Here is a 71552-nt window from a genome sequence, read left to right on the forward strand (position 1 = left end):
AGGTAGGGGACACGATACGGAGGAATGCTTTTGTCTAAAGCATATTATTCAGGATATGATCGAGGATCGCAAGCTTCCTGTGCCACCTTCCGCCAAGAAATCCAAGAAGACCGACCCTCTTGGGTCCAATATCATTAAACATGACGAAGAGTCATCTCTAGACTGTTCTCATCTCCTCGATCCTCATGATGATAAAGAAATCAATGTCCTCGAAGACGGAGATATCCAAGATGGAATGCTCATGCTTTCCAGGGCCTTTGACAATAAATTCTCCGAAATAGAGGGAGCTATTGATACTCTAAACTCTCGACTTTCCAACATAGAAAACCTGCTCGCCGAAACGGGTAAGAAGCTTGATGCCCAATCTCTCAGAATGAAAAGTGTCCAGACAAACCCTCAATTTGACAGTCCTAAGGAGAAAGCAATAAGTAGACAATCTATTCTTAGTTCTTCTTATCCGGGAATCAAGATCAATAAAGGCATCCTCATGGATCCTTCGTCAAAGAAACCTAGCAATTCTCCAGAGTTATTCACAAAGGCTTTTGACAAGAAGGATACGCCACCCAGGAAATTTACCAACATTGGTATTACATACGCCGATGCCCTTCAGAGACTCATGGAGCAACGAATGTTGAAGCCAATCGGTCCTACACCTGACCCCGAAAAGAAATCCAAGTTCTGGGATGGGAATTCCTACTGCAAATACCATGGAGGCAAAGGGCATGATACAGAGAAATGTTACAAATTAAAACATGTCATTCAGGATATGGTCGAAAGCGGGAGGTTGTCCCTCTCAACCTTTAACCCACAAGGTAGCTTAGGCAATCCTCATGGATATACCACTTATCAAGAAACTCTTCTTGACTGTTATCCTTCTAGTGTTCCCAATAATGAGGACGTGGTGCTCAAATGGGTGAATGCTCAAAGCCGGATGTCGAAGCCCGTTGCTGGAAGAGAAAATGTTCAAGCGTGGGCCGATGATTACGAGTCTAGTTCTAGGATCGAGTCAAAGTCCAAGTCTGAGTCCGAGTCTTAGGCTTTCTATCTCATATTTGTTCTAGTATCTTTCTCCATTTCCATTCCTAGTGGCAACCTGGGGGCTATCCCACGAGTCACCTGTCTTCTCATATCTATGTTAAATACATTCATTATTCATTTCAATAAAAATACAATTTTCAATCCACATATTCTATCCTATCTCTACCCTTTTCCTGTGACAACAAGAATTGGTTTGAGACATTTTTAAAAATGAACAACAACACATGACAGTCGATGTGAGTGCACTTATATGATGTTCCATTCCAAGTTGTAGAGGACCCGAAACTCCGTGTTCTTTTCTTACCTATTCCATGTCTGGCAATAGAAACCACAATATAACCCTAGTTTAGGACGAGCCTATCTCCAGAGATTCTAGGACAAATCCAGACCGTCTCCCTTGTTGACAATCCATGACGGAAGGCAAGCCCATTTCCCACAATAAGCAACCCGTGTTACTAAAAGACCAACCCGTTTCACATCAAAAGGTGCTAGTCTGACCCAAATCCATGGTAGCAACCAAATCCAAGACAATACGAGCCATGCTCAAAGCCAAAGGCTCAATCAAGAGAAATTGGGGTCAATACCCAAGCTCGGTATCCATGGGCGCGGTTGTGCCCGTAATCCAAGACAAAAGAGTCAAAATAAGAACAAGGCTCAATCAAATCAAATATGTCAAATATCCAAAGTCAAAGTTATCCTCAAAAAAACCCGAATCAAAAATCTGAGCAAAAATCTGAGATATATTATAGACCAAGAATCTGAGTTTGAATCAAGACCGAATATGAAATCAAATGCTATACGGAATACCGTTGAAGTCTATATAGAATCAAGACATCAATGAAGATGGTCAGCTAGCACCCCTACTTAGCCTTTCACACATCACACACCCTAAGTCCTTCTCGAGACCGTTATAGGGAGATAGTTAGGAATTTTGAGAATCCTCTCAAGCTCGTCAAGTATACCTATCCTTTAGGGCCAAGACATGGAAGCTTGAACCCACGTCATTTCAACCTACCCTTTATGTGCTCAGGCTACATCAAGCCAAGAGACTCCATTTCCAAGCCACATTACAAGCCGTAACCCCATCAAGCCTTAAATCCACAAAATCAAGCTCCAGAGATTTGTTTATCAAAGCCTCTTATTACCGAGCTCCACATTCCAAATATCCAATCCAGTTTCACCTTGACCCAGACACGGAGTCTTCAATACTTTGCTACCCAGAACGGGACATACCCATATTCATCCTTAGGGTCCACTAAATGTGCTCACGCGACAAGGAAATTTTTACAAAATTAATTATACCTCTTTGGTCTATGATCAAAGGGAGTTATCTCAAATCGATTCTTAGAGTCACCAAAGGAATATACCCTTGTGACCCCTGCACTTTAAGGCCCTAACAACATAGCTTAGGCACACACTTGAACTACGAGCATGGTTTGATTTCACCTTTTCAGGTGGATACGTAGGCAGTCCTTTCTTACACAAGAAGGATACAACCACAACACCCAAACAAAATTAACCAAACCTCAGAACTACGATCTGGTTTGATTTCACTTCACGTGAATACGTAGGCAGTCCTCAACGACACAACCATCCCCACATCCCAACTTTCAATCTCAATTATCGACCACCTCAATTATCAATCACTCCAATTTTCAACCTTCCAACCTCAATTAACATCCCTTCCACAACCAACACCTCTATACTGGGGGCTCCTTATTGTCGCCTAGTCTCTTTTACCAAAAATCCAGAGTCATCTTCTCATCCTGGGGGCTTCTCTTCCAAGAAGCCACCCTTCCTTTATTCCTTTAAGTCTAGCTAGTACTCGGTCCGGACAATGACAAAGGTCTTAGATCAATTCTCCAAGTCATCGTGCCTCAAGAGGGGTCTCTTTTACAGCAAACGGTGGTGAAAGAAGTCCTAGTAGACAAATGGTCCATGGCTCATGCGTTGCCTTTATATGCCTTCATCATTCTTGCAATTATTATACCTTTGGAACTGATACGCATTGTCACCCATACTTGGCTAGGGGTTGCGCATGCTTAAACAAAGTCTGTCAAAGTCATCCCTGTGTCGTGTCTAAATCATCCTTGTGTCGCGTCAAATCTAAGTTAGTGTCGCGTCAGTCAAACCTAAGTCTACATTTCGCGTCACGTCCGTATAAGGTCTACGTCGCGTCAGTCACGTGTCTAAAGCCCATTGAATATGCATAACGCATTACAAGCGATAAATTTCTTTGAACAAGTTTTAAACAACTTTTAAAAAAAGAAACAAGTTTTGCAAAGCCTGTGTGTTTCCTCATTCGAGGTACATGTAATAATTGCTTACGTGCATATATTAGATTGTATTCTTGTGTGGCTACTAACCATGCAGGTAAATATCAGAAGCATTACTTTATCAAGACTTCGCTTGCAATAACGAGCGGATTTTATCTGACGATGTTTCGACACACCCCTATTCATTTTCCCCAGTGCAGCAGTATTTTGCAGTATTGCTCAAATTGTTATCTCCAGTGCAGCAGTATTTTGCAGTATTGCTCAAATTCTTATATCCAGCGCAGCAGTATTTTGCAGTATTGCTCAAATCCTTATATCCAGCGCAGTAGTATTTTGCAGTATTGCTCACCAAGGGTTCTTCCATGACGATCAAGATGTTCCTAATCGTCATTTCTCTCCAACGCAGCGGTATTTTGCAGTATTGCTCACCCAATGAGAGTTTGCTTGAGGACAGAGACAGGCAGATTCCCCAAAGTCATCGTTTCATTACCCAGTGAGAGTTTGCTTGAGGACAGAAACAGGCAGATACCCCCAGGCGATCCTTCATCCCTTTAGGTAACCCTTTTCAGGATAGACCTTCATACCTTTAGGTAACCCTTTCAGGATAAACCTTTAGATCTTTTAGATCCTTTAGATATCTTTCAGAATAATCCTTTCAGACAACCCATCACATGATTCTTTAGAAGACCCTTCAGATAACCTTCACATAATCCATTATCCCTTCATACCTTTCAGAAACTTACCTTAATTTTTCAGATAACCCTTAGATATCCCCTTCAGGATAATCCTTCCTTCAGCCTTCCTCCCTTCAGATAATCCTTTATTTCTTCAGACACTTCAGAATAATCCTTTCAGTAATCCTTCAGATAACCCTTTTCAGTTAAGTCCCCTTTCAATCCTTTAGAGAGAATTATCCTTCAGCCTTCCCTTTAGAGAGAATTATCCCTTCAGTCCTTCCCTTTAGAGAGAGATATCCTTCAGAGTTAGCCTTCAGAAATGTTAAGAAGTTTCTTCAGGATCCCTGTGACCCCTAATGCCTTCAGACACCAAGTTATCTTCAGACCAAAGAGTTTTGCCGAAGCGTCTTGATCCGTTTCACCGGGGGTATCTCGGTATGGTTTCTTCTTATGGTGGCGAGCTTCCTTACGTAGTCTAATGGACTTTAAACGACCCTCCCCGATAGTCGACAGACTCTAAAATGTTCCCGACGACGGGTCCTTGGCTCGGACCCCTTGAGCGCCTCGCGTCGCCATAGTCGTCAGGTTGTAATCTTCGATTGACTGATGGCTATACTTTGACTTTCGCCTTGTCCAAGCCTCAGTCAAAGTGGGGGCTCTGTAGACACCTCGTTTCTGCACCTCCCGCAAACCACCCGGTGATGATTGGGCCGCATGATTGGTATACGGAACGATTTGTGACAATTCGTAAGATTATCGTCAAGTGATTGCTCAAACAGTAATGTCTACCTCTTAGTTGTCATCTACGTCCCGATACGGTCGTTTTGGCAGTAATTAGAGTGCATTGAGTCGGGTCAAAAACCGTCTCCATTTTCTCGATAATAAATCCCGAGTCGAATGTTCGAATGTTAGGATAATTCTATTCCATATTTCTCAAATTTTATCTTTTGGCAAATAATATCCCGTAATATTTACGTAAGATATTAAAGATAATCTAATCAATTTCGTCCTACCATAACTAAAACACGGAAATCTTTCTTAAACGGGAGGAAACCTCCGGGAATAGAAAACAGTCTTTGCGCCTCTTCCAAGAGACGCATGATGGGCTGCTGCGCCTCTTCCCAGGCCCTTCTTTGCATGATTTACGTATCTTTTTTATATCTTTCCGAGATTCACTTCCAAAGAGTCTCCGAAACCCTAAACCTCCGTGTGATTAGTATAAATAGGAGCCTTCGTTCCTCATATTTCTCACGCGAGTGTCCGCCCTTCTCTTCTCCCTTTGCATTCTAGACTTCGTTCTTACTATTTGGCGCCTACGTGCTTGGACTTCCGACCACGTAAGCTCGGATCTTCCGGTACCGGACCTCTCCGTTGCATGACCGACCAATTTGACCACTACACTCAATCAATCTAATTAATCAACTTGTTAAATCGTTTTCCTCTTACGAGGGCACTCTTTCCTTGCATTCGCGTCGAGCATTCACTAATCGATCTTCTTAGTTCATCTCGTTCTGTCAACATGTAAGTCTGAGGGTGTAATAATTCCTTTTTATTTATTGTTATTTATTTTATCGTATCATCATTGTAAGATTCACGTCGAAAACACCGTTAAAAACGATTTCTAAAACCGTCTTTAAAACCTTTTCTGCGGATTTCTGGTAGGCAGACGTCGAGAAAAGACGCAGCAACTGTTGCGCCTCTTCAAAGGAGCACAGCACCTGCTGCGCCTCTTCGTGAGGCTGCCGCAGTTCCTGCTTCTTTTCTTCTTCCTCCGTCCTCTGTAATTCGTATCAAAAATATTTCTTTTGTTTTGTTCGTCTGTTAATTCGTTCATCATGATAGTTTAATAGTTCATATGTATATTATTCATCCATAATTCACATGTTTTAATTGTCATAAATCCGACTTAAATCCCTTATAATCCAATATTTGCGGGTTTTTTGTCATTAATATTCAATTCGAGTTTTAGAAGTTCAATTTCATCATATTGAGTTTCTGGAATTTACCTTTGATATATTTTCATATTTTTGTCATTAATTCGTCGTATTCATCACGTTAGTAATTAGTTCGTTTAGTTTGTTTTATTAATTATTCATTAACATCGGCCCTTCACATAATTAGTCCGTTTGTTTCCGTCTCATCCATGTTTTACTGTTTTTATGACTTTAATCGCATGTAAATAATCCATTAATTACTTTCATCCGAGTAGATAATTTAATCGGTCCATAAAATTCCCCAATTCACATTAACGGTTTGCGATTCGGCCACGGCCCAGAACTCACCCTTGGGAACAGTGACGCAAAGAATCGCCGCGCCTCTTCCAGAGGGCGCGCGATTACTGCGCTTTGTTCGAGATGAGTTCGTCCCCGAACTCCTTTTCGCCTTGACGTAGTTTAATTAGTTTACGTATTAATTCACTAATATTTGTATTATCACCTTCTGATCTGTCGTGTTTTATTTTATTTCTTTTTCTCAAATTATCCGTTTTAAAGGTATTTTCGACATAAATCATCTAATCCGTTGTAATTAATGTAATTTCCATTATTGCAATTCATAGTTTTTGTATTTCTTTTATTGCTTGTGTGCTTTCACATGTAAATTGAACATTAAATCCTACTTCGACATTAATTGCATGTTAAACTAATTGTCAACCGACTTAGTTAATTCTCACATGTTAGGATTAATCTATGGATGTTGCATTGCATGCATATAGGCGACGATATATCGAGTACGAATAAAACTCCCTAATCATTAGTAGAGGCCGCTATCGAGGCGGGCGGGATTAGGTGTTCGATCAAAAGAGCTTCCTAATACGTACCCTCACCCCTTACTCCAGATCTCCGTGAGCACCCGTGTTCATTGGCATCCACGAGAGTCATTCTAGACATAGAATGCTAAGGGTAACGATTGCTTAGTGTTCATGTCACTACTTTGTGTCTTGACATGACACGAGGTATTCGAACGGTTCCAATTTCCCATAAAAATTGGTGGCGACTCCATACAAAATGCAAACGCTTGTTTTCGAGCCCCTTCACCAAGCGCCCCCGTGGGCGGCCCGCTGTCCACAATTGCCTGCAAAATTCATTAAATAAGATCAAGGTTATGTGACATCCTTTTTTTAGATCTATTATTAATACAATTGTTTTATGGCTTATAACATCATAATTTTTTTTGGATTTCTTGTAAAAATTCAAAATTTCTGCTATTTATACATTCGTTTTCATAGATCTTAAAAGTTGATTATTTTCGGGAGTATTTTCATACTGTTTATAATGTTGTGATTAAATTTTTTGTTTCATGCAAATGAGAGAAAGAGAAAGAAAAGGATGAAGAGGAACACTTGGAGGAAGTGAAGCAAAAAGTGGCTTTGAAGGAGGAAAAAGAGATCGGTAAAGGGGCTTTGGGGGAAGGGAATCCGGTTGAAGAGACGGAGTTTGAATCACCTAGTCAAAACTCCCAAGATCCGGGTGATTTAGGGAGTTTTGTTGCTGAGACAGAATTTGATGCTCATATGGATCCTGTTCTTGAACACGATGTTGTTGTTGCTGAGCCTGACTCACCATGTACAAAGTACATGAATGCTTATCTGAAAAGAATGGCGGATAAGCGTCCTAAAACCCCTGACATCACTATAACTGGGCCTGCTGAATGGTCAACAACGAGCTTTCAAAATTTTGAAACTTATGTGGCTAGATTCAATGCTAAGCATAAATAATTCTCTGTTATTGGTATACTTCTGATCTGAACCTTTTTCTGTTATTTTGATCATTTTACTTGAAAATTTTAATGCTACTGGGATTTATATGCTGATAGGTTTAATTGGTAGGATTTGTTTGTACTGTATTTGCTTCTGTTGAGTACTTTACAATGACCGCGTTTTCTGTTAGTAGTCTTATATGGCTAGATTCAATGTTAAGAATAAATAATTTCTCTGTTATAGTGTTATTGTTATACTCTGATCTGAACCTGTTACTGTTATTTTGATCAGTAATTGAAAATTTTAATGCTGCTGGAATTTATATGCTGATAGGTTTAATTGGTAGGATTTGTTTGTATTGCATTTGCTTCTGTTGAGTACTTTACAATGACTGAGTTTTCTGTTAGTATTCTGCTCAGTGATGATAATGCTTAATGCTTTGGGAGCAGTTAGGTTTTTAGGGAGAGTAGAATGGTAAATGGCCAATAACTACAAGTAATTAAGTCACCACATGCTCTACCAATGAATGGGTGTGTGTGCTCATATATGTCAAATACAGTTTAGAGCTCTATGATGAATGTTCCTTAATGGTTTGAGAGCTTTCTTTGTTGCCTTAATTAGTGATGATATTACTCTATTTGACGATCATAGTCTTCCAGAATATTGTGTGTGTGTGTGTGAAGTAGGCTTTATTACTTGACACAGCTCAATGATGAGGCCATTCTTAGGCCTGAGAGTTGATGTCTCACTGCATAAATATGAAACTTAATGCTTTTCATCTGACATTTAAACTGAACTTTGCATAAATATGAAGCTCAGTGATAATAAAGCTTAATGCTTTGAGAGTTGCCTTGTCATTCTGTATTCATATAAGAATTGATTCCACCATATCTTGTGTACATATGGCTTCAGGAGACATTTCTGGTGTGAACATAAAGCTCAGTGATAATAAAGCTTAATGCTTTTAGAGCTGCCTTGTCATTCTGTATTCATATAAGAATTGATTCCGCCATATCTTGTGTACATATGGCTTCAGGAGACATTTCTTGTGTGAACATAAAGCTCAGTGATAATAAAGCTTAATGCTTTTAGAGCTGCCTTGTCATTCTGTATTCATATAAGAATTGATTTCACCATATCTTGTGTACATATGGCTTCAGGAGACATTTCTTGTGTAAACATAAAGCTCAGTGATAAAAATGCTTAATGTTTTGAGAGCTTAATCATTTTCATTTCAAACATTGCTCATCACAAAATACATATATAGTCTATTGGCACAAAATAAATCCAAACCCTAATGATGTTTATGGCTTAAACATTGTATGTTTGCAATGTTTAAGTTATAAACACTCATCTAAAAGGGATAATTTAAGGCAAGAGGCACACTTATTTCATCTAAGTTTGCATCCTTGCCATTTACATGTAAATGAGTAAGACATTCCCTAACTATTGCTTCATCTGCAACTAAATTTCTTGGTAAGGTTCCAGCCAATATGTGTGCTTTTTTCTTCAGATGTGGTACCTTATAGTTATTGTGTCCTTTTAGCTTAATAATCTTCAACACACATGCTTATAGACTAAGCCAAACATCACTTAAGCATTGTGCTGGTTCTTCATCCCAAGCTTCCAACACATTGGACACCAACTTATCAATTGTGCTTGCTCTCGTTTTTGCTTGCAATGATTGTATTGAGTTAAAAAAACCCAAGTCTAACACATTGAGATCTGGTGAATTTGGTGGTTGTTGTGTCAAACTAATGTTGAAACCATTTGAGTTAGCTGCCATTAAAAAGTCAAGGTCATTACCCTTTATATGTGGCTTTGCATTGTCCTGCTGGATGATGATTTCCTTGCTCATTGATGCTGGCCATTTACTGTGAATAGCTGGGATCACCTTATTTATTAGCATATCCTTAGTCACTTGTTTGTTTATTGAAGCCATTGATTTGATTTCAAGAGTTCCAGTAGGTCTGTTTTTTGACCTCCTTTTAGCTGGATCTTGGAAAGTAAATGGGAATATCCCTATTTTTCCATCAAACAAAAGGTTACCATCTCCATCATAAATGGGTCTTGAAACTGCAGCCATAAACATGACTTTAGTGATGAAACTTTTGCTTTGACAATGTCTATAAGGATCAATTTCTTCACTCAATAGAAAAAACGTAGCTCCATCTTGTGAGATATAGAACCATTTCTCATCAATATGAACTATATTTCCCATGTCCTTAAACTTCAAAGAGTTTGATATCTTATCATAACTTAACTTTGAAAGTGAAAATATCAACCTGTTGAACATGTTCTCATCAGTCAGACTTGAGTGCAATGTTGATGTATGGCTTCGAAGTTTACCTTGTTTAACCCAATTGAAAATTGTTGTTGCTGAGATACCAATTGTTTCACCAAATGCATGCAGTGATCCCTTTTCTCCTATTGGTGTAGCTAATATTCTGTCTATTGGTACTTCAAGTCTTTCCCTCCCTTTTTTACCTTTAATTCTGGAATTCAGCTGCAAAGAATCACCATTTTCTCTTTGACGTTTGGCAACCCTCCATACTTCAAAGATTGTTTTCCTGTCTACTTGATATTTTGCTGCAAGAAAGTTCATTAAACCTCTTATTGGCTTGCCATCCTTACTATTCTCGAATAAATAGCATCCTATTCTATGTCTATCATCATTTGATAGATTTGGGCCACGCATTTTTTGATTAATGATAAGTGTATTCTGTTTTACTCGTAGTACAGCTTTTTTATTGATGATATTTTTTCATTCAACTTCTGACTAACGATTTTTTGAAGTGCAGATTATGGCAGAGAAGAAGAAGAGAAGAAGAATAGAGAAGAAGAAGAATACGGAAAAGAAGAAGAATATGGAAGTGAAGAAGTTGTAAATAGTTTAAGAAACCAAGGTTTTTGGGGGGGAACATTTATGACTTTTTAAATTTCCCTCTCATTGTATTTTGGAGGGAAATGAAAACTTTGAAGTGTACTTAATTAACTTAACAATTCTATTAAGCTTTCAGTTTATAAGCTCTAATCAAGCCCCACTTGCTTCTTCATGAATACTTTTTCATTCTTTATTCAACACCCTTAATTCTTGTGCAAAATGAAATGAGGTGAACATAGATAAGTGGAGGGAGTATTTTCTTCCCTCTTTCTTTTTTTATGGTAGTCAGATTTTCTTCTCTCTTTCTTTTTTTTGGAAAGGTTTGTGTGGTCCAAATTCATTTGCATATGGGGTAGAGTGTTTTGTGTGGTCTAAAATCACTTCCTTATTTCTTGTGCAAAATTGAAGGGGAAGAAATAAGTGACTAGGAAGAAGTAGTTTTTATTATCACGGACTTTCAAAAACTCGACAAACAAAGTATATAAAATCAGAACCCATCAAGTTTTTTCGAACTAAATTTTACACATCTTATCATCAAGGCTCTCACTTTAAGGCTCCGTTTGGTACGTCACTTCAGGTAGCTTATTTGACCAGAGTAGTTTATTTGACCAAAATTTCAGCTACCTGATTTTTTTGCAAGTGTTTGGCAAGTAGCTTATTTGGTCAAATAAGGTACCTGAAATGAAATGCTACCTCAAATAGCATTTGAGAAATCAGGTACCTGAAATGACTTATTTTCCATTTTTAACCCCTTTATTTTATAATATTAAATAATTTTCATATCCTTTTACGTCATTTTACCAAAATCAGCTACCTTTTTAGCTAGTTTGCCAAACACATTTTTATATAATCAGTTACCTTATCAGCTCCTAATTTTCAGCTACCTTATTATTACCTTTTCGAGTTTTGATTAGCTTTTCGGTTTTCAAATTTACCTTTTCGGGTTTCAAATTACCTTTTCAGGTAGTTTTGCCAAACAGAGCCTAAAACCAATTCTAATAACATTACCAAAGCTCAATTGTGGTTAAAACTTAAAATGAGTGAAATACCTTTAGTATGATCGCATAAGCGCCAGGTTTGTTGACTGGTCATGACCGGACTGAAACCGGAATCACAAAAAATCAAGCACCAGAGACCAAACAAAATAAAAATTCCGGACCGAACTGTAACAGAAAATGTCGGTCCAAGATCGGACCAGACCTTAGTTTGAATGGATGGATATGTGCCCTGAAGCAATTGCTGAAAAGTAGTCTCCATCGATTTCACACTAGGGCTTTGCTCAAGGACTCAAAAACACAGCCCACAAACACACCATTTCCCAGACACTTTCCCACGAGCCCAATAAATCCTAAAACTCAAAAACCATAAACCCTAATAAAATCCCCCTTTTCCGCCTTCTTTATAGTCTCCCAGTCGTCTCCTTCACTTAAACCCTAATTTCACTTCTCTATTTTTCCCTCTCTCTAATTTTCTCAATTCTTACCAACAACAATGGCGCCGCCAGGAAGAGGTAATTCCTTCATTTTTTCGCTTTCTTCTTTTACTACTTTCTTCTTTTATTTTTATGGCATTAGAACATCAATTACTCTAATTTTAATTTCAATTTCTATTAATCACAAACAATATATGACGTTCTTCTTTTGTACATTAATAAGTTGTCTCAAATTAATATTCATCTGCTGATTCAAGTTTTGATGATACTTAGCTACTCCATTTGCTAATTTTTTGATTAAATTTTCGATTCTTGAATCGTATGTTAAATACAAAGCGTAGTTAATTTGTTGCTACTTGCTAAGTTTTTGATTTAATACGAAGAAGTGCATACAGTGTTGCTAGCTAAGTAATTTATTTAACTCGTTGCGACTTGCTAAAGTTTTGCTGAAGCGCTCGACTTGTTTTATTGCTTGCTAACTAATTTAACTCGTCGCGACGTGCTATGTTTTTGCTGAAGCTCTCATCTTGTTTTGTTGCTAATTGTTAAGCTTTTGCTCAATACGAACTGTATTTACTTGTTGCTATTAGCTAAGCTCTTGCTCAAAGTACTTAACTTGTTGCTACTAGCTAAGCTTTTACTCAAATAGGAAGCGTACTTAACTTGTTGCTACTAGCTAATCTTTTGCTCAAATAGGAAGTGTACCTTACTTGTTAAGCCTTTGCTCAAATATGAAGCGCGTACTTATCTTGTTGATACTCTATAAGCTTTAGCTCAAATACAAAATGTTTTGAGTTGAGTTTTTGCTTCAATGCATTTTGTATCAATCAAAGATACAAATCAATACATTTTGAATACTTGGTGCGACTTTCTAGGTTATTGCTGATGATTTGTATCTTTGATTGATGTTATTTTATTCTCTCTGTAGCACATATTAGTAACTGATGACTTGATCTCAGTAGCTACCTTAAAGATTAATAATTTATTGATTTAAGTGGCTGATTGAGTTGGAAATGAACATTAAACAGGAGGAGGAAGAGGATTTGGAGGCCGTGGAGGAGGTAGAAGTGATGGAGGAAGAGGCGGCCGTGGTGGAGGCCGTGGATTTGGTATGGGTGCTAGAGGTGGAATAATGAAACCTGGTGGTCGTGGAGGTGGTCGAGGTGGACCTGGAGGAAGAGGCGCACGTGGTGGTGGTCGTGGAGGTGGTAGAGGTGGAATGAAGGGAGGAAATAAGGTTATTGTAGTGACACACAAGCATAGTGGAATTTTTATTGCAAAGGGTAAAGAAGATGCTCTTGTAACCAAGAATATGGTTCCTGGTGAATCTGTTTACAACGAGAAGAGGATTTCTGTTCAGGTGAATACTACTTTTATACTTGTTTGTTGATTTACTTGTTTGTTATTCACCCTTTATGGTTGTGTTTTTCAATTGTTGAAACTTGAAAGGGTGTTAATGTTTATATATCATGTTATCGAAAGGGATTATGTTTATAAATCATGTTATTCGCCCACTTATCATGTAAGATGGTTGTCTGTCCTGCCCTTTCATTTATATTGCCTTTGACTGGGTAATTAGATAAGTTGAATATTACAAAACCCAAATTACTTAATTGGATATTGATGCTGGAAGGGTAAAATATAGAGGGGATGATATAGTATGACAATCTGGATGAATGATCCGTGTAATGGAAGGTTCTCTCTTCTCGCTGTTTGTATTATTTTCAGATTTCTTTGTGGCCTGTGGTATAATATTGTTTATTTGGATTGAGTTGTGAACTGTTATTTGGTTATGACTTTATGTGTTGTATATATTGTTCAAAATAAAAAATGTTTTTTTTCCCTCTTCAGCAAGACGATGGAACCAAGATCGAATACAGGGTCTGGAATCCTTTCCGTTCAAAGTTGGCCGCTGCTATTCTTGGTGGTGTTGACAATATTTGGATTGTAAGTTCATTGTTGTCCAATGTCCTGTTGATTTGTCGTCCTTTCCACGATTTTAGGACTTATGAAAGTTATATGCTTCATTTGGACAGCAACCTGGTGCTAAGGTGTTGTACCTTGGTGCTGCGTCTGGAACAACCGTGTCCCATGTTTCTGATGTTGTCGGACCTGTAAGTTATTTTATGCATTATGCTTGATTTAATTACCTTTGCTGGAAGTCGTTTTTTTGACGATATTGTCTTTGTTTTGGCAGGAGGGTGTTGTTTATGCAGTCGAATTCTCACATAGGAGTGGTAGGGATTTGGTTAACATGGCAAAGAAAAGGACTAATGTTATCCCCATTATTGAAGATGCAAGGCATCCAGCCAAGTACAGGATGCTTGTCAGCATGGTTGATGTAATATTTTCAGATGTTGCTCAGCCTGATCAGGTCTGTTGCCACTATTTTTACATTGCTGTTGATGTCCCTTTTTTATCAATCTCATTTACAACTGTTTGGTCGTTGCTTTTCAATCGTCATGGTTTTGGAGTAAATGTTACTCCGTATTTGTTTATTTTCAAGAGTTCAGCATGCTATTTAACATTTATCATCTTAAATTTGTTTTTTTTGAGTATTTTTTTTATTGTTCTACACTTGAAATTTAACATAAAATTTTTTGTTTTGACGAATTTTTTTTTTTTTGATTATTTTCTTTTTTTTTTTGGAAAAGTTGTAATGTTTGTTTACCGATAATTCTACATTTTCTTTGATTACATGAGTGAGCATATGATGACCTTCTCGGATTCCCCTTCAAGACATATTGGGTGATGTACAAACCGAGCTTCTGATGCATTAATCACCATCTTTTGTTTTATTTTTCTTTGTTTCTTGCTAGTAAAACTCAATTTAACTCAAAAACTTTCTAAGGGCTATAATTTTTTCTATTGAGCATCTAATCTAGCATATGATGAGTTTATCGGATTCCCCTTCAAGACTTATGGGTGATGTAAGCTCCGACTAACTGATGCGGTAACACTTTTCTTTGGTTTACTTCAACTGTTCTCACGGTATTGTTGTTAGGAGTATTTAACTGGCAGTTAGTTTCTATTATTTCTGAATGTTTTTTATGATTACAGGCTAGGATTTTGGCTCTCAATGCCTCGTATTTCTTGAAAGCTGGAGGTCACTTTGTCATATCTATCAAGGTTGGTATAAATCCTTTCGACAGTTTACACTACTTTTACATGTGTGATTGTGTGAACAACCTACAATCTCCTTAATTACACACAATAGTGAGACCAACCCATTAACCATATAATGCAAGGACAGATTGGCTTGATGTTAAGAGTAATACAGGAGATTATGCCTTACCATACCCTTATTTGTCCTTGTTAATGGAGGCCTACAGTAATCCTACTTTATTGTCCCACTTGAGAGGATCACAGGGCAGAGGAAGTAGCCGGTTAGCGTGAGATTGTTAATTAGTTTATTAATTAATTAATTAATTGTTTTCTTCAATGACAGGCTAATTGTATCGATTCAACAATGCCAGCCGAGGCAGTGTTTGCCTCAGAAGTGAAGAAGCTTCAGCAAGAGCAGTTCAAACCAGCTGAACAGGTTACTCTTGAGCCATTTGAGCGTGACCATGCTTGTGTTATTGGTGGTTACCGTATGCCTAAGAAGGAGAAGAAGAAGGATTGATCTGCTCAAGCCCTTTTTGCTTAGGTTGTGCGACTTGGGTCAATGTTTTGTACTATATAAGTTAGGTTTTGCTCAAGAATTATGTGAAATAGGCTTTTTTAATTCAAGTTTGTTTCATGAACTTGTGACTGGATTCAGTATTTTGTTAGCCCTTATTTATGAGGTAAAATTTGGTAACTGCATGACTGCCGTTTCCTTGCCCTTGTATTTTTTAAGTTGATGGTTGCTCTTTGTTTGATTTATAATGGCCAAGATTTCAAGAAAATGGCATTTTGCTTGCCAACTTTTGGAATTGAAGCCAAGGTAAATGTTGTATTCCTGAGATCTTGGGCAAGTTCGGTATCCATTTATCACTGGGCTAGCCATCACTTCATTTTACTGAGGCTGGGGTTAGTTCACATGGTCATTTTATTCTTGGCGGATGTTTTACATTCAATATTCGTATAGAGACGAGACGCTATACAAGGTTTAGGAAGTGAACAAAAATTTGGATTGTCTAGTGTGAATTGCATCAAATTTGAAATTTAGCGAATGTAAAAGCGGAAGTACATTTGTGTTGTCTACTCGTCATCTAATAGAAATGCAACGCCTAGTTTTTTGAAGGACGTCGAGAATATGTAATTTTCTCGTCTATTATTCCCTCTATTTAACTCCACAATACAAAGTTTGTTTTTTCACGTTTACCAACGCGTGTTTTATGCGGTAAATTTCTTTAGCTATGTATTTGCAAAAAATTTAAAAGTTAGAGATTTTTAATGTACTCTTAAAGACGAATCAAATAAAATCAAATTGAAATTTAATGTTCACTTGTGAATAGTGTACAACAGAGAAACTTGTAAAATGGAGTTGAATGGAGGGAGTAAAATTTTGTATAAGACGTTTTTTTTATTTGGTGTAAAACGGGGTATCTATCGTCAACGAAGAGTTTGTGTCCATTCCATGGGTAGGGAGCAAATCCCTAACCTCATGATTAAGGGACGAGGTATAAACCCATTTGAATAAAATGTGTTTAATCTATGGTGTTTTTGCCGTATTATCATTTGGAAATACCTAAATTAGTAGTGATGTCGGTGCAACGGTTACTGTAAATCCTCCATCACAACCATTTTATCAAATAAGACCGTTGTAAGGTGTCGAATCTCATTTGGCTATTGCTGTCATTAAAGTAAATGAATGACTTGTGTAAAGTTAGGATTGCTATACATTGCACCTTTGAAATCTCCGGGATCAGACGATATTCCTGCTGTTTTTTATCAGCGTTGCTGGCATTTTATTAAACATGATGTTATATCAGCTGCTTTAAGTGTACTTAATAAGGATCACATCCTCCAAGAAATGAATAGGACCTTTGTGACACTTATCCCGAAAGATAATTGTCCGGAAACCGTGGATCAGTTTAGACCTATAAGTCTTTGCAACGTTATGATGAAGATCATTACTAAATGTATTACTAATAGACTCAGTAAGATCATGAACAAACTTGTTGGCGATTTCCAAAATGCGTTTGTACCTGGAAGGAGTATTGCTGATAACATCCTTATTGCTAATGAAATCTTCCACAAGATTAGCTCTTCAAAATTTGGAAAGAATAAAATGGCTTTTCAAAGCCGATATGAGCAAGGCCTATGATAGGTTGAATTGGAATTTTATTAGAGCTACTCTTTCAAAAATGGGATTTCCGGTGCGTCTTATTGCTCTTATTATGAAATGTGTTACTTCCATTTCTTATGAATTACTCCTCAATGGTGTTCCTACAAATAAGATCAAGCCACAATGTGGATTACGTCAAGGATATCCGTTATCCCCATATATTTTTGTGTTGTGTTCGGAAGTTTTGTCTCGGAATATTATATTTGAGACAAAACTCGGTAACATCAATGGTATTAAAATTAGTCGACAAGCGGAAGCGGTCTCCCATCTCTTGTTTGCCGATGATTCTATATTTTTCATGGAAGGTAGTCCGCAAGTTTGCTCAAATCTTAAAAGTATTATTAAGCGGTATTGTAAAGCTTCAGATCAGGTGATCAACGACAAAAAATCGGCTATCATTGTAAGCCCGAGGTCCAGTTTGCATTTTGCTAGAAAGTGTTTCAAGCTTTTTAACGTGTCCCCAAAGGCTACTATGGGTACTTATCTAGGTACTCCGACGAATATTGGTATTCAGGACTGTGGAAAATCGAAAAAAGATATTTTCAATTGCCTCATCGATAATATTCAGAAGAGAGTTTCTTCTTGGAATGGTATTCTGCTATCTCCGGCTGGACGACTCACGCTTATTTCTTCTATCCTTTCATCACTTTCAACCTACTTTCTATCGATTTATAAAATTTCGGTAAGTGTGACGAAGAAGATTGATTCCTTATTGTCGCAATTCTGGTGGAAGGGTAATAGGAAATCTGGGGGGTATCCACTGGTGCAACAAACTTTTCTTGAGCCAACCTAAAGGACTTGGTAGTATTGACATTCGCAACGTCTCCTGCTTTAATCAAGCCCTCCTCGCGAAAGTTGGGTGGAACATTCTTATAAAGGAAAATTCTCTATTAGCTCGTACCATTGGTTCAAAATATAAACTCTCTTGGGATAATTGTGGGGCTGAGTTCTCCCATAAACGATCGAATCTGACGTGGATTGGAAAAGGTGTTCTTTGGGGCATCGCTCTTTTTGCTGGAGATTGGGCCTGGCAAGTTGGGAGGTGGTCTGAGCTTTCAGTTTGGAATTCTAATTGGATGAATGGAGCGAAACCTTCTCCTAGCAGCGATAATCTATTAGATACTAATCCGTCACTACTGAATCTTAAAGTTAAAAATCTTATCAATAGTGATGGATCGTGGAATACTACCATGATTTATAACTTTTTCGCGGAGAATGATATTACAACTATTTTGGCCATCCCAATTAGCCCAAGTTTTGATAAGGATTGGGCTTATTGGACCAAAGATCCTAAGGGAGATTACTCGGTTAACCGAGGCTACTATGAAGCTTGGTTGCCGTACTGGAATCGTATGGCCTCGGCCAAAGATCTCACTAGGATCTCCCCCTCTTGCAGAAGCTTTATGAAAAAACATTTGTGGCACTTGCCTGGTCCAAAGGTTTGGATTACCCTCCTTTGGAAAATTCTTACTAATTCTGTAGCTGTTGGAAAAGAATTTCAAAAAAGGAGCTTGGATAGTGTTTGTGTATGTTTTCTTTGTGATCATATGGAGATAGAAACGTTGGAGCATTTATTCAGGGATTGTGCCTTTGCTATAAGAATTTGGAGGGGTAGTCACTTGGGTATTAACTCTAGATAAAGACATGACCTATGTCTCCAAGATTGGATTAGCAATTGACTTTCTCTCATGCTAAAAATGAGTGATCCCAATGAGGTAATCGTTTCGTTCCTTTGTACGTTGTGGACTATTTGGCGTGCTAGGAATAAAGCTGCCCTGGAGGAGCATTCCTTTTCGGTGAAAGGTGTCATTGGCATTTATGAAGACTCTCTATCTAAAGCCATCGCGGCCAACAACAATCAGTCAAAGTCTTTGACTAGCATAGTCTCGGACGATGATCTTGATTGCGACCTCTTTAATCTTAGAAAAGGATACAAGTGTAAGCTTATTGGAATCAACTACAACTGTTCCCAAACTACCATCCATGTGGACGCTGCTTGGAAGGATGATAAAAGTACGGGACTTGGATGGTATGTCAACTGTGGGAATACTGAATCTTATTTCTGTACCAAAGGTGGACTCTTTTCTCTCTCAGCGGATTAAGCGGAAGCTGCGGCTATTCTGGAAGCCCTTAAATGGGCGCTAGGAAGAAATATTTACCATATTACTATCTTCTCTGACTGCTTACAGGTGCTCGTTCAAATAATGGATAATTCGAAGATTGACTTGAAGACTAAAGTTCCGGTGACATACATCCTTAACTTATGCTCTATGTTCCATTGTATTTCTTTTTGTTTTATTCCTAGGAAGTACAATAAAATGGCTCATAATTTAGCCCAAAGAGTCATTAATATGTAAACTCACTCTCACTAATTGACAAAAAAAAAAAAAAGATAAATTGGAAAACCACGTTATACATTACTCGATTCCCACTCGCGATATAATGCACTCGTTTAAACCAAAAAAAAAAAAATATCACCACCACATTATTGTGCTTTCCTGTCGCCCTTTTTTGTTTCCCCACCTAAGTAAGCTTTCCTCTTAGTCAAGGAATGTCGAAAGTCGAAACTATCTAATATTCGGGTCAATTCAAATCGAGTATGTAAATCTATATTCTATGCCAATATCTGTTTGGTTCCGGATACGGGTCCAATCCCGGGCCCGTACACTGAAGAATCAGATGACCATACCTTCCAGGATCCATCCAAGTTCCAGAGAATACCCACCCGAATGAGGTTTGATCACTTTCTGCGCAGTTCAGTTTCACTTCACTCTCTCCGTCCCAATCAATTGTTTACCCTTTTTACTATTTGAAACCGGTATTTTAATCAAAAGGAAACAAATGATTACCCGAAGAATTACAAACACTTCCATTTACATAAACATGCATTAGTTACTAATTCTGCCATAATTTTTCTCCAATTTATTGGCTTTAATTGCTTCCCAATTTCTAATTTTGGTGAGTTTTTGTATGAAATTGATCTACATTGCTAACAAATTGCATGATTTTTTTGTAATTCTGAAAATTTTCTGATCATCTGTACAAAACTGTATATTTTCATGTGGAAAATGATCAAAAATCGCTAACATTTGGTTGTGTATCATGTTTGTTTCAGGCGTGTTATATTTCGATTTCGCTACGGCCTGGCAAATTGGAGCTAAATGCCTAAATTGGAGGTTTAGACATCAAAATAGCAATGGTATAAAATTTGATTGATTTAATCAGCAATGTCTTAAGAATTTCTATTATTTTGAATTTTATGGTTATGAATTGATTTTTTTGTTTTTGTTTTTGTGTTATTGATGATATTGTGCTGTTTTTACGTCACTGTTGTAATTGGAACCGTAAGGCCTTGTTTGGATAGGAAAAAATGAGGGAGAGGAAGGGGAGGGGGAAGGAGGGAAGAGAAAGGAAGGGAAGGGGAGGGGAGGGAGAATGGAGGAGATGATTTTCCCTCCAAATCTTGCCTATATTGGTGGGGAAATAATTTGCCTTGTAGTAGGGAAATGGAGGGATCCATTTTCCCTCCCCTCCAAATCCCTCTCACTTCATTTTGCTAACCAAACAATGGATTTCTCATCCTTCCAATTCCCTCCCCTTCCTTTCACTCCAAATCAATCAATCCAAACACACCATAACTGGTTACGGACCTAGTCATTTGTAGACCACTCAATGACTTTACAGGCTAACTTAGCTGACATCTCGTTTGTTGGTGGTTGGATATTAGAGTGACGATGAGCCACTTTCGTAGCTAGTATGTGTTTGATATAGTATCTGATTATTTTGTATGTGAAAAATTGTTCGTTGTGTTCAATATCTTCCATATCGGTTTTGTATGATGAAGGGTTGCTCCCAAATTTTCATACGAACTACGGAGTAGTTTTTTAACGTTCTCGTTTTGCTCTTATGGTATGGAAATAATGCTTTCTGATGATTTCGTCAATTTTTAAAGCAACCTAGTAACTTTCACGAAATTGTAATGTGTTTAATAAAAAAGCTACATTAAGTTTTCGTAAAAATTTAATTCTGATATGTGCTCTCATACACAAATGTTTTTGTTAATGTATGGGGAAATCAATTTAATTCTGGTATGATTTTGTCAGGTGTGGAGTACACATTACAGCTTGCAGGTCATGCGGTATGTATGGCAAGTTGGAGGGAAAACAGAATTTCTGATAAGCAAAGGTATAACCTACGAAGTATAACATATAAACAGTTTACCGATCTGTGTTAAGCATTTTCGTTATCTGGACTTTTGTTAGTATCAGAGAGAATTGCTTCCGGAACTTCATAGAGTTTTTTTTTTATTTGTTTACTGAAGGGGTTCATTTAAGTAAAAATTCTGGTTTTCCTTTCACAATACTGAAATTGTTGATCTATTGAAATCTTTCATTTGCTTTTTTGTTAATTTATCTGCTATTTTTCTAATTGATTAGGTTTAGATTTTTAATCCCAGATTGTTTTCATCGAAAGATCGTAAATCTTCTTGGATTAACGCAAATAGATTGTGATCTGTTAGATCCTGAATACGAACGTAATCTCTTAAGATATTATGTCATGTGGATCCACTTACTTACCACTTACCACGTAAGAGGTTCCCAGCTAGCAGTTACGCTGAATGGTTAAAATTTCCGACTTATCGATGGTGTATCCATACGTTTAGTTTATAGACCAACATAACCTACTAATTGAAGAAGTTTATTTACTCATCAGCGACATTTCTTCTCTAAAGTCATAGTAGAGTTAGTAGTAGTACCCTTGAGAACTAAGTCGTCAATTTTGTCTTATGAGTGGCCTTATGTATAGTATTGGCTTTGGCTTTGTTCCAAACAAAGGTAAGGTATACTTGTGATCCAGCTCTTTAGAAATCTTCGAATGATTGAAGTAGGGAATCTTTTTTACAAGAAACAAATTAAGTTGTACTCTTAATTATTCCCGTAACTTATTAACGTAACTTACACGCTATCTTATGAGAGTTTATAACTATGTTGTCGCCTATCACGTAACAAAGAGTAATGCACTAAAAATGTATGTAAGTAAATTCAGTGTGTTGAATGTGCATACTTACTCTCAGTCTTTAACCACAGTAACAAATCCATTCCTTCCGTTAAATCAAAACGGATCTATATACCGATCTTTATCGATTTGGGTAGATTTAGAGTCCCATATCAAATTACTTCCCTCTAATGTCATGATCAATCCCATATATAAGAAGTTGGGTGTAATGTAGAGTTCCATCCATCCTTCACTTGTCCTGTTAAACTCTCAACATGAAATCAACCAAGGCCTTAACCACCTCCTCATCCTCATTTGAGCCTGATTGGGCATGGTTGCCTCGAAACCTGCTCTTTATGGTGCTCAATAAACTTTTCCTTCTCTCTGACATGATTCGGTTTGCCAGTGTGTGTAGTCACTGGCGTTTTGTCGCTAAAGATAGGTTCGAACAACTGAACCTACATGGCAACATGCACTTCACCCGAAATATTCCCATGCTTCTTATACCCGCCATTGAAAACGATTCCCCTATTCACAATTTATTTAGTATTACCCGTGGAGAGATTTATGATCTACGTTTGCCAGTCCCTTACACCAAGAGATATATTGGCTCTTCTCATGGTTGGCTGATCATCCTTGATGAAGTGTCCTTTGTGGTTACCCTTATAAATCCCTTCTACTTTGGAAATAGCCAAGGCATTATCCATCTTCCTCCATTTATTGCTGCATTAGACACTTCTGAGGAAGAAGGCCAAGATTTCAACTGTGAGTATTTTGTTAGGAAGGCTATTCTGTCATCAGACCCCGCCACATCGCCTAATGACTATGTATTGATGCTTATTTATGGTGAATTTCAATTGTTAGCCTCGTGGAAGTCAGGTGATACACACTGGACATACGTTAATTGGGAAGTCCCTCTTATCTATGACCTTATGTACTCTCACGGTCAAATTCTTGCCGTTGATATTTTAGGTCAGCTTATCTCATGTGACATTCGCGTCAAGCCTGCTTCTCATAGTATAGTTTCTGACCACCTTTTAGGTATGTTAGGAACTTTTTGCCGACGGTACATTGTGAAATTACCCGATGGAACTATATTGCAAACGGTTAGGTTATTACGAGCTTGCAAGTGTAACAAGGATGTGCCTGCTTTTTTTACAATTGGTTTCGTTCTGTATAAGCTGTTGGATAATAATGATAGAAAAAAATGGATCTCGGTTGAGAGCCTCGGGGAAGGTGCACTGTTCGTAGGGGACAACCATTCTCAGTATGTCATCACCTCCAACTTCCCGGGATGTGCACCAAATTCTGTCTACTTCACTGATTATTACGAAGATGCTGATTCTAAGCGCCTTAATTCGTACCATTTTACTGCCCATCGCTATATTGGTGTGTGTCACTTGGATGATGGTATAATTAGGAGAATTTTCTATCTGGTATCTGAGAACAGCCACTTACCGCCACCTATTTGGATTAATCCAACTATATAAGGCATACATCTCCGTGTGGAACTTCTTACAGGTTGAAAAGATATGCTTGGATTCTTGTTTTGTGACATATCTTGTAACTGTTAATGCTTATCCTAGTGGATTTACATAGTTGCAGTGTTATTACCAATTTATATGCTTACTGTTGTTAGTCAGATAATAAATTTTCTTCTAGCAGTAATAAAAAATATTGCTACATTATGTATCAATTATCATCTGCTTGTAGTTGTAGCAGAATATTATGCTGGAATTATTAAAATAAAAATAAATCAGTTCCCAAAGTTTCATATGTTTGCCATTTTTTTGACATGAATATGAAATACCTTTGACAGAGATATGAAAATTGAAATACTGTTCCTGACAGTCAGCGGCTCAGAGCTGCACAAGTAGTTTAGCTAATGAATTGCTACTCTGTTTGTTTTAAAAGAAAAAGGTGTTACTCTGAAACTAGTTAACTGATCTACCAAATTATTGCACTATATTGATCGGTCTGTGAGGTTACGGGTTCAAATCCTTGGAGCGGCCTCTTGCCAAAATGGCAAGGGAAGGCTTGCCCCAATTACACCCTTGTGGTGGGACCCTTCCCCGGACCCGTCACCTAGCAGGACGCCATCGTGCACCGGGCTGCCCTTTTTTATTGATTGGTCTGTGATACACTGATACATGATACAAAGATAGAGCAAAATCTATTCTTTCACTTGGGTGTATGGTTGCGTATCGGTCACGTAACCAAACTGAATATAACATTTTGAAAGCTTACCATTTTTGTTATTATTCCTGTAATTTTTGTTCGCTTCGCTAGGTGTAAAGAGACAAGTTACCTGTAACCTGCACGGCTTCATGGCTCTCGAAGTTCTCAGAAGATCCTCTACCCTATAATTGTTTATAATCCACTATAACTGTTGTGAATGTTAGTTTTCATCCAACAATGCCTGCATCGTCTTTTCTATTCCATCTTACCGTGAGGGCAAAATATATTTTGCATTACATATAGTATCAGTTAATGACATAGTAATCAAGGAATCACCTTGTTAGCCTGTTATGTGACGAGATTAAGCATAGATCTTCGTAGAAGGTACAGAAGATTATATAAAAGCCAACATGACGTTAGAAAAACCTTTTTTTTTTTTTATTTTACCATAGAATATAGGTAGATATGATACTGAAGTTGGTCATATGTCTACATATTACGGAGTGGATGAAATTTGCACCACAGGACACGAAAAATTCTAGAACTGATAAAACATGGAAAGTGGCAATGGGAATATATTTGCTAAGGCTAATCTATGCCAATCAATATCTTTGTTAAGGCTACACTTGTTGTGTCACATAAACAGGTCTTCCGAAGATCATGATTAATTATTTTCTTGCTAATGTAACCCTCTTTAACGGAAGCAGATAGATATTCAGAAAAGAGTGATTGATTAGAAGAAACAAGGTGCATTTTCATATGAGCGTTTTAAATGGAACTGTTTTTTTTTTACCTGTTTGAACAAGTTAGTCACATTTGTTCACTCATATTTATTGTCTTTTTTTTTTTTTTTTAAGATGTCGTTTCTTCATTAAATGCTCTTTGAAAGGAAATAGACATCCGTAAAGCGGAATTCCTGGAAATATTAGCTTGTTACTTGTCCAGATCTCGATTATATATTGTCTCATATTCTGGCTTTATAATTGATGTGTGAAAATGGTAGGTATAAACCCATTATCATCAACTCTTTATAGTTTTACTAGTCTTAGCTACACCGATGGATTCCTTGCACTCAATGTATAAGATGCTAGATTGGGCTTGGTTGCCTGAGAACATTCTTACTGTGATTTTAACAGAAATATTCATTTTGTCTGATCTAATTCCTTTGGCAGTGTTCGTGTCAGGTGGCGCCGTGGCGGTTAGTCTGCAAACACAGACTTCAAGAAACGAACATATGTTCGAATAGGTTCTTCAGTAAGAGACTGCCAATGTTGTTGATACCCACCAAGCCCGCACAATCTCTAAGTCTTCCTGTTGGATAAGTCTATTACCTGAGAATCCGAGATTACCAGTGCCATACTACACCAGGTACATTGGTTCATGTCATGGATCACTCATCTTTATTGGACCCTTCTTCTTTGTGGTTGCCTCATGCAATCCCTTTTATTTTTGTAATAGGAAGGGAACCATTAACCTTGCCCATTCCCGGCAGCTCAGGATTTCTGTCACTCAGTGCAAAATTATGTTTCCCCGAATACTAGATCTGTAGGGCATTGTCAGCTGATCAGGTCTTATTTCTGATTATATTGTGATGCTAATCTGCGGTGAATTTAGAAGCTTGACGTATTACAAATCCGGGGATGAAAGTTGGACTTGCATAAATGGAGACCCTTTAGTTATGACATGATTTACTTTAAGGACAATTTACTGCAGTAAATTTATATGGGGAACTTTCCGTCTTGGACTCTGAGGCCAATATCCTCAAACTGGAGTATATCAGTGAGCCTCTTTACGGCCCAACCTGGCCTAATCTTCGAAGGTATATCATGGTGTCAAATGATAGAAATACCCTTTTACAAATGGTGAGGTTGAGATCTTCCCAAATAGCAATGTCGGTGTTTTCCTTCAGTAGGAAATCTTGTTTTCCATGTAGAACCCTGTATTCAAATAACTCCATGTCTCCATCTACTACTGAAATCTTCATTGCCATTTTTGTTATTTATTGGATTATTCTAGATTACTAGGTAATCATTGTTGATACGGTTTAGGTTTATAATGGTAGATTGCTTTCACAAGACCGAAAAGTTGCGTGGATTGTTGATGTGTTTATATTGGAAACTGCTAGATCTTGTATCCAAATGTGAACCCTTATATGTCTACCGGAATTTGAATACTTACCTTGCCAACTAGTCTTTACGGTAAAGCGTCAAAATTTTCAGCTCATGATTGATGAATTTGTAGGTTTATTTTCTAGACCTATGTGATCTTCCAAAAGAAATAGTTGTTGATTGAAGATCAATGGCATGCTTTTCTGTTATTATAACAAGAATCCAAACCTCAGGGAACAAAAAGGGTCAACTCTCTGTTGGCAGTTAGGGCTGTCGAATTCTTACAATGACTTCACTTTTGGCTTTCATATTACTATCTTTACTAATTATATTATATAAGCATATAACCATTGGATCATAAATTTTATTTTTTAAAGATCTTAAATCTATTTTTAAACTTAGGAGTTTGCTACAATTTGCCAACTTCTTATATAATGAATCACTATCACATCTAATTAGGCAATTATAAATAATCCTGAAAATCCCAATCCTATTAAATCTTAAGGGGAAAAAATGCCCTATGTGAAGACATTGTAATTAGTTTTTGTACTTTTTTCGTTTTACTTCAGGTATTTCTGTATATTGCCCATTTAATTGTACATGGACTAAGCTTCTAGGGTTTTGCAAAATAATGTAACATCACCGATTTTGTTTCCTTTCTATTGCTTTCAATAGTATAATTTATTCCTTTCCCGGAATAAATTATACAGTACATGTTTTTGTAGGTTTGACAGCGCCGGACGCCTTTTTCCCTTTTTATATTATATTTGACTGACTGCTTTAAAGATGAATATTAATTACATGTTTTTGTAGGTAAAAATAAATAGTGGTTAGCTGATTTGTTTTTTTTCTTTTTTTGGTTCAAATGAGCGCACTTATGTTGCGGGTGAGAATGGAACCCCCAAATTCATGGTTGGAGTAAGAGAGCTCTTACCACTTGAGCTTAGTCTTGTTCTCTATGATGAGTCCTTTGTGATAACCCTAATAAACAACCTATACTTTGGAAATAGTAAAGGCATTATCAATTTCATTTATTACTGCAATAGACACTTCCGAGGAAACGTGGCCAAGACGTCAGCTGTGAGTAATTTGTTAGTGAGGCTATCTGTCATCAGACTATGTCATCTCCTAACAACTATCCTTTGCTGTTTATGGTGGAATTGAATGTAAGGCTTTTGGAAGTCAGGTGATACACACTGTGCTTGTTACATTAATTGGCTTGTCCTAAGATCTTAAGGTCCTATATACTCTCAGGGTCAATTTCTTGCCATTAATATCTTAGATCGGTTTACTCACATGTTACTGTTGCCAAACCACCTTGCTTCAATAATTTATGGTCAGGTTTGGGGGTGTAGTAGGAAGCTGTTTCATTGCCGATGAGCTTACGTGTGTAACAAGAATGCCTATTCTTGTTACTATTGGCTTTGTATTTTATAACTATCTGAGGAAAGTTGCTTTTCGCCATAAATTGGATTCATTCAACTATATAACGCCTATGTCTTTATCTCTTGTCAGTCAACTATCTGAGGTGGAAATATATTGCTTATTGAGTTTTACTGCTTATCTTGGTGGATTCACATTATTAAATATTTGCAGTGATATGATCTGTTTATGTGCAGCAGTTGTTTGTTAGGTAATTTTTCTTCTGGTGATACAAAAGACTCTTTCTAGTTTCTACATAGAGTATCATCTGCTTGCAGGCTGCAGCTGATTTTTATGTTTAAATTATTAGAATGAGAATTCAACTCTTGTCCTTAAGTTCATCTGTTTGCCATTTTTTCTAATATGGTTTGTATGTGACAAAGTTCAACAGCTGAAGCACTGTTCTTGACAGTCAAAACTCGCGCATATGGATTTGGCTGGTGAAGTATGCTCTGGTTGTTAGAGGTTGGTGGTACCGAATTACCCACAGGATATTAATCGGTTTATAAAGCTGATACTCCCTCGAGGAAGTTATCACACGAGATACAAAATTAGAGGTAAATCTATTATCACAGTTGTTATGTATGGTTGCGTATAGGTCACGTCAGACGGAAAACAACATACTGATAGCTTCTCATTATTGTGTTTGTTGCTGGTGTCTTTGTTTACTTCATTTAGCTTAAATAGAGTAACTTGCCATCGCATACTCGGTTTCATGGCTCTCGAAGTTCTCTAACTTGTTTGTGCTCGAGAGTTATCATAATTTACACGTCACTGTTTCCTGAATAGCAGCATGACATTGTACGAGCATCAATTAGTCAGTTACTTTGTTGAAATTTTAGAAGATTATATGAGCGCTTACATTACCTTACAAGAGGCATTTTTCTTTCTTGTTTACAGTAGGATATATAGGTGTATATGTTAGTGAAGTTGGATATATGTAGGATTTGCAGTTTTGCACCACAGAAAACATGAAAATTTCCAATTGGAGGAAACTGACAATTAGAATATCTTGCTAAAGGCAATCAATGTCAATAAGGTTCATAATTTACAAGTTGGCGTTACTTGGAAGGCATAATTAACCCGTCAGTGTCCTCAAAAACTGTAAACTGACTGGGTAATATATTTGTTGCATTAGCTAACACTGTTTTTTTTAATGCAGTTAAAACTGTAAAACTGTTCGTTTATATGTGCGTTGTTGATGTTAGTTTTTTCAGAATAAACCGTAACCCTTGGGCCTTGGTTCTATATGTTTGAGAATTTTAAGCGGGCTTGTTTCTTACTTGCAACTTGGTGACATTTATTCACCCATCATATCTACCCTTTTTCTTTTGATATCTTTCCTACATTAATCACTCTTTTGAAGGAAGTAAATCCATTAAGTGCTATAGTAATCTTCTAAATACTTAGCTGTCCAGATTTCTACCGTATGTTGTCTCATATCCTTGCTTTATAATTGATGAGGAAATGGGGGAAATATAAACCATTATCATTACTACTCTTACTACACTGATGGATTTCTCGCAATCAACTTATCCGAAGGCAGATTGGGCTTGGTTGCCTGAGAACATCCTGTTTGTGATTTTAACTGAATTTTTTCTTTTGTCTGACTTGATTTGCTTTGGCAGTGTTTGCACCCGATGGCGCGCAGTCTGCAAACGTAGACTTCAAGAAATGAACATTCAAGCAAACATGATCTTCAGGAGAAGACTGCCACTTTTGCTCATTCCGACCTCCGACAGGCCTGGAAGCCCGCGCAATCTTTACAGTCTGCCTGATGGACAAGTCTATGACCTGAGATTACCAGTGCCGTACAACACCAGGTGCATTGGTTCATGCCATGGTTGGCTCATCTTTATTGAACCTATCTCCTTTATGCTAACTTTATTCAACCCCTTTTATTTTGGAAATGAGAAGGGAACCATATACCTTCCCCCATTTTCGGCAGCAATGGATTTTTCTGAATCAGAGACAAGTTATGATGTTCTTCCTGAATATTACATCTGTAAGGCTGTATTATCATCTGATCCTGTCGCATCTCGTAATTATACTGTCATGTTGATCTATGGTAAATGTCGAAACTTGGCTTATTACATGTCTGGGGATGAAAGTTGGACTTGCTTAGATGGAAACCCTTTAATTGATGACCTGATTTACTCTGATGGACGCTTTACCGCCATAGATTTATGTGGGGAGCTGTTCGTCTCAGACCCTGAAGTCAATAACCCCCAGCTCGAGTCTATCAGTGCCCCTCTTTATAGCCCAACCAACCATGTTCCTCGAAGGTACATCGTGGAGTCAAATGATGGAAATGCTCTTTTACAAGTAGTCAAGTCGTTTGAGTTCCGTCCGAGTAGCAATGGCGGTATTATCTCTCGGACCCTTGGTTTCTCCGTCTACAAGTTGGGAAAGAAGCGTGAAATGTTCGACTGGCTTGAACTCTCAAGCATTGGTGATGCAGCACTGTTCGTGGGAGATAGTCACTCATACTGTGTTAAAGCCTCGGCTTTTCCCGGTATCATCCCGAATTCAATCTATTTTACTGATGATTACCGTGGTTTTAGCACAACGTACAGTAAGAATCACCAGTTTAGGGGTCCAATTGACGCTGGTGTGTTCCTGATTAGAGAACAATCCTTCAGGCGTCATTATAATCCGGTCGATGTTGATATGGAGAGGGGTTTACCCCCTCATATTTGGATTCTCCCTACCATCTAGCAATGTACCTGAATGGCTGAATGTTATCCTTGAATGGAACTAAAATATAATAAAATAAAATAAAATAAAGGCGGTATTTGAGTATTGTGTGTGTTTTCGCTTCTTTTGCTCCCAGAAAATTATTTTTCTTCAGTAATTGCTTGATATTACTCCTTCAATCATACGAGTATTTTGGTTGGTCTTTTGATAGGACTGTATCATACACGATTTTAAAGCCACAGTTCGATAAACTTCTGTTGTTGCTTGATCCTTCTCTTTTGTCTCGTTTTATTAATCAGATAAAACCACAAATTTATGTCATACGGAGTATATTGGTATGGACATGAACGAAAACCGTCAAATGGTTTGGATCATGTTAATAGTTCGAATCTTTGATCAATTTCTTGGCTTATATCCAAAAAAATTTGCACGCCATGCCTTCACAATTTGCAAGTCTTATGGACACGATTATTTTAATTCAATTAATAAATATGCTAAAATCATTTCAATTCAATTATTAAGACAGAAAAAAAAATAGAAAGAAAAATGTCAGAAGTGGGATTTGAACCCACGCCCTCGTTAGAGGACCAGAACTTGAGTCTGGCGCCTTAGACCACTCGGCCATCCTGACTTGTTGATTCCTTTTGTCTTTCATTTTAGTTAAACCCCCTATTTTGTGTGTCGGTTTTATTTTTTTCCCGTTTACATATTGCAATTTTTTAACTGCTTGCTTTTATTACTCCATGTATATTATTACTCCGTAATATGCAATTACTTTTGTGAATTAGCAATAATCCGTTTGAGTTGACTTACTATCGGTTTTCGTCTTACACAAATTTCATTGCTGACATATATCACAAGTTCAAGACGGATATCATTTTACCTCACAATGTACCCACTTTTTCTCTCTCTGCAACACTATTCATGTGGTCCCCTTTCTCCACTAACCCATTTTGTTACCATTTTATCTCACAAAATATCCGTCACAAATGGTAACCCGTCACAAGCAAGACCAATTGTATTGCTTATTACTAGTTATTGTGACTAATAGAGTAACTAATACGAGTAACTATCATTTTCCCTTTTTGAGATGCTGAATAAGGCCCAATATTGTGTGAGATACTTTTCTATTTATTTTATTTTCATATGTTGTGTTAAGGTATTTTTCACGTATATTGTACTTCGTATAACGTATGAAATGAGATGAATGAAGCAATTAATAAAATTGAATATTGAAAGGGAAGCTGTTAAATCATGTAAATGGGTTTGGGCCGCATTCACACGGAGAAGAAGGAGTCCCCTTCATAAGTTGAAGAAGGTTCCACTCTAAAATCAATTGTCAATAGAGAGAGAGTAACATCTTGACTTATAAAGTAGTAAACCCCCTCCTCTTTTATCATTGTGAGACAACTTACACGTAAAACTGGCAAAATCAACCTGACCCGATACCCGAAATTGATCCAAACTGCCACACCCGAACGACATCTGAAACCCGAATTGACCCGACCCGAAAATGACCCGAGCTATCATGAACCCGTAACAGACTCGACCCAAAATGACCCGGTCCGAAACCACTCAATCCAAAAATGACTCGACAAAACATAACTTTAATTGACCCCAAAAGACTTGAAATACCTTTTTTTCTCTTAATCATTGACCGAAAATGACCCGACTCGAAATAACCCGACCCGCTTGAACCGAAATAGTCCCGACCAACAAACCCAAAACAGACCCGTTAACTTGAAATCACTTAACCTGAAGTAACCCGAAATGACTCGATCCGAATCCAACCTAATTGACCTGTTTACCAGGTCTACCTACATGTGCAAATATTGGGTTTCTTTACGGAAGCTGACAAAATTGTCACAAAGTATGGCCTTAGGATCAAAACTAGGCTAATGGTAAAATTGGTAATAACTACTAAGATTACTCATTGAGAACAATTTTAGTTTTCTTTTTTTCATTTCACTCTTTTCACTACACAGGGGTAATTAGTAGATTATACAACTGGTTGTATGTAGTTTATGTATAACCTTTTCAATGTTGTCGAGTTTTGTTATAAAGTTGTCGAGCTTTACTAACAAAATTGTCGAGTTACAATACAAAGTTATTGAGCTTAAGAGGAATAATTATTAAACTCAATAACTTTTTAAATTAGCTCAATAACTTATAAAATAGCTCGACAACTTTGTGTAAAGAACTCAACAACTTTGAGGCGGTTTGTACAATCTTAATATCTGTTGGTTGTAAGATAGTATTGTTGGTGTGTGGGGGGGGACTAGATCAAGCAAATCGCCGCGAAAAATGATTATCTCATTTCTCTCGATTATCTCATTATAGACCAATAAATCAAGTTTATAATTAATCGAGATTATGAAGTATTAGTAAGTCTACTAAGCCCCTTTTTTTTTTGTTTGAATGAAGCTAAATTGATTTTAAATGAGCTGAACTAAGTTGAAGTGAATTGAATAGAGCTGGACTGAATTTAATTTATGTGAGATAAATAGAGCTGAAATAAGTCGAACTGACTGAAGTAGACTGAATGAGAGCTGAAATTAAGCTCAAAAGAACATAGCTTAAAAGTCGTTTATGTTAATTGTTAGTTTAAGTGAAATATTTGATAATGAAGAACAGTTAGTCTTGCTTCAGACGAGCCATCCCCCCTACTACTAAGAGAATAAAAATTCTCTTAGTTTCCCTCCAAAAAACATCTAGCTAAATAAGGTAATAAATAAATTTTCTTTCATCACATTATTATCTTTTCAATGAATATATTCTTATAAATAAACTCTAATTTTTTTAAATAAATTCATAATTATGATTTTTTCATTAAAATAAAATAAAATTGATATTAAATTATAAAGTATAAGTTGCTAAATTTTTCAGTAATGCAATAATTATTACTATAGAGAATAACTTGACACATGCTTACTATTAGCTTTGTGACAAAAAACATTCACTAAAAAAAATTCACAACGTAAATAAAATTTTTTATTAGTTTTCCATTTCAATTTTTTTATTTCATATCAAAATACAATAGACTGAACTGATAAATATTAATGAGGTGCAAATTTTAAAAGTATATCCTCCTATGTACTAAGAGAATACAACTTTTTTAAAGTTTTCCCTCCAAAGTGCTCAAACTTATACTCATGGAAACAAATTAAATTTTCATTTATTAAACTAATTTTTCATTTAAAATAATCTATACATTAAAAGTGTATCTCCTATTATTAACTTCGTGAAGAAAAAAGATTTTTTTAAAAAAATTGATGTAGTTAAAATATTTTCATAAAAAACACAATTCATGGAATTATTCAATTTTTTTGATTAATTTTAATATTAGTTATCTTTTATAAAAATTCGCGAGATATAAATCTAAAATTTATAACTAATACACTAAAAATTAAAAGGCTTATATTTACCGCGCATTTGCACGGGATCTACACTAGTTTTGGTATGAAGTAATAAGATGATATTTTGTAATCATTTTACAGCCAAATGTGACCACTATTGAAAAACAAGTTACCATAAATTATAACACTAAATATACCATTATAATTACATTTAACTATAAAATAATCACACATGTCCCGTCTGAAATTTCAGACAAAAAGTTGTCATCTAAAACAAGAATTTGCGAATGAAGAATTATAGTACAAGCTTGGCACAGCCATAACTTTAGACAGCCAGTAAAGAATATACGTGAAAGAGGTTTGTTTCATACCCCCCTCGCCTCACGTACAAATGAATAATACTCCATAGTTAGGCGAACCAATAAATAAGACATGAGAATATATGGTAGATTTTGGAGCTTTTTACATGATGACTAAATGGCGCAATCACAAGGATATAATAATAATTATTACGAAAAGGGTATCTTATTTGGTTGGTCGCATTATTATTGTTGCAATTTATATGCATTACAATATCATCGAATGTAGTAGCAACTTTGTAATCGGCGCGTGCACATTTTCATGACTCTTTGCTTTTTAAGATACCTAATAAAGTATGCATGATATGGGTCCTTAACTTATACGGTGTTAAAACAAAAAAAAAAAAAAAAAAAAAAAAAGCAAGTCTCCTTGTGATGGGCATATCCGTCACAAGTTTGTAACAGATCAAGTATTACCCATATGGGTAGATAAAATAAAATAGATTACCACTTCCTAGACACTCTGTTTTTGTTTATCAAACTTATATAAATAGTACTTGACCCGCCATAAATGACAATTTGTGAACAAAAAAATGGGTAGAAATAAAATAAAATAATTTGGAGCTCTTCGTTACTTTTCCTCTTCATTATCTTTTAATAGTTTAAATATTATTCTGAAATAATCTAACGGTTTTAACTTTAAATGATGGATGTTGATATTTAAGTGAAATAATATATAAAAATGAATCTATTAGAGGTAAATAAGTAATGGACTTCCATTACTTTTGAGGTAATGGAATAATGGAGAGCACCCTAATTAAAAATAAAAGTTAATTGTTTGCATTTGGTTTTGGCATAAAGATTATAACTCCCTCCATTCAACTCCACATTAAATGTTAGTTTTTTCACATTTGTCAACGCGTATTTTACGCGATAAATATCTTTAGCTACGTATTTGCAAAAATTATAAAAGTTATATATTTTTAATATACTCCTAAAGACGAATCAAATAAGATCTCACATGAATATATTTTCACTTACGTATCGAGAGAAAATCAAAATTAAATGTTCACCTGTAAATAGTGTACAAAATAGAAACTTGTAATGTGGAGTTGAATAGAGGGAGTAAAACAGAAGGGTGTCAATCATTGGATGACATGATTTACATGAACTGGCCTAGGTCAGTTCGTGTGTTTTACACAAATGGCCCTCTTTCAGTTTTTTTTTTCTTTTACCATTGTGTTCGTCTCATCGAGTTAAGCGATTTGAAAAACAAATCGTCAAAATCGGACACCCGGACACATAGTTATGGTCGTTTGAAGTTTTTTCATTTCTAATCGTCATTTTTGTTTCTAATTTAATCGTTTTTTGTTATTAATTATCGTTGTTATTAATTATCGTTTAATAATATACTAAAATCAACGTTACCAAAATGTGGGGTTTTAATTACTCAAGGGCAAAACGGTATTTTTTAGGGGCGGAATATAGCAAACCCCTTAAATCACGGTCAAGATTTTTTTTAGGTACACCTAATATACAATGTTATTGTTCCGGGTGTAGTTCCAGAGCAGATTTGTTACCACGTAAGCTTGTAGAATGATGACTTTGCTTGACTCTTCCTTTCGGCCTCTCCTGAAACGATGAACAAACTGAGGGCTCGGCTTGGTACCGAGCGAACTCACTCCGACGCTCAAGTCAGTAAACTCAAAGGGATTAAGTTGTGTGTTACTTGGCACAATGTATATTGTAGAGAGATAAGAGAGTTTATACCAGATTAGTATGTTTAATTGATTATTTGTGGATCCTCTCCTCAATGAGGGTTGAGGAGTATTTATAGACTTTCACCTTTTGTCACGTAGTGGCCAAGTGGCAGAGCAGGTGGAAAGACTGTTCTACCCTCGGCCGAGGGACCCATGGCAGGCCGGCGGGCCCTGTTGACTCCATGCCGAGGGGTCTTGATGTGAGTACGCGGATGTGTGTCCCGGCTGGCTAGTTGCATTGCCGAGACCCAAGGAGGACAGCCGACAGTGCGTCGGCTAGGGTGTCCCAAGGTGTTGACTTGCTTTGGATATCTTTGACCTTGCTCAATATGTTGACTCGGTCGGTCGTGGTGCGAGAATATGCCCCATCAATTTGCCACCAGCGTAGTCTATGCCGTGGTATGGACCTTCGATGAGTGTTGAGCGTATTCTGCGCAAGTAAAAATTTCTGCCCCGGCTTCTTCTACCTCGGCTTGGTTCTGCTTAGGCCGTACCGTATCCCCCCTCCACATGGATGTGTAAAGGGCATCAAATGTGGAAAAGAAAGTGGCGCTGGCCGAGACCGAGGTTGTGAGTGCCGTGTGCTTTTTATTGCCCCCAGTAGGTCTTTGCCAAGCTTGGTTGAATCGGCGGGCCGTTTGGCAAGTAGATACCAAGGAGCGTGTTGAAGAAGATACGTCGATTGACATTCTGTCAAGGAGCGTGTTGAAGAAGTTTTGTAACTGTTTGTCGATTGACATTCCATGGCTGCATGCTTGACACGTGGCTCGGCGTTGATTGGTTGACGCTTCATGGGCTTTGCCCTGGTTGGTCCGTTTCATGGGCTTTGCTCTATAAATAGAGCAGTTAGCCTGGGATTTTGGCCACCAAAATTTCATTTTCTCAAAAAAATTTCTTCTTTCTAGCCTTCTTTGACGAAACTTCTCTCTAGTCTTCAAAGCGTTACTCGGCGTAACACTTTTCCAAGGTAAACAAACAAATTTTTCAACTCTTATTTGTTAAGTATTTGTTGTCATGTCTTCTCGCGATCTTTGGACCTAGTAACCCTGCGCCGGAGGGCTCCCCGTCGCGTCTTGATGAAGAGGAGGCGCTGGCCACCATCCCGATAAGGTCCGGGGGCCCTAGGTCTCCTTCTCCTGAGGTTGACGATCAGTATTTGGAGGATTTCTCGGATGATGATGATGACGGTGGTGATGTTGAAAGGACACGTTCCAATGAGGAGGGGCCGCATGTCTTGGATCACGGCGACGCCTGTAAGATCAGTCCAGATCATGCTTGGACAAACAAGTTCGCCAGTTGCTCCGGCTCTGAGTTTTTTTAACACCATTAGTCCTTTGGCAGGGAGTATAGAATTGTTATTCCTGAGGAAGGTCAGGCGGTCTGTTGCCCTCCCAAGGGCTGTATCGGCGTATACATCAGACACCTGGAGTATGGGCTCCGGTTTCCTCTGAATGAATACGTTATGGCCATAATTAAAGCTATGAACGTCGCCGTGGCCCAACTGCATCCGTTGGCCATTAGGACTATAGTTGGCTTTGTGTGGCTCTGTCTTTTCAAGGGCGAGGCCCCAACGGTTAACTTATTCCGCCGGCTTCATCATCTTCGGCCATCAACCCCCGGTGGCACGGGGTGGTACAGCGTGCAGACGGAGCCGGGCTACGTTACCGTGTCCAAAATTACATCTTGTAAGGACTGGAAGGGGCGGTGGGTATACGTCGAGGTTCCGAAGGATTATCCACTGCCCCGGTCCTTCCAGCACCGCGTTAATTTGCGGTGTGAGAGTCGGGGGGAGCGTGAGAAATATGTCTCCCGGAGTAAGCTCAAGATGGATGCCTTTAGGGTCCATCTCAATGAGGACGAAAGGCGGGCAATGAAGCTTTTTAAGGCTGAGAAGGATGGGACGCCGAAGGGATGGATGCCCCCGACACAGATCATTCTTCAGGATGAGCTGCTCTGCCACGTCGGCCTCATACCGGCCCTCGAACAGGGTGAATGGGGTCGGTGTGAGGCCCATCTCTGCTTTTAATGTTCCTGTTTTTGAACTTTAATTTATTTCTTTTACTTAACTATTGCTTCGTTTCCTTTGTAGACCGTTTTGGCCCGGATCTGTCTCAGGAAATCCTCAAGAGGATGGGACTTGACAAGGACAAGAAAGTTGTTTATTTGCATCCTAAGGCCCAGACACGTGATCGCAGACCGGCGCCGAACGACCTCATGGATCAGCAGTTGAAGGCTCTAGATGTAACGGCGGCCCAGGCGAAGGTTGCCAGTAAGGTGCCGCGGCGTAAACCAAAGGCAATATCTATGGCGGCGACGGCGTCAACTCCGGCTCAACCTTCAATCCCTGCAGTCCAAAAGGAGACGGTGGTGGTCGTCGATATTACCGATGAGGAGGTCACCGTTGCAGAGGAATCTCCTCTTTTGCGTAAGAGGAAAGAGACAGCGTCCGCTGCTGCCGCCGCTACTGCTACCGAGGCTGGCAAAGGGAAGGGGCCAGCCGACCCTCTGTCTAAGAAGCCCAGGACTGGCACGGATCTAACCTGTGGCTCATATTTAGCTGGTTCATTAGGCGTTCCTGATGACAGGCTCTCCGGCATGTCAATGAATGTTGACATGGATGCTTTGTCCGCATTTTTTGTAGATCAACCGCCGCCGTCTACCGGTCCCTCTGAATGGCGATTAGAGATGCGGCCTGTGCAGACTGATGATAAGAATGCCGCCGTTGTCTCCTCCTCCCCGAAGCCTTCCCCCGCCTAGATTAGGAAGATCCTGGCGAAGTGGGCTGACATGGCCGGTGCTCATATTATGGAGCAAGAAAAGGTCATGGCCGAAGCTGCCCCACGCCTTGAGCGGCTCGAGCTTGAGCTCGGCTGCTGCGAAAAAAGGAAGCCGAGAGGGCCAAGGTCGAGGCTGAAAAGGCGGTCCTTGCCGAGCGAAAACTTAGGGAGGACGCTGAAAAGGCGGTCCTTGCTGAGAGAGCCAAGGTTGAGGCTGCGGAGGCTGATGCCGCTAAGCTGCTGGAGGAGCGTGACCACGTTCAGGCTGCCGTCGACTTCACTGCCAAGAAGAGGGAGGAATGGAAGTCCCTGTATACGGCCCAGGCGAAGTCACACAGGAAGACAAAGGCAATCCTCACCCAGAGGGAGGAGGACATTGAGACGCTCCAAAGCGTCGTCCTCCCTAACATGTGCGCAATACGGGACTGGCCGAAGAAGCGGGGAAGTGATCGGAGAGCTCTTTCCTGAAGGCTTCTTCCCGTGGCAAATATTTGACGAGCTGTTTGATGATAAGCTTGATGCTAAGGTGAAGGCCGCGGAGGAGAAGGCTGCGGAGGAGGCAAAGGTGAAGAAGGAGGAAGAGGAGGCTGCGGAGAAGGCGGCCCATGCCGAAAAGGCGAAGGCGGCCAGGGAGGAAGCTGAGATGGCAAAGGCGGTGAAGAAGTGAAGGCCGCCAAGTCGCCTCGGGTCGCCCACCAAAGATGATGTGATGATGTCGCGGTGGCGTAAGCAACAACAGTATAGGGAGACGGACGGTCGTCACCGAGTTCACCGGCATCTCGGATAGCTTTTGTTCGGGGCCAATTATTAAGCCTTTCCTCCTGCCATCTTTTGGCACTTCATGTCTTATGTCCGTACCCTTTTCTTTGTTCCTTCTTTTTGTAAACTTTGGTAGGTAGTGTTTAGGCTATCCCTATGGGGACGCCGTCGACTTCTTCCTTGTATTTCCGTAAACATTTTCGGTAAGAGTTTGTTTATTTTGCCTCCGGCTTGGTCGAGGTCTTTTTCTCATTTTTGTCCGAGTTGTCTTCCTTCGTTATTAATTGAGCGCTTTTCTTTCGTTTCTACCTTTGGCTTGGCCGAGGGTTAGAATGTGTATCTCAACCTGTACTTAACGTTTTTAAACATGTTGGCGTGTCGGTCGCTTCCTCCACCGCCCGAGGCAGTCAGATTTGCGTTTCCCAACCGCCGTTGTGAACATGTTAGCGTATCGGTCGTTGTGTCCCCGTCACTCTCGGTCTGCCCGAGGCAATCGGGGTTACGGCGCGACAGCGTTCGTATCTGTAGACGTGTTGATCGCTTCCTCTTTCACTCTCGGTCTAGCCGAGGCGCCCGATTTGCGTTTCTCAACCGTACTTATACGTTCCTAAGCATGTTGAATCAACTGCTGTGGGGCAAGTCGCGTTTCCCTCGTCACCCTCGGCTTTGGCCGAGGTGATCGAGTTCGTTTTGATTCTTTGTTGTAAATATCTTGGTATGACTATGGGAGGGACATTTCACTTTGATAGAAGACTTGGAACATTCTTCATTAGATATAATCAAGCGTTGGGGTACCTACAACGGTCTCGGACACCTCCGCCGCTATACAAAGTATTTTCTAAGATTGTCGGTGTTTCAGTGGCTCATTAGAGGCACTCCCCCAAGTCTGTCGCCCGGTATGTACCGGCCTCATTTCTTCAACCACTTTGTAGGGTCCTTCCCGATTGGCGTCATTTTGCCATGGATGTTTCCTTTGTTGGTGGCGGTAGACTTTCTTAGGACTAGATCTCCTACTCTTAAGTCTCTTTTGTGGACCCTTCGGTTGTATGCTCTTCTCATTCGATTTTGATATCTTTGCCAAGTTAAGCCGTGCCGTGTCTCGGCTTTCTTCGACCAGATCTAGGGAGACTCTCGGACCTTCCTCATTCTCGACTGGGTCAAAGGTTTGCCTTCTGAATGTTGGCACCGATGCTTCAATTGGCAGGACGGCTTCAGACCCATAGACTAGGTGGAATGGACTGTACCCCGTTGCTTCTTTCTCCGTGGTTCTAAGGGACCATAGGACGCCGGGTAGTTCATTAGCCCACCTTCCCTTCAGATCTTCAACTTTCTTTTTCAGCCCGTTTAGGATTGTTTTATTAGCTGCCTCTGCCTGCCCGTTGCTCTGAGGGTGGCAGACGGAGGAGTATGCAAACTTGATACCGAGCTCTTCTAGCCAGCTCATCACCATGTCACTCCAAAACTCTCGGCCGTGGTCAAACACCATGACTTGGGGTAACCCAAATCGAGTTATGACGTTCTCCCAGATTACCTTTCTTACGGCCGTCGTCGTCTTGGCATGTACCGCGACAGCTTCGACCCATTTGGTAAAGTAGTCGACGACGACAATCAGATACTTTCTTCCTCCGGAGGCCGTTGGAAATGGCCCCAATAAATCCATCCCCCACTGTGCAAAAGGAAGAGGACTAAGTACTGGTTGTAAGTCTCGGGAAGGTGCGTGTATCACCGGAGCATGCATCTGACAATTTTTACACTTTTTGGTCTTAGCTCTGGAATCCTCAAGCATGGTAGGCCAGAAGTAGCCGGCTCGGAGAGCTTTGTGGGCTAGTGTTCTTGCCCCCATGTGATGTCCATAGATGCCTTCATGAATCTCACAAGAGTATGAGCTCTGCGTCGGCTGGGCCGACACATTTCAGAAGTGGCCTTATTACGGACCTTCTATACAACTCTCCTTCAAACACTAAGTACCTTGCGGCGATCCTTCTTATCTTCTGGGAGAGACTGCGTGCCTCCGGTAACTCATTTGTCAGTTTGTACTTCATTATCAGAGTCATCCACGTCGTCTCGGCTTCTATGTCGCCCACCATGCCGACGGTCTCAGTGATGCTTTTAGCATTCCTGATATCCACCAGCACGGTACGGCTGACATTCTTGATGGTAGAACTGGCAAGTTTTGAGAGAGCGTCGGCTCGGTTGTTCTCAGACCTGGGAATGCATTGGATTTGGAAAGATTTCAATTTTGCTGTGTCAGCTTTTACCCTTTCAAGGTATCTTACCATCTGTGGACAGCGGGCCGCCCACGGGGGCGCTTGGTGAGAAACGAGGGACAAGCGTTTGCATTTCGTAAGGAGTCGCCACCAATTTTTATGGGAAATTGGAACCGTTCGAATACCTCGTGTCATGTCAAGACACAAAGTAGTGACATGAACACTAAGCAATCGTTACCCTTAGCATTCTATGTCTAGAATGACTCTCGTGGATGCCAATGAACACGGGTGCTCACGGAGATCTGGAGTAAGGGGTGAGGGTACGTATTAGGAAGCTCTTTTGATCGAACACCTAATCCCGCCCGCCTCGATAGCGGCCTCTACTAATGATTAGGGAAGTTATTCGTACTCGATATATCGTCGACTATATGCATGCAATGCAACATCCATAGATTAAACCTAGCATGTGAAGAATTAATACTAAGTCGGTTGACAATTAATTAGCATACAATTATTGTCGAAGTTGGAGTTTAATATTAATTTACATGTGAAAGCATACAAACAATAAAAGAAATACAATAATCATAAATTACAATAATAAAAGTTACAATAATTACATTGAGATAGGCGATTTATGTCGAAAATACCTTTAAAACGGATAATTTGGGAAAAAAGAAATAAAAGAATAAAACACGATAGATCAGAAGGTGATAATACGAATATTAGTTGATTAATACGTAAATTAATTAAACTACGTCAAGGCGAGAAAAGGGTTCGAGACAGAACTCATCCGAACAGGCGCAATCGCGCCCTTTGGAAAGAGGCGCGCGATTCTTTGCGTCTGTTTCCAAGGGTGAGTTCATTTAAAGTTTTAATCGCAAAACCGTTAATGTTAATTGTTAATTTTAAGGATTGATTAGAATTATTTACTCGGATGAAAGTTATTTAATGTATTATTTACATATGATGGAGGTCATAAAACAGTAAAACATGGATAAGACGAAAACTAAACGGATTAATTATGTGAAGGGACGATGTTAATGAATGAGATCAATAAAACAACTAAACAAACTAATTAATTGATTAGACTAAAGAATATGACGAATTGACAATGAATATGGATGCAAAATATATCAAAGATAAATTCCAGGAACTCAATATGAACGAATTGAATCTCTAAAACTCGGATTGAATTTATGACGAAAACCCGCAAATATTGATTATTTGGGATTTAAGTCGGAACAATGATGAATTAAAACATGTGAATTAATGATGATGAATACAATACATATGAATTATTAAACTATCATGCGAACGAATTATCGAAATAAGCAAAGGAAAACAAACAAATAAACACGAATTACAGAGGACGGAGGAAGAAGAAAAGAAGCAGGAACTGCGGCATCCTCACGAAGAGGCGCAGCAGGTGCTGCGCTCCTTCGAAGAGGCGCAGCGGTTGCTGCGTCTTTTCTCGACGTCTGTCTACTGGAAATCCGCAAAAACAGGTTTTAAAGACGGTTTTAGAAATCGGTTTTAATTAGATGTTTTCGACATAAACCTTACAATTGATACGATAATAAAATACAATAAATAAAAGAGAGATTAATACACCCTCAGACTTACATGTTGACAGAACGAGAAGAACTAAGAAGATCGATTAGTGATGCTCGACGCGAACGCAAGGAAAGAGTGCCCTCGAAAGAGGAAAACGATTTAACAAGTTGATTAATTAGATTGATTGAGTGTAGTGGTCAAATTGGTCGGTCATGCAACGGAGAGGCTGGTACCCGAAAAGATCCGAGCTTACGTGGTCGGAAGTCCAAGCACGTAGGCGCCAATTAGTAAGAACGAAGTCTAGAATGCAAAGGGAGAAGAGAAGGGCGGACACTCGCGTGAGAAATATGAGGAACGAAAGCTCCTATTTATACTAATCACGCGGAGGAATAGGGTTTCGGAGACTCTTTGGAAGTGAATCTCGGAAAGATATAAAAAAAGATACGTAAATCATGCAAAGAAGGGCTTGGGAAGAGGCGCAGCGAGCCCACTGCGTCTCTTGGAAGAGGCGCAAAGACTTTGCGTCTGTTCCCGGAGGTTTCCTCTGTTTAAGAAAGATTTCCGTGTTTAAGTTATGGTAGGACGGAATTAATTCGATTATCTTTAATATCTTATGTAAATATTACGGGATATTATTTGCCAAAAGATAAAATTTGAGAAATATGGAATAGAAATATCCGGAACATTCCAGAACATTCTGACTCGGGATTTAACAGCTATCAGAAAATTGGAGACGGTTTTTGACCGGACTCCGAATGTACTCTAATTACTGCCAAAACGACCGTATCGGGACGTAGATGACAACTAAGAGGTTGACATTAATATTTGAGCAATCACTTGACGATAATCTTACGAACTGTCACAAATCGTTCCGCGAATCAAACATGCGGCCCAATCATCACCGGGTGGTTTGCGAGGGGTGCGGAAACGAGGTGTCTCTGAGCCCCCACTTTGGCGAGGCTTGGACAAGGCGAAAGTCAAAGTATAGCCATCAGGTCAATCGAAGATTACAACCTGACGACTATGGCGACGCGAGGCGGCTCAAGGGGTCTGAGCCAAGGACCTATCGTCGGGAACATTTTAGAGTCTGTCGACTATCGGGGAGGGTCGTTTAAAGTCCATTAGACTACGTAAGGAGGCTCGCCAGCCACAAGAAGAGATCATACCTGAGACTTAATCGAACTTCGCGGGGAACAAGAGATATTGAAAGCAGCAGGACGTCGGTAGAAACTGCTGGGGATCCGCTTGCGTCGGTCTCAAACGAACTCTTATAAAACTCGGGGTTGAATCTGCTTGCGTCGGTCTCAAGCGAACTCTTGTTGGGGAATATATTGACGACTAGGAACATCTTGATCGTCGGAGGAGAAGTCTTGCGTGAGCGATCTTGCCAAAATACTCTGCTATTTGGGCAAAATAAATTGAGCAATCTTTGCAAAAATATCTGCGCGGGATAAAACGGGTTTGGACAACACTGCAAAATACTGTCGCGCTGGATAAAATGCGGACCGAAATGAAAGAAAATCGTCGAAACGGACCAAAAGGATATAATAGCATTGAAGAAGAGGCGCACCAAAGATGGGCCCACAAATAACGAACTCATAACGAATTTTCGAAAATTCGTATGGAGGGAACAAAAGGAAGAGGCGCAGCAAGAGCTGCGTCTCTTGGAAGAAGAGCGGCCCTTTCTTTGCGTCTTTTCCCCAATTTGGCAATTTCTGCGTAAAAACGCGAAATCAGAAGGTTTATGTTCATTTATTCGAAACATAAATTCCTCAATTTCTCTCTCAAATCTTCACCATTTTCGTCAAGGTTGGATTCAAAAGCTTGCTTTAAATATGACTAATCGAGGTATGTGTCTTAATCTTGCATTAATCTTCCATATTTGTCGAATTTTGAGCCGCGAACATTAGGGTTTTCGACCCTTTTAATCGAAAATTTGGGGCTTTTCCCCCAAATGGATTTGTCTTGCCAAATTGATGTTAGAAATGGATAATAGGTAATGTTAGGAACATAACCATGTATTTGCTTTGAATTTTCATCGAGTTTTGAGCCCTTGAACGAATTTTGAGACGGTTTCACAGCTAGATCGTAAATTGCTTCGAAAATAGCCTTAAGATGGTCCGTTGGCGATGAAATTTGATATTTGGGATCCTTGGATGATGGGTAAACTTCCTGTCATCTCGAAATTTTGGTTTGTGACAACTTTTTCAGGACACCTTTCTAGGGCATAATCGTTGTTATAACGAAATGCTGCCGAATTTTCGACTCGAACCCGGGACTAGGCTTTGACTTGGACTTGACTTGACCCAATTTATCACATGAGTGATCGGGTTGGCGGGAACACGGCCAAAGATGGCTAGAAAGGACAGTTTTCAGGGCTCCGGAGGCTCGAAAACTTCTTAACAAAGGCTCGCCGTCATGTGACGCGGCCTAAATTTACTTCCATGTTGCAGGCGAAGGGGCTTCCACTTCTGGGAGGACTCCCATGGAGGTAGACGCCGGCGCGGTTGAGGAGGCTCTGGAGCAGGCTTTCACCGACGCGGTGATGGCCACTGGAGACGAGGCACATGAGGAGGAGGCCGCTGATGAGGAGGAGATTCCGAGACGGGCCCACCTCGGACGAAGGGGTCGTCAGCTGAGAGGAGCTCCCGCGTGGGCTGAGACCTGGGAGAGTAGGCACCTTGTGTGGGCTGCAGAGGGTCATTTGTCCTACAGGACGGTGAAGAGCTTGGTAAATATGAATTCCCTAACTCATTACCTACCCCTTTCTACTTTTGTAAAAACTAAAGATAGCTTTATTTCGAATCATAATAGGAGGCTGGGAACATCCGGTCGTTCTCGGGGTACACGACGGCGATGGAGCACTACGAGCGGCTGTCGGCGGAGGAGAGAGCCATGATCGAGCGTGGAGCGTTTGGTCCTCTGGTTCAGGTCTGGAGGGATATCGTGAAGAGGAAGTTGCGGGCCAACCTTAGCCTGGTCCGCGCTTTCCTGGATCGATTTTGGGATACGACTTCCACGTTTCACCTGCCTTTTGGTGAGGTGGGAGTCACCTTGGAGGACTACGGCATGATTTCTGGTCCGTGTGTGGGACTCGAGGAGATGGTGTGGCCGGAGGCGGCATGAGGGCGGATTCGGCCGAGGCGAGGAGGTTGATCGGCCGGAACACGTCGAAAGGCTGTTGCGGTGCGGGTTTGGTACCCAGTACCTACGTTCGAGATTACTTTGCGGGGAAGACCCCGGCATCGGTGGTGATCGATGGGAGGGAGACGGCTCCTCCTCCTTGTACTGGTGAGCGAGAGGGCTCGTCGTGGCTTTGGTGGTTCTTGTCTTCGATTTACCTCGGAGACAAGGGTGAGAGGCTGTCGACGAAGCTTCTCCCCTTTCTTTATGACTTGAGCTCCCTAGGGCGTTGGGACTGGGTCACTGCTGGTTTTGCGGTCCTCATCCGCTTTATGAGGGCCATGGTTCGTCCGGAGTTGATGGAGAAGGGGACTTCTCCTGGTGCCGTCGGACACAGGCTCTTGTTGGAGGTATGAACCTTCCTTTAGGCCGAGTCAATTTCTTTCTTTATCGACGACCGACAGATCGTCATTGATTATTGTGCTTTGCAGGCGTGGGTGTACTCTTACTTTCCGGGTCTCGCGCCCAAGAGGACGGAGCCGCTGGAGAGGGCCTACCCCGTGGTGAGGGATTGGGTCATGTGCCGGACGAAGAGCAAGCGTTCTTCTCACAATGTCTACCGGCGGGATGTGAACGCTCTTCAGCTGAGCAGCGTGAGTATCCTATTTGTATGTACTTATTCTTCTCATACTTTGTTTTAAATTGATCATAGGAATGACCTTTGCCTTTATATTGTCGCAGTGGGTGCCCAGACCTTGGGCGGAGTACGCTGGAGCGCCTCCTTTTGTCGCTGAGGTCCTTCGACCTAGGAGCTCGAGTCGAATTTCTTGTTGTGGACGTCGATGGGTCTGTGTGGTATCCGGGCGAGCGGTTAGCTCGTCGGTGTTTTCGGGGCGCGTTGACGATTCCCGTCGATCCTCCTAGGACGATGTTTAGGGAGCCTTCGAGGTGAGAGGGAGGCGGACTTGGGCGGTGCTAGTGGCGACGACCTTCTTCTCCCTGACGAGGATTACTCGGCGTTCCTTTACGGGAGGTTGGCGTATTGGCCGGTAGTGGTGAGTATCTTTTGTTTCTTGTTGGATTTTGATTTTCGAGAATCGCGACGAAAGATCGTCGATTAACGAGAGCCATTTGTCTTTGCAGGAGGTTGAGGCGGCGGGCATCGAGCCCCCAGAGTTCCCCGAGACCCTCGAGTACACTGACGCTACTGGGAGGACGACGATCTCCGAGCTGCTTGACTTTGACGTGGCTGTGACGGATGCTGGCCTAGATGACTGGCAGCATCTGATTCGGAGGGTGAGTTCTTATTTTGCATAGTTTTCGTGTAAGAACACATTTGATTGAACTTATTCGGTTCATCGAGCATTCTTTTGAAACGCAGTCGCGCCATCTCGGTCGTGGCACTATGGAGGGTGGCCACCGGCTACGAGCTACGGCCATCGAGGCACTCGTCGGCGGTCGAGGTCGTCAGGTATGAACCTCATTTGTTTTTCCTTGACCTTTGGTTTTTCAGTTTTGTTTGAATTGATTGACATGAGCCAATTTCTTGTTGTCCACAGGCCGATCGTGAGCTGGAGCGAGAGTTGACCCAGTCTCGGGAGGAGACGGCTCGTTTGTCGAGGGAGCTCGAGTTTCGGGACGCCGAGATTGCCGCTCTTATGGCGAGGGTTGCCGAGCTGGAGGGTGCCCAAAGATGAGTCTGCGTGGTTTTGTAGACTTGATTTTGAACATTTTTGGATTTGTTTGGGGCGCAAGCCCCGGTTACGTTGGACTTGTTTGGGCGAAGCCCCGAGTTGCACATTTGGACTTGTTTGGGGCGAAGCCCCCAGTTTGCTTGTATATTTGCTTTTTTGTTGTATATACGACGGCCTGAGTGCCTTTTGCCGTTGGGTTGTGTTATTTGTGCCTGCAGGTTAGCTTTTGAACAGGTTTGGTAGACAACGGTTTACACCGTCATGCTGCCGAAATTTACATAGAAAATCACGTAACACATACATTTTTATATAGACATAAGGCCTTTAATTAGTGCAAAATGAGACTCGAAAGGACGTGAAAATGCAAAAATTTTGTCGGAAATGACCGGACGGTAGGGAGGGTTACCCCCGAAAAAAAAAGAAAAAGAGACATCTATAAGTTAGAAAATGGAAAAAATAGAAATTAAGTAAATGTTGAAATAAAAAATAAATAAAAAGAATTAAAATGAAAACTCAATATAAAAGTGTGAGAAAAAATGGCGGAAAATGTCGATGTCGCCTCGAAATGCGCGTTTGCGGATTAAGGAAACCTGAAGCATGGTAAATTTCTCGGATTTACCAAAATAAAATCCCGTAGGAATAGGAAATTATTCGTTTATAGAATTAGGAAAGATCCAAACACGGAAATCACGAAGTGAGAGGTGAGGGGAAAGGCGCAGCATGAGTGCGTCCCTTTGAAAGAGGCGCAGTGCCGCGCCTGTTCCCAGCAGTCGGTTACGACGGATTTTTGGAAACAGCAATTAGTATAAATAGAAGCGTCGACGAAGCTTTAAATCATATAATTCTTCCGTCTCTTCTTCGTCGATTCACAAATAAAAACTCCCAATAAATTTTCAAGAGAAAATTATCATCATGAATACCTTAGAGATTCGCTTGAAGGAATGGACTAATGAGTTTTCGAACATTGAGAAACATGACATGGGTGCTTATAACCTTGGGTCTTTGTTGAGTTTGAAACTCATTAAGGTTGTAAAACCGTTCTTGGATGCTTGCCTTGATTATTGGGACCCAAATTATCATGTTTTTCTGTTCCCAGGAGGTGATATTTGTCCTTTTCCGGAGGAAATTGCTGCTATTGGCGGGTGGGACCCCGAACATTTACCTGTCATCCCTTCTACTGCTCAAGGGTATAAGAGCAAGTTTAGAGATTGCTATGGCGCAGATGATCCCTAGGCTTGACACCGTTCCGCAGACTGCTATGGCGCTTACTACAGAGAGTCGAAGAGAGTGGGCTATGAAGTGGGCCCAAAGAAACATGTGGTTCTTGAACTTCTCCTCCAATGCCTTGTGGGTGTCGAACTCTTATCTGAGGTGGAGGAAGGCCGCAACTTCGGAAGAGCGCGAAAGACTGAGGAAGCGCGAGCCCGTCGACTACAAGGTGCGCGAGGGAGAGAAAGAGAAGGAGAAGCATCTGACTGAAGGAGAAGAAGAAGCCGGGTTCCAAGTCATTCATCCTTCGAAGAAATCGAAGACTACTCCTGTCGCAGAGATGGTGGTTGGCAAGAATGGAAGAGTCAGGCCTCGAGAAAGACCGTTGGTGATTAGGTCTGAAGTGGTGCAAGAGCGCCCGGCTCGAGGCCGTGACAAGAAATATGACAAGAATGACAAGGGCAAGGGAAAGATGGAGGAATAGCCCAAGTCTTATTTATTATTTGATTATTATTATTATTGTTGTAATAAGAAAGGAGGGATTTTTAGAATCCTAGCCTAGTCTATTTTTATTATTTGCCGTATTATTATTATTAGAAATTGAATGAAATAAAAAAGGTTAAGTGGTTATGAAACCGTTGTGATTTTCTTTAATTATTCTTGTCGAATTTCAAATGCAATGCAAATGTCCTTCTATTTACACTTTAAATATAATGGTGGGTTGAATCCCGTGAAGGATTGCCTACGTATTCACTTAAAAAAGCGAAATCAAACCCTTGCGCGTAGTTCGAGTAAATGTAAAAGAATAATTGTTCGAAGCAAGAGCTTGTAATGAACATAGAAAATAAGCATGAGCTTTTGTTCTCAAGGTGCGAATTTAGTTTATTTGATGATATGAGGATGACAATCTTGTCAAGATGCAAGAGCATGGTGACACTTAGCTTATTTCAGCTTGGTCAGGGGCCATTTATTTAGTGCCACAAGAGCGACACATGGGTTTACGCGAGGCGCGTTTTTGTCCTATTCTAGGCATAGTATCGTTTCAGTTGGTCAAGGTTTGTGGGGTTCGAAAACTCATTCCCATCTAAGTCTGTGATTCTAACTGCACCTCCTGGAAGTATGGATTTGACTAGGTATGGTCCGGCCCAATTAGGTTTGAATTTTCCCCTCGGGTCGACGGGTAGAAGAGCTCTAACCGATTTGAGTACTAAGTCTCCTTCTTTGATGTTTCTTGGCCTAACCCTTTTGTTGAAAGCTCGTTTGATACGTGCTTGATATGTTTGGACATTATGTAAGGCACGTAGCCTACGTTCATCCAGGAGGATGAGTTCTTCATATCTATCCCTCTTCCAATCGGCTTCAGGGATTTGACTTTCGAGTAGAATACGCAAGGATGGTATTTCTAGCTCGACTGGTTGTACAGCCTCTATGCCGTAGGTCAAATAGAAAGGAGTAGCCCCAGTGGGCGTCCTGACTGATGTTCGATACCCCCATAAAGCAAAGGGTATCTTGCTTGGCCAATCTCTATAATTGTCAGTCATTTTCTTGAGGATTGTGACGACATTCTTGTTAGCCGCTTCTACCGCGCCGTTAGTCTGTGGTCTATAGGGCGATGAGTGATGATGCTTGATCTTGTACTTGGCTAGCAATTGTTCGGTTTCGGCTTGGAAGTGGGACCCATTATCGCTAATGATCTCATGCGGGCAACCATATCGGCAGATGATGTTATTTTGTATGAATTTGGCTACATTTTTGGCCGTAAGAGCGGTGTAGGAAGCCGCTTCTACCCACTTGGTGAAGTAGTCAATTGCTACTAGGATGAAACAGTGACCTCCTGTTCCGGCTGGGGTTATTTTCCCAATTATGTCAATTCCCCATGCGGAGAATGGCCAAGGAGATGTCATCGTATAGAGCAACGAAGGAGGGACATGTTGTACATTCCCGAAGATTTGGCAATTGTGGCAATGTCTCACATATTTGATGCAATCGGATTCCATTGTGGTCCAATAGTACCCTAGACGTGTGATTTTCTTTGCCATCATGGGCCCACTCATGTGAGGACCGCATTCTCCGTCGTGGACTTCTTCCATCACCTTTCGTGCCTGTGAATGATCAAGGCAACGTAGGACTACACCAAGAGGTGTTCTTTTGTATAATTCTCCTTGCATGAGAACGTATTGTGAAGACAATAGGCGTATAGCTCGTTGTCCCCTCTTGTCCATATCTGGTGGATAGGTATCATTAAGCTTGAAGTTTAGGATTGCTTGGAACCAGGGTTCCTGTGCAATTTCTTCTTCATCGGTAATTTGATGGACATAAGCCGGCTCCGACCGTCGTTCGATACACAAAGGCATTTCCATCATGTAATCTGGCATGTTTATCAAAGATGCAAGTTTCGCAAGAGCGTCTGCAAATTGATTTTCCTCTCGAGGTAGGTGTAAGTAGGTTACGTGATCAAAGAATTGAGCGACTTGGTCTATCCTAGCCTGATAGGGTGCTAGGCTTTCGCTTCGGATTTTCCAGGACCCTGTAACTTGATTGATAATCAGTGATGAATCCCCATGTACTCGGAGGTTTTTGATGCCTAAGCTTACTGCCGCTTGTAGTCCAATTAGACAAGCCTCATACTCTGCGGCGTTGTTTGTCACCTCGAAGTCGAGTTTGACAGCAATCGGTGTATGCTCACCTTCAGGAGAAATGAGCAACACTCCTATCCCAAATCCTCTCAGGTTTGATGCTCCATCAAAGTATAGGTCCCAGGAGTCTACATCTGTTTGAAGTATATCCTCGTCGGGAAATGACCAAGTATCTATGGTTTGTGCGTCGTTGATGGGATTTTCTGCGAAGAATTCGGCGACGGCGCGACCCTTTATTACTTTCAGTGGCACGTATTTGAGGTCAAATTCCGAGAGCATCATGGTCCATCTTGCCAGGCGTCCGTTGAGGACAGGTTTCTCGAAGAGGTATTTGACTGGATCCATTTTGGAGAATATCCTGACGGAGTAGCTAAGCATGTAGTGACGTAGCTTCTTTGTTGCCCACACAAGAGCGAGGCATGTCTTTTCGAGTTGTGAGTATTTGCACTCGTATTCCAAGAACTTCTTACTTAGATAGTAAATAGCTCTTTCTTCACTTCCTACGGTTTGAGCTAGCATGGCGCCCATGGCGGTTTCGGTTACGGTGAGATACAAACCAAGAGGTTGATCTTGTTGTGGTGGCATGAGCACTGGTGGTTTAGCCAATATCTCCTTGATTCGGTCGAAAGCCTTTTGACAATCATCATCCCACATGGTGTGGTCTGTTTTCTTGAGTTTCTTGAAGATAGGCTCGCAAATCATCGTAAGTTTCGATATGAATCGACTTATGTATTGAACTTTTCCCAGGAATCCTCTGACTTCTTTTTCTGTTTGAGGTTGTGGCATTTCAATCAGAGCTTTGATTTTGGAAGGATCTATTTCTATACCTCGTTGGCTAACGATGTATCCTAGGAGTTTGCCAGACGTTACCCCAAATGTGCATTTCTGAGGATTGAGTCTCATGTTGTACTTCCGTAGCCTTGCGAAGAACTTGCGAAGGTTCGCAATATGTCCCTCTCTCTCCTTGGATTTGACGATCATGTCATCTACATATACCTCAACTTCTTTGTGCATCATGTCATGTAAGAGTGTAGTTGCGGTGCGTTGGTATGTTGCTCCGGCGTTGATCAATCCGAACGGCATTACTGTATAGCAATAGGTTCCCCATTGGGTGACGAACGCGGTCTTATGCATGTCTTCCATGGCCATTTTGATTTGGTTATAACCCGCATATCCATCCATGAAGGATAGTAATGCGTGGTCTGCAGTATTGTCCACTAATATGTCGATGTGAGGCAGAGGGAAGTCATCTTTTGGACTCGCTTTGTTCAAATCCCTAAAGTCAACACAAACTCGGATTCTCCCATCCTTTTTGGGCACGGGTACTATGTTAGCTACCCAGTCAGAATACTCGGAAACTTTGATGAACCCGGCTTTGAATTGTTTGTCAACTTCTTCCTTAATCTTTAGAGCCCACTCTGTTCTCATTCGTCGAAGCTTCTGTTTCACAGGCTTGAAGCCTGGCTTGATCGGAATCCTATGTTCGGCGATATCCCTGTCGATCCCTGGCATGTCTTTGTAGGACCAAGCGAAAACGTCTTTGAATTCATTTAGGAGGTCTATGAAATCGGCCCTTTCGGTAGAGCTCAAGGTAGTCCCTATCCTAAGTTCTTTGGGTTCTAGTTCGGTTCCTATGTTGATGGGTTCAGTGTCTTCTATTACTGGTCCCCCTTCCCCTTCCTGTAATATTTCTTTGGCTACATAGGGAGGTATTTCGGTCAAGTCTGGGTCTTGGTCATCCTCAGTATCATCATAAACAGAATTGCACTCGAAAAAACACAGAGAGTAAGCAGAACCTGATTTATTCATATTAAGATTTGAGTAAAGTTGAAACAAAGAAGCCAACCGATCCATGGTCGGTGGCGGTAAAAGGACGAATGGTGGGGCATTTCCCGAGCTACTGTGACTACTCGACGCTAGGCTAGGAGAAACGAAGGGAGTGGGGATGACAACAGGAGTAGACTCTCTAATGACTTCTCTAGACTCCGACTCCGACTCAGACTCCGACTCCGACTCCGACTCGAACTCATCGTCTTCTGGTTCTCCTTTGAACATCTCTCCTTCTCCAGTGGTGAGCTTGAAGAGTCTTCCTTGATTGTTGGTCCATTTGATTGATTTTCTCCATCCTTTCTGCTGTTTTGTGTCGATTTCTGTGATCAACGCGGTGGGGTTGAAGCGATCGTCCTGAAGTATCATAGTAATGATCTCATCCTGCTCGGCCTTAACAAATCGGTCCTCTCCAAACAGGAGGCTCACAGCTTGCTCGTCTAAGCAAGGTGCTTGACGGGTTTTGACGGTAGGAACCGTTTCAGGAGGGATGAAGTAGCAATCGTGAAAGATCTCGATTCCGGCTAACTTCCTCTCAAGGTAATGCCAAGGTTCGGGAAACCCGTGAAAGAGTTCTGAACTTCCTTCTTGAACGAAGTATCCATTTAAGGTGGGGAGATATGGCCTCATTTGGACTCCTACATACTTGCGATTTTGGACTTGGGCAAGCATTTCGAGAACTTCTTCTGTTGTGGGTTTGTACCCTAGTCCAAGTGGTATTCTCGATGAGTTGCCTTTCTTGTATGGCGCGAAGGTATTCTTCCGAACTGGGTTTAAGGGCATTCCAGGGAAGTATCCTTGATTCTTGAGTATGTGGTTGACCACCAAGTTGGAGTAGGGATTATAGTACAGGGGTGCCAACTCACTTTCTATGACATTCACACTTTGGAAGCCCCCAAGTTCGTATATGGGATCCGCAAGGACTTGATTGTTTGATTGCTTCTCGATTATTGCCTTGATAGGTGACGAAGTGATCGTCACAACTTTGCCATTGAGTGGGATCTTGATCTTTTGGTGAAGGGTGGATGTTACCGCTTTGGAAGCGTGAATCCAAGGCCTTCCCAGAAGTATGTTGAATGAAGCTTCGATGTCCACTATTTGGAAGTTGACTTTTCGTTCGATAGGTCCCGTGGCTATGGTTAGGCTAGCAAGTCCAACCACTTTTCATCGCGTACCGTCATATGCGCGTACACCTTGATTGGTGGGAGTCCAATCCGACTCTTTCATGCCTAGTTTATATGCCGTTTTGAGGGGTATGACGTTGACCGCGGAGCCATCATCTACCAAAGTCATTGGCACATTCTTCTTTAAACAAATGACAGTGATGTATAGAGCAAGGTTGTGACTAGCGCCAAAAGGTGGCAAGTCTTCATCTGAGAAAGTAATAGGATTACTTAATCTCGGTGATTCTTGGAAGACCAAGTTGACTACATCTTCGGGAGTAGAGTTATGCGCTACATTCAATTTGGCCAAAGCTTGCAGTAAAGCTTGGCGATGCGGAAATGAGCTTGCCACTAGTTGCCAGACTGAAAGATCAGCCTTGGTTTTCTGTAATTGCTTGAGCAAATGATCAGTGGGGTCGTCTTCGTTGTCATTTGGTGTGATGACATTGGTTGGACCGTTTTGAGCGGTGCTTTGATATGGGCGACCCGAGCGAGTTAGGTGATCCACATCTTGGTCTTCGCCATTTTGGACTATTTCTTTGACTAAGGAGTTTTCGATGAGATACTCGTCCTCGTCGTCATCGGCCCAAACCCCATTGATTGCAGCTAGTTCCTTCATTCTCATGATTTCACTTTCTAGTTGTATGATTTGATCGACTAGCTTGTCGACCACGGCGACTACTTCTTGCATAGTGGCATTTTGAGAGAAGGTCAATGGTATACGTTCTTTAGGCATTGCCTTGGGATCGCGTAAGGTTGTTACCATGTTTTCTAGTTCCCACACTTGTCTATCTACACTCCTTGCCCATGCGATGAAGTCGGAAATGGTAGGGGAGATGGTAGAGTAGAGTCTTTCTTTCTCAATTGCATGAATTTCATTTTCGGTGGGAGAAATGAGATGTGAGCAATCTAAGGTAGATTCGTCACTTGTGATCACTAGAACTCCAAGAGGATTCTGAGTGTTATTGGGCTTACCTCCTGGTGGAATCGGGAGTCGACCGTGTAATACCCCGTATTTTATATAATATAATTAATTAAACGGATATTATTTTATATTAATTATTATACATTTTATATTACAAATATGTCGGGAAAATAATTGAGTCGATAATTACATTAATCTATCGTAAGTTAATTAAGACGGGTTTATAAGAAATACGAATTGTGAGCTGACCCATTTAAGTTGGGCCAATATCTGTCCAGCCCATTAAACCCTAAAGCCCAACTAAACCCTAAACATTAACCCTAACCCTAACCATAAACCTAAACCTAATAGTACCTCTCTCACAACCGCCTCCCTCTACTCAGCCGCCTCCCTCCTTTCCTCATCTCAAACTTCACCCTCACGCAAAACGAGAGAGAGAGAGAGAGAGAGCATAGGTGGTTGACTGTGCAGCAAGGACGAACAAGGGAGGTTGTCGATGGCCGTAGGTGGCCCTGGTGGCGGCAGTGGCGGCATAAAAAGGTATGAGTTAACCCCCTTTCCCCTGTTTTCGATTCTCTAGCTGTTTTGGTTGGTGGTCGTGTGTCTGCTAGGAGTGTTAATGGTGGTTGTTGACGGGGTAAAGGAAATGGGTATTATGTGACGAGTATATTGGTGGTGGTTAGAGTGGTCTTAGGTGGTGGTGGTGGCAGATAAAGGCGGCACCGAGGGGAGGGGAGGGTAGCGGCGGGTTTTTAGATGTTTCGTGTGGGTTTTAGATGGTTAGCTTTGGGGTGGTGCCACCGTCGACTAGGGGGAGGTTAACAAGGTGGTGCTAGGTGGTCGGTGTTCGTGGGGCGACGGCGAACAGAGGCGTGGTGGTTTGGCGGGGGTTAAGTAATGATTTGCGGTGGTGGGAGTCGTGGAAACAGGTCATTTTGGGGAGGCACGGTGATGAACCACGATCGTTGCCAGCCCGGGTTCGACTCGCCGGCGGCAGTCGACCAGGCTGGTGGTGGTCGTTGGTGGTGGGGTTGAAGTGGGTGTTGGGGCTGGTGGTTGATACGGCCTTGTGGTGGCCGGTGGTGGTGCGTGGGTGAGAGTGAAGGGGTACGGGCTGTTTTGGTTGTTGAAACGGGTTTTTATTAATTTGAATCGTTATAATTCGTAATGGGTCGCATTCATAGTTTATTTAATTAATTCCCGAGTGTATTAAAATAATTAAAGACGGGTTTGAGTCGGGATTGTTGAATTGTTCAATGTTTGAGTCGGATTCTTTTAATCATATAATTCATTTAATTATCATATTAGTTATCCAATTTAATTCCCGGGTCGGTTAAATAATTCAAGTCGGGTTTTTGAGTCGGGTTTGTTAAAAGAGAAAAGTTACTATATCGGGAAGGTTTCCATTTTAAGAAATTATACTTTAATAACTTCCTATTTTGGGAAGCGGGTCAAATATTAATCGGGTTATTTTAGTTAACAATTGGGCACAAGTTGGTGTCGGGATTATATTTCGGGAAAGCTTCTATTTTGGGAAATTACTATATTTAGTAGTTAGTAATTATAATTATTATAATTGTTTTTAGGTGACGGATTCGTGAAGGATCGATAGTCAAATTCATTGCTTTACTTTCTGGACTGCTTAACTGCTTAATTGGAATTGCTGGCACTTTGAGGTAGGGAAATACACTTGTCCTATTATCATCATTGATCGAATTGTGTGGACTTGATTTCTGGATGTTGACTTATGTTATGATTTATATATACGGAAAGTGATTGACTGAATTGATCGTATTGAGTATGATATCACAACATTCAGTAGCTGGCATGATTTCATTCATTGATATACATATTGTGTTGCATAATTACTGTTGAGCATTTCATATGCATTGGAGTTGGAGGATGGTGTGGTGGTGACGAGGTTGTGATACGACGTGATGTTGTGATAAGGCCCAGGCGGGTTCTGCAGGACTTGCCCTGGTGTCCTCAGCTGCGAGCTGGCAGATCGACTTCGGTCGATATATATAGTCTACCGGGGATCGGTATGGCTGGGCGTTCCGGGGATGTGTGTGATGAGTTGAGATGGAGATGGAGGTGAAGGAGGAGCATGCATATCATATTTTATTGTTTCATTGTTTTCCCTACTCAACCTCGTGGTTGACCCTGTGTATTCGTGAACACCTGTGATGAACCATAATGGGGAGCAGATTTGACAGGTACTAAAGATTAGCTGACTTGGGAGCTATGGGATGCGTGAGGACTTGGCCAATCTACCTAGAAGTCTAGACCACGTAGAAGATTTTATCACTTAATTTATTTTTCCGCTGCGAGTTGTATTTATCTTATATTAAGTCTAGTTGGATAATTTGTAATAAACATGTAATCGTTAAGTTTTAATTTAAAGCACTTTGGTATTGTTGTACTTTGTTATTCACTACCTCGGGAAACCGAGATGGTAATAAATCCGGTTTATTAGGGAATGTCTTGCTAAAGGCTCCTTCATAAACCGGGGTGTTACAAAGTGGTATCAGAGCGAACGATCCTCAGGCCTAAACCAATGAGCCCAATGAATATAGGATGTGTCTAATTAAAATGAACCCCGGGATAGAACTGTTAGGAGCACACGAAGGTAAGGTATGAGTTAGGGGCCCCCTCACACCGAACCAGTGGTCCTCTCAGTTGAACCGGAAACCATGAGTGTATACGAGAGAAAGGGTAGAAAAGTTGCCTAAGGTTGAACCTGAAATTCAAATATCGTTGCTTAAGTATTAACTGATTGATGCATTGATTATTGCTTAATTGAGTTGATGTATGCCTTGAGATCATATAATCTAACCATTATGCAGGACAACGCTACGGTAAGTATTTTGGATGAATGATGTGCTGATAGTACTATTAGGTCTAGTAATATGCGGTTATGTGATCCCAAAGCCATGCTAGTATAGTATTGTGTTAGTAATAAGAGACACGATAGAATTTCATATCTTTAGTCATCACAATCGTGATTTAGATGTAATGAGTAGATCGAGATGCGAAGGGATTCTATGGGGTAGATGATACGAATTGTACAGTGTGAGATTTAAGTTAGGATGGATTAGTATCGATAGTATAGTTGTCTAATTGGGATATAGAAAATGAATGACATAGTCTTTGAAACTCGTTTAGTTGATGTTACTCTTTAATTGACCTTCTGCCATTTCTTTTCTGTTTATTGCCTACGGATGAAAATTTTATGAGAGATAGCCTCGGGAGTTGGTGATCGTTTGACGTTTGTTTCACGCTTATAGGATATATAGACTAGGAGTAATAAATGTTTTAGTGAGCTGTGGTTAGAAAGTTTATGTGCAGTGATGTTTGACCAACGATTTTGTAAAAATCCTCATTTAAATTGTATTAATAATTTTTTTTACATAATTCCAACTACATCGATCAAGAGAGTCGCATATGCTTTCAAATTGATAAGCCACGAAAAATCTGGATGTTTCAATATTAAATGATAAATTTTACAAACTGACCCAAGTTTTGGACCAATTATTGTCACATGTTTGTTTAGACCAACTAAGTTGTAAAATTATTTAAAAATGGAATTCTTGTGCTTTAAACCTAACACTTTTTCCCTGTGTTTTGAACCCACCGTGTTTTATAAAAGTAATATGAATCAAGTTTTTATCGAGCAATTATTTACTCGTGATCTTTGAGAGTTACAACGTGAATCATGACTTGTAAAATGTGTATTCTAGGTTAAGTTTTCATACATTTGTTTGGTTAATTCATGAGCTTTAATAATGTGAATTTATAATGTTTTATATGACGACAGTAGCACGCATGTTCAGTAATTATGTATCTTAACAAGTGACAAAAACTTAAAACTTAGTTGATAACATGGTTGGCATGATAGTATGAGTAAAAAAAAAAAATTGGATAGCTTAATTTGATTTTAATCGAGGGTGAAACATTTTATATGAGTCTAGTTGTTTGCATTTTATATACGTTTGGCATGTTGGAATATCTTTGGTGAGTTCATCATATTTGCATAACGGTCAGATATATATATATATATATAAATATAAAACCATAATGTCATACTCGTGTAAGTTGATAACGTTAAAAGTTAATTTGATTTTCTAATATACTCGCATGGATATTTACAATAATTTTGTTTAAAAGTTTACACATGGATGGTAGTAATGATTGTGTCTAAATGTTCACACGTGTAGGATGCCATCTGAGTTCTAATGCCTTTTTGTGAGTCGGCGTGTCTATAGTATATTTATTACTTTCATTGCATTAAATTATTTCAATTGAACCTAAAACCTATAACATGATAATAAACGGTGTTGTTATTTCTTATTGGATATGTTCATCACTATATCGTCATAAAATACAAAAGGGATTCTTGCAATTGTAGGAGCATGATATAAAGGAAATTGTTGATATAATACGACACTTGACATAGCTATATTCTCGAGACGTTACTATCAGATTATATTTTAATAAAGATTATTACGATAACCATGTTGGCAATTATGATGAAATAATCCTTTGATAATTCACATGATATGTGTTGGTTTAAATGATAGTCGTTATAGTTATGTTTAATTGAGCCATGAATAAGATGAACCTGTAAATTACGATATATGAGTCGACACCTAAGCTTGTTTTGTTTAAAGTAATTGAATTAAGTTTATCTGATTTTGGGTTTCGTAGTAAGCTGAAAGTGGATTCCATGACGACCCTGTCATAAGATTATGTTAAGAAAATTATTCACCGTTCAGTATGAAAGTAAAAGTTTTGAAAATGAAATTAAATTTTGTCGTATGAGTATAAATTCGGAATGAGGTTTCCAACCGGTGTCAGTTGTATGGTCCATGATAATTGCTAAGTCTGGAGTAATGAAATTAGAACGGAGTCACAAAGGGTGGGTCAAGTTAGTCATGTTGTTCGTTCATGTAGCGAATTGGTGGGTTGTGGTTGGTTACGAATGTCGAAACGGGAAATGTAATGTGGTGATTTAAGTGAATTATGTGTTAACATGGTAAGTTGATATTAGCATAACATATAATGAATATTTGTAAAAATTTGTGTAGTTAAATACATCTAATCTTTCTGTCATTGTGTTGGTACGGTCTAAATATAATTAACACCAAGAACGAAATTTTGTGTATAATAGTCCAGTACGATAACTTTCCAATATCGTTGTTTACTCGACCAATAAGTTTATAAAATTTGCCAATCAATGTGCGTTCGTCATTCATGAATAAATACCAAACCCAATTGTTATGAGGATTAAAAATATTTCTAGGTGATAAATCGCGAACTGGTTGTCTTCATTTTATTGGTAATTCGTGTCTTGACCTAAATCTGTACAATTAAGTAAAGGAAACTCAGACTGGACCTATTAGGTTATCAATTTTCATAAGACGATTTATCAACGTTTTGATCCTAATTCTTTCTTAGGAGGATTGATCCCCTATATTTCTAAAGTATGAGATTACAATGAGTGGTGAAATGAATAATTACTAATGATTTCTACGAGTAACGGTAACTTCCTTGAGAGAGCTTGCATATCGTTTGTCTTTGGTAAGGATTAGTTAACTTGAGCGTGAGTTGAGAATCTCTTATCCTCTTTCAGTTGTTAGCAGTAGTTGAGAACCTTGGTTATAATAATGAAGGTTACGAGGACGTAACCATGTTTTTAGTTGGGTAGGATTGTAAAATCTTGATGCTTAATTTGCACTTGTTTGTAGATTGTAATTTTGATCAAGTAGATGTTTCGTTGTGGGGTACCTATGCAAATGAGTTCTATAGGTGTTGTTTCTACTTCTGTTAGTTGGTTGGTGTGTAAAAGGAGAGTATAGTTAAACTTCTGGTATTGAATTATGAGTTGTGGGGCCTTTGTGCCGAGTTACGTTTGCGGTCCAGTGCGACCATGGTTATCGAGTTAATTGAGTTTGAGAATTGAGATGGAAAGATGACAGTGTCTCAGATGATTATATAGTTGTTATATATCTGTGTTCCAGGTAGTTATTAGTTGTAGTTAAATGGGCTAGGTAATGATGAGTTAAACTTCGGGACGAAGTTTGTTTTTAGGAATGAGAATGTAACATTTCGTATTTGATATGTGTAATTGATGTGTCAAAAGTGTGTGTTAACCAAGTTAGAAATACGCGACGTCCGTAAGTACGATTTGCAATACCCTTTTGAGGTTTGGGGTGGAGCGAACTTCGGGACGAAGTTCATTTTAAGGGGGAAGACTGTAATACCCCGTATTTTATATAATATAATTAATTAAACGGATATTATTTTATATTAATTATTATACATTTTATATTACAAATATGTCGGGAAAATAATTGAGTCGATAATTACATTAATCTATCGTAAGTTAATTAAGACGGGTTTATAAGAAATACGAATTGTGGTGACCCATTTAAGTTGGGCCAATATATCATCCCGACCCATTAAACCCTAAAGCCCAACTAAACCCTAAACATTAACCCTAACCCTAACCATAAACCTAAACCTAATAGTACCTCTCTCACAACCGCCTCCCTCTACTCAGCCGCCTCCCTCCTTTCCTCATCTCAAACTTCACCCTCACGCAAAACGAGAGAGAGAGAGAGCATAGGTGGTTGACGGTGCAGCAAGGACGAACAAGGGAGGTTGTCGACGGCCGTAGGTGGCCCCTGGTGGCGCGGTGGCGGCATAAAAAGGTATGAGTTAACCCCTTTCCCCGTTTTCGATTCTCTGCCATTTTGTTTTGGTTGGTGGTCGTGTGTCTGCTAGGAGTGTTAATGGTGGTTGTTGACGGGGTAAGGGAAATGGGTATTATGTGACGAGTATATTGGTGGTGGTTAGAGTGGTCTTAGGTGGTGGTGGTGGCGAGATAAAGCACCGACGGGGGAGGGTAAACGGGTTTTAGATGTTTCAGGTGGGTTTTAGATGGTTAGCTTTGGGGTGGTGCCACCGTCGACTAGGGGGAGGTCGACAAGGTGGTGCTAGGTGGTCGGTGTTCGTGGGCTGACGGCGAACAGAGGCGTGGTGGTTTGGCAGGGGTTAAGTAACAGTTGCGGTGGTGGGAGTCGTGGAAACAGGGCTGTTTGGGGAGGCACGGTGATGAACCACGACTGTTGCCAGCCCTGGTTCGACTCGCCGGCGGCAGTCGACCAGGCTGGTGGTGGTCGTTGGTGGTGGGGTTGAAGTGGGTGTTGGGGCTGGTGGTTGACACGGCCTTGTGGTGGCCGGTGGTGGTGCGTGGGTGAGAGTGAAGGGGTACGGGCTGTTTTGGTTGTTGAAACGGGTTTTTATTAATTTGAATCGTTATAATTCGTAATGGGTCGCATTCATAATTTATTTAATTAATTCCCGAGTGTATTAAAATAATTAAAGACGGGTTTGAGTCGGGATTGTTGAATTGTTCAATGTTTGAGTCGGATTCTTTTAATCATATAATTCATTTAATTATCATATTAGTTATCCAATTTAATTCCCGGGTCGGTTAAATAATTCAAGTCGGGTTTTTGAGTCGGGTTTGTTAAAAGAGAAAAGTTACTATATCGGGAAGGTTTCCATTTTAAGAAATTATACTTTAATAACTTCCTATTTTGGGAAGCGGGTCAAATATTAATCGGGTTATTTTAGTTAACAATTGGGCACAAGTTGGTGTCGGGATTATATTTCGGGAAAGCTTCTATTTTGGGAAATTACTATATTTAGTAGTTAGTAATTATAATTATTATAATTGTTTTTAGGTGACGGATTCGTGAAGGATCGATAGTCAAATTCATTGCTTTACTTTCTGGATCGCTTAATCGCTTAATTGGAATTCTTTGGCACTTTGAGGTAGGGAAATACACTTGTCCTATTATCATCATTGATCGAATTGTGTGGACTTGATTTACGGATGTTGACTTATGTTATGATTTATATATACGGAAAGTGATTGATGAATTGATCGTATTGAGTATGATATCACAACATTCAGTAGCTGGCATGATTTCATTCATTGATATATATATTGTGTTGCATAATTACTGTTGAGCATTTCATATGCATTGGAGTTGGAGGATGGTGTGGTGGTGACGAGGTTGTGATACGACGTGATGTTGTGATAAGGCCAGGCGGGTTACGCAGACTTGCCCTGGTGTCCTCAACAAGGAAATGGCGATCGACTTCGATCGATATATATAGTCTACCGGGGATCGGTATGGCTGGGCGTGCCGGGGATGTGTGTTATGAGTTGAGATGGAGATGGAGGTGAAGGAGGAGCATGCATATCATATTTTATTGTTTCATTGTTTTCCCTACTCAACCTCGTGGTTGACCCTGTGTATTCGTGAACACCTGTGATGAACCATAATGGGGAGCAGATTTGACAGGTACTAAAGATTAGCTGACTTGGGAGCTATGGGATGCGTGAGGACTTGGCCAATCTACCTAGAAGTCTAGACCACGTAGAAGATTTTATCACTTAATTTATTTTTCCGCTGCGAGTTGTATTTATCTTATATTAAGTCTAGTTGGATAATTTGTAATAAACATGTAATCGTTAAGTTTTAATTTAAAGCACTTTGGTATTGTTGTACTTTGTTATTCACTACCTCGGGAAACCGAGATGGTAACAGTCCGGTTTATTAGGGAATGTCTTGCTAAAGGCTCCTTCATAAACCGGGGTGTTACAGACCGTCTTCAATCATATCCTGAAGCACGTGTTTCAACTTGTAGCATTTTTCTGTGTCGTGCCCCTTGCCCCTATGGTATTCACAGTAGAAGTTTTCATCCCAGAACTTGGACTTTCTTTCGGGTTCGGGAATAGGTCCAATGGGTTGGAGTTTACCTTGCTTCATTAGCCTTTTTAGCGCGTTGGAGTATGTGTCCCCAAGGTTCGTGAACTTCCTTGGTGGGCTAGTCTTCTTGGATGGCTCGAGAAGGTTAACTTCGTCGGTCTTGCTAGTAGAGCCGTATGAACGACTTGTGGACCCTTGGTATCCTCGACCTACCGTTTTGGACAAGAGTCCTTTACGGATGTCGTCTTCGATTCGTGTTCCTAGTACAGTTAAGTCCTTGAAGGTCTTGATGTTTTGATATCTCAAATGGTTGGCATATATGGGTTTGAGATTATCCACGAACTTTTCCACGAGGGTAGCCTCATCCGGGCGTTCAACTAGTTGAGTACTAGTCTTCCTCCACCTACTTAGGAAGTCGGTGAATCCTTCTTTGTCATTTTGGGTAAGAACCTCTAGAGTACGCATGTTGACTTGGATCTCGGCATTATCCGCGTATTGTTTCGAGAACTCGATGGCGGCGTCCTCCCAAGTAGCGACCTTTTTGTGATCTAAAGTGTAGAACCATTGCTTTGGGATGGTGTCAAGAGATGAAGGAAAGATCCTTAAGAACATCTCGGGTTTGATGCCTTTGATAGACATGTAGTCCTTGAAGGCGCGGATGTGGTTTAGAGGGTTCTCATGTCCTTTAAACTTAGGGATATCCGTCATGCTAAAGTTAGTGGGCAATTTGGAATTGACGGCTTCATACTTGCGATTGTTCTCCCTGTAAATGTCATCCCCCTTAAGGTACATCAATTGCTCCTCTAGGTATTGGAGTCTTTTCTCAGCTACAGTTGTTCCTAGGACAGGATTCTCATCTTTAGACTCGTCATCGGAAAATTGTAGTACCCCACCTTTAGGGGGAGGTAGCTTCCCCTCTACATCAAAGATACGGCCTTCGATAAGCTCAAGGCGGTCATAGGTTTGTTCTTGAGTGATTTGCATTTGGGTTATCGCGGCCAGGATTCGATCATTACTTTCTTGAATTTGCTGGAGGTTCGTATCATCACTTGACCCAGGCATCTTGGAAACTGGATAAGAGATCGGCGACGAATCAAAACACGATCGACCATTCTATCACACTTGCTAAAAGAGGAAAAGTTTTGACTCGTGAAGTGGGTGTGTGCCACTTGTGTTGAGTGAGTTTTGAAGAAAGACAAGGTCTTTGAAAATGTGTGTCCTAGTCAACTGTAGTGTAGTTGTAGGAGTGGACTCGAGGTGAGGTTTGAAATGGGCTCGTGGCCCGAATTTTGACACGACAAACGGACAGAGTTTTGACCGGATTTTGTGCTAATTAAAGGCCCCATTTCGAAATTCTTGATTGAAATTGGGTTTTGATTTTTGAAAATTCGTCATGATTTGTTTTGAAATGGTGATCACGTAAGGTTTACATATTTATACAAGCATTATAACGGGATGCTGAGTGCATTTAGAAAAGGGTTTTGGTTTAAAGGGTGGGTTGCCATACCGAACCATCAAACCCGAAGTCTGTGGAGAGGCTCGTGCCAAACAAGAGTAAGGCCGATTCCTAGTCCATTTCCTCAAGTAGTGAAGGCCCTTGATACAAACAAGAGTAAGCATCATGGTATGGATGACGTCAATCGCTATCCATCCTTAGGCCCAAATAAGAATTAGGACCGTTTAGACGGGACGATTGGTCGAATGGGTTGGGTTGGGCCTAGGAAGGCCGATTTAAACGATCTAGGAAGACCGAGTTATGAAAACCGACAATTGTCTTGTACAAACGTATTCCCTAACCTTGTTCAAGTTTCACCCTTGCTACACGTAAGTGTATTATCCCCAGCAGAGTCGCCAAATCGTGGGACGGGCCGCCCACGGGGGCGCTTGGTGAGAAACGAGGGACAAGCGTTTGCATTTCGTAAGGAGTCGCCACCAATTTTTATGGGAAATTGGAACCGTTCGAATACCTCGTGTCATGTCAAGACACAAAGTAGTGACATGAACACTAAGCAATCGTTACCCTTAGCATTCTATGTCTAGAATGACTCTCGTGGATGCCAATGAACACGGGTGCTCACGGAGATCTGGAGTAAGGGGTGAGGGTACGTATTAGGAAGCTCTTTTGATCGAACACCTAATCTCGCCCGCCTCGATAGCGGCCTCTACTAATGATTAGGGAAGTTATTCGTACTCGATATATCGTCGACTATATGCATGCAATGCAACATCCATAGATTAAACCTAGCATGTGAAGAATTAATACTAAGTCGGTTGACAATTAATTAGCATACAATTATTGTCGAAGTTGGAGTTTAATATTAATTTACATGTGAAAGCATACAAACAATAAAAGAAATACAATAATCATAAATTACAATAATAAAAGTTACAATAATTACATTGAGATAGGCGATTTATGTCGAAAATACCTTTAAAACGGATAATTTGGGAAAAAAGAAATAAAAGAATAAAACACGATAGATCAGAAGGTGATAATACGAATATTAGTTGATTAATACGTAAATTAATTAAACTACGTCAAGGCAGAAAAGGGGTTCAGAGACAGAACTCATCTCGAACAAAGCGAGCATCGCGCCCTTTGGAAGAGGCGCAGCTTGATTCTTTGCGTCTGTTTCAAGGGTGAGTTCGTGGGCCAGAAGTTTAATCGCAAAACCGTTAATGTTAATTGTTAATTTTAAGGATTGATTAGAATTATTTACTCGGATGAAAGTTATTTAATGTATTATTTACATATGATGGAGGTCATAAAACAAGAAACATGGATAAGACGGAAACTAAACGGATTAATTATGTGAAGGGACGATGTTAATGAATGAGATCAATAAAACAACTAAACAAACTAATTAATTGATTAGACTAAAGAATATGACGAATTGACAATGAATATGGATGCAAAATATATCAAAGATAAATTCCAGGAACTCAACATGAACGAATTGAATCTCTAAAACTCGGATTGAATTTATGACGAAAACCCGCAAATATTGATTATTTGGGATTTAAGTCGGAACAATGATGAATTAAAACATGTGAATTAATGATGATGAATACAATACATATGAATTATTAAACTATCATGCGAACGAATTATCGAAATAAGCAAAGGAAAACAAACAAATAAACACGAATTACAGAGGACGGAGGAAGAAGAAAAAAGAAGCAGAATGCAAGGCATCCTCACGAAGAGGCGCAGCAGAAAAGGCCGCGCTCCTTCAAGAGGCGCAGCGGTTGCTGCGTCTTTCTCGACGTCCTGTCACCGGAAATCCGCAAAAACAGGTTTTAAAGACGGTTTTAGAAATCGGTTTTAATTAGATGTTTTCGACATAAACCTTACAATTGATACGATAATAAAATACAATAAATAAAAGAGAGATTAATACACCCTCAGACTTACATGTTGACGGAACGAGAAGAACTAAGAAGATCGATTAGTGATGCTCGACGCGAACGCAAGGAAAGAGTGCCCTCGAAAGAGGAAAACGATTTAATAAGTTGATTAATTAGATTGATTGAGTGTAGTGGTCAAATTGGTCGGTCATGCAACGGAGAGGCTGGTACCCGGAAAGATCCGAGCTTACGTGGTCGGAAGTCCAAGCACGTAGGCGCCAATTAGTAAGAACGAAGTCTAGAATGCAAAGGGAGAAGAGAAGGGCGGACACTCGCGTGAGAAATATGAGAAACGAAAGCTCCTATTTATACTAATCACGCGGAGGAATAGGGTTTCGGAGACTCTTTGGAAGTGAATCTCGGAAAGATATAAAAAAGATACGTAAATCATGCAAAGAAGGGCCTGGGAAGAGGCGCAGCAGCCACTGCGTCTCTTGGAAGAGGCGCAAAGACTCTTGCCTGTTCCCGTGGAGGTTTCCTCCTGTTTAAGAAAGATTTCCGTGTTTAAGTTATGGTAGGACGGAATTAATTCGATTATCTTTAATATCTTATGTAAATATTACGGGATATTATTTGCCAAAAGATAAAATTTGAGAAATATGGAATAGAAATATCCGGAACATTCCAGAACATTCTGACTCGGGATTTAACAGCTATCAGAAAATGGAGACGGTTTTTGACCCGGACTCCGAATGTACTCTAATTACTGCCAAAACGACCGTATCGGGACGTAGATGACAACTAAGAGGTTGACATTAATATTTGAGCAATCACTTGACGATAATCTTACGAACTGTCACAAATCGTTCCGCGAATCAAACATGCGGCCCAATCATCACCGGGTGGTTTGCGAGGGGTGCAGAAACGAGGTGTCTACACCATCCCGTCGTCCCGAGCCTCAAACTCTCCTCTGATTTGGTTAGTAACCAATAGTGAGTCTGTCTTCAACACAATGTGCTCTGCTCCGGCAGCTCTAGCTAGCTCGACTCCAGTTATCACCGCCTCGTATTCGGATTCGTTGTTTGAGGCCGAGAAGGTAAATTTCAAGGCGTACTCAAACTCGTCCCCGTTTGGCCGATGATAAGGATGTCGGCTCTCGAGCGTTCGCCGTGGAGGACCCGTCGGTGTATACTTCCCAAACTCCGGGGTTTGGTTCCTCTTGATATGTGCACTCGGCCAGAAGTCCGCAAGTGCTGCCGCCTTTATCGAGGGCCTCGGCTTGTATTGAATGCCGAAGCCGGATAGCTCTACTGCCCATTTGATGAGCCTGCCGGATTGTTCAAATTTTTCCAATGCTTTATCCAATGGTTGGTCGGTTAAGACCGTCACGGGATGTGAGTCGAAGTAAGGTTTTAGTTTCCTTGCGGCAACGCACGACAAAGAAAGGTCGCTTTTTCAATCGTGGGTAATTTCTTTCGGGCAACAAATGTGTATGGTCGACAAAGTAGATTGGGTGTTCCGCTTGTCTTCTTCTCTCGATGATTACGAAGATCGACCGTGGCCGAGGTAATCGCTATGTATAGATATAGCGTCTCCCCAGGATCGGCCTGGACAGGGTCGGGAGAGTTTGAAGATGAGCTTTGATTGCCGAAAGCCGTGCTTTGTTCCTCCCCGAGCTGAAGTCTTTATTCCCCTTCAACACTTTGAAGAATGGGGTGCTTTTGTCGGCTGACCGAGAGATGAAACGGGCGAGAGCCACCATTCTCCCGGTCAACATCATAACCTCTTCTCGATTCCTTGGCTCCGGAAGGTCCAGTATTGCTTGGACTTTCTCGGATTGGCATCAATTCCCCGGCACCGACAAGCACGCCGAGGAACTTACCCGCCCCGGACACCGAAGTTGCATTTCATTGGGTTAAGTTTCATCTTGTATTTCCTTAGTGAACAAAACGTTTCGCTCAAGTCGGCCAAGTGCTCACCGTCAGACTTGCTTTTTACAATAGCATCGTCGACGTAAGCCTCGATGTTTCGCCCTTTTTTATCTTGAAACACTTTGTCCACCAGCCTAGTGTAAGTTGCGCCAGCGTTTTTCAAACCGAACGACATCATTTTATACATGTATGTGCCGTGTATGGTGATGAATGCGCACTTAGGCATGTCTTCTTAGGCCATGAATACCGATGGTACCACGAAAAGGCGTCGAGCAAAGCCTCAAAGATAGTGTAGCCTGCCGTTGCGTCTATTAAACTATCTATTCGAGGAAAGGGATAACAATCTTTAGGACACGCTTTATTAAGATTTGTAAAATCCACACACATCCTCCCCCCCCCCGATGACTTCCTCACCATTACAACATTTGCTAGCCACTCGGGGTAAGTACAAGGCATGATAAAGCCTGCCTCTAATAGTTTGACTACCTCGGCCTTGATGGCCTCATCTTTCTCGGCCGAGGAATTCCTCATCTTACGCTTGACAGGGCGGCGTTGGAGAGCACGTTCACTTGTGAACGATCACCTCTCGGCTCACTCCCGGCATCTCGGCGGCTGAGTACGCGAAGACGTCTTTGTTCTTTCTCAACAGGTCTAGGAGGTTGGCTCTGAACTTTGGCTCCGCACCGACACCGCGATTATAGTGCGCCCGGGTCAATTTCTACTTGTTCGGTCTCGGCCCCCTCGACCATGTTGACGTTGTTGGTGCTCATCGGATCACCCTCCTGTCGTAAGGATGGGCTCTTCCCCTTCTTCTCGATTTCTTCGCCACTTTGAGGGACCGCATGTTACACCCTCCGGCGATATTTGGACATTGACAATTTCGTCTTTTCGTCCTTTGAGACGAGCTTTTGGCCTCCCCGGTCCGAGACATACATCAATGTCGTGGCCCGGATGGACATTACAAAGATCGGCCTCACTCAAAGTGACTCGGCTTTATAAGAACGTTGTAGGCGGCACGAACCATCAATGACCACGAACTCAGACCAAACATTTTTGGCCGTATCCTCCTGGCCAAACATCACCTAAGAACTTGATTGATCCTGGGTACAAGGCCGCCCGAGAAGTCAGATAGTGGGTTGGTACAGGGCTCAGGTCCTCAATCTTTGACCGAGATTGAGGAAGCATTCCCGAACATGATGTTTGTGTAGGCGCCCTGTATCAATTAGGCACCTCTTAACCAAGTGGTTGGCTATGTCAAGGTGGACGGTGGAAGCGGGGATCGCTGTGGTGGGCACAAAGTTGATGGCTTGGTAAAGCTCATTTAGGTGCCGTTTGTGCCCATTAGTGACCCTCCATTCTCGTTACCTCCGATAACCACCGGATCACTCCTATCCTCCGGAACACCGATTTCCTATTCGCCCCGTCTGAGCCGGATTCGGGTTCCAGCCACGTACTTGTTGAGGCCCCCTTCCGGATCGGCTCCTCGATGACGTTCTTGATCCGACGATCGTCGGTCTTA

At 40.6% G+C, this 71552-nt stretch overlaps 4 protein-coding genes and 3 non-coding genes across 15 annotated transcripts; 5 read left to right on the forward strand and 2 right to left on the reverse strand.

The window, feature by feature from the left end:
- Positions 1-9258: 9258 nt before the first annotated feature.
- On the reverse strand, positions 9259-10386 carry LOC141620774 (uncharacterized). The gene has a single exon (XM_074437559.1). It carries the CDS (start codon positions 10384-10386, stop codon positions 9259-9261), a length of 1128 nt encoding a protein of 375 aa, XP_074293660.1.
- A 1506-nt stretch (positions 10387-11892) lies between these two features.
- Positions 11893-15811, forward strand: LOC141618308 (rRNA 2'-O-methyltransferase fibrillarin 1-like). The gene is made up of 7 exons (XM_074435408.1): positions 11893-12082; positions 13033-13364; positions 13856-13951; positions 14041-14118; positions 14202-14378; positions 15065-15133; positions 15453-15811. The coding sequence occupies exons 1-7, from the start codon at positions 12064-12066 to the stop codon at positions 15627-15629; spliced, it is 948 nt and encodes a 315-aa protein (XP_074291509.1). The 5' UTR covers positions 11893-12063; the 3' UTR covers positions 15630-15811.
- LOC141625741 (small nucleolar RNA snoR60) lies at positions 14709-14780 on the forward strand. The gene has a single exon (XR_012535506.1). It is a non-coding gene; the product is annotated as a small nucleolar RNA snoR60 (small nucleolar RNA).
- LOC141625744 (small nucleolar RNA snoR60) lies at positions 14887-14957 on the forward strand. Its single transcript, XR_012535508.1, has one exon. It is a non-coding gene; the product is annotated as a small nucleolar RNA snoR60 (small nucleolar RNA).
- A 3933-nt stretch (positions 15812-19744) lies between the features above and the next one.
- LOC141618301 (putative F-box protein At5g55150) lies at positions 19745-30784 on the forward strand. Of its 9 annotated transcripts, none has more exons than XM_074435396.1 (7): positions 19745-20013; positions 20395-20478; positions 21383-21464; positions 25625-25820; positions 25911-28193; positions 28366-28539; positions 29611-30784. In XM_074435396.1, exon 7 carries the CDS (start codon positions 29657-29659, stop codon positions 30698-30700), a length of 1044 nt encoding a protein of 347 aa, XP_074291497.1. In that variant the 5' UTR covers positions 19745-20013; positions 20395-20478; positions 21383-21464; positions 25625-25820; positions 25911-28193; positions 28366-28539; positions 29611-29656; the 3' UTR covers positions 30701-30784. The 9 variants fall into 9 exon arrangements, with proteins under 9 accessions (XP_074291497.1, XP_074291499.1, XP_074291500.1 ...); XM_074435398.1 differs by having other exon boundaries at positions 25911-27746; XM_074435399.1 differs by having other exon boundaries at positions 25911-27746; positions 28395-28539.
- On the forward strand, positions 22550-23873 carry LOC141620776 (F-box protein At2g26160-like). The gene is made up of 2 exons (XM_074437560.1): positions 22550-23710; positions 23796-23873. The coding sequence occupies exons 1-2, from the start codon at positions 22550-22552 to the stop codon at positions 23871-23873; spliced, it is 1239 nt and encodes a 412-aa protein (XP_074293661.1).
- Positions 30785-31226: 442 nt separating the features above from the next.
- TRNAL-CAA (transfer RNA leucine (anticodon CAA)) lies at positions 31227-31310 on the reverse strand. Its single transcript has one exon. It is a non-coding gene; the product is annotated as a tRNA-Leu (tRNA).
- Positions 31311-71552: the final 40242 nt, after the last annotated feature.

This window comes from Silene latifolia, chromosome X (genome assembly GCF_048544455.1).
Source record: "Silene latifolia isolate original U9 population chromosome X, ASM4854445v1, whole genome shotgun sequence".
Classification (NCBI taxonomy): domain Eukaryota; kingdom Viridiplantae; phylum Streptophyta; class Magnoliopsida; order Caryophyllales; family Caryophyllaceae; genus Silene; species Silene latifolia.

What these genes read in the sequence shown, in the direction of transcription:
- LOC141618308 (XM_074435408.1), top strand. An exon ending in AGAAGAGGATTTCTGTTCAG is followed by an intron (nt 13,365 to 13,855) that starts GTGAATACTACT and finishes TTCCCTCTTCAG; the next exon opens with CAAGACGATGGAACCAAGAT. An exon ending in ATGTTGCTCAGCCTGATCAG is followed by an intron (nt 14,379 to 15,064) that starts GTCTGTTGCCAC and finishes TTATGATTACAG; the next exon opens with GCTAGGATTTTGGCTCTCAA.
- LOC141620774 (XM_074437559.1), bottom strand. Translation starts at nt 10,386, where the DNA reads ATGCGTGGCCCAAATCTATCAAATGATGATAGACATAGAATAGGATGC.
- LOC141618301 (XM_074435396.1), top strand. Translation starts at nt 29,657, where the DNA reads ATGAACATTCAAGCAAACATGATCTTCAGGAGAAGACTGCCACTTTTG.
- LOC141620776 (XM_074437560.1), top strand. Translation starts at nt 22,550, where the DNA reads ATGAAATCAACCAAGGCCTTAACCACCTCCTCATCCTCATTTGAGCCT. An exon ending in TTAGGAGAATTTTCTATCTG is followed by an intron (nt 23,711 to 23,795) that starts GTATCTGAGAAC and finishes AACTTCTTACAG; the next exon opens with GTTGAAAAGATATGCTTGGA.